The sequence below is a fragment of the Calliopsis andreniformis genome, unplaced genomic scaffold (assembly GCF_051401765.1).
Source record: "Calliopsis andreniformis isolate RMS-2024a unplaced genomic scaffold, iyCalAndr_principal scaffold0111, whole genome shotgun sequence".
In the NCBI taxonomy this organism is placed as follows: Eukaryota; Metazoa; Arthropoda; class Insecta; order Hymenoptera; family Andrenidae; genus Calliopsis; species Calliopsis andreniformis.
The window spans coordinates 377,941-450,029 of NW_027480520.1; positions in this window are offsets into that span (position 1 = coordinate 377,941).

The window sequence follows — 72,089 nt, forward strand, 5'->3', positions numbered from 1 at the left end:
ATTGAAGATTGAGCATTGGGGATTGTGGATTGAGGATTGAGGATTGAGGATTGAAGATTGAGGATTGGGAATTGAGGATTGACGATTGAGGAATGAGTATTGAGGATTGAGAATAGAGGATTGAGGATTGAAGATTGAGTATTGAGGATTGAAGGTTGAGGATTTAGGATTGAGGATTGAAGATTGAGGACTGAGTGTTGAGGGTTGAGTGATGAGAATTGATGTTTGTGGATTGAGATTTGAAGATTGATGAATGGGGATTGAATATTGAAAACTGTGAATTGAGGATATTCTATTGAGAATTGAGGATTGACAATTGATTGTTGAGGACTGAGGGCTTAAGATTGAGGATTCAGGATTGAGGATTCGGTATTGAGGTTTGAGGACTGAGGATTGATGGTTGAGAATTGAGGATTGAGTATTGAGTATTGAAGATTGAGGGTTGAGGATTGAGGATTCGGGATTGATGTTTCAGGACTGACGATTGAGGGTTGAGGGTTGAGGATTGAGGATTGAGTATTGAGGATTGAAGATTGAGGATTGTGTATTGAGGATTGAACATTCAGGATTGAGGATAGAGGATTGAGAATTGAGGATTGAGTAGTGAAGATTGAGTATTGAGGATCGAAGATTGAGGATTGAGGATTGAGGATTAAGGATTGACAATAGAGGATTGAGGATTGAGGATTGAAGATTGAGGATTGGGTATTGAGGAGTGACGAATTAGGATTGAGGATTGAGGATTGAGGATTGAGGATTGCAGATTGAGTATTGAGGATTGAAGATTGAGGATTGAGGATTGAGGATTGAGGATTGAGGACTGAGGATTGAGGATTGAGGATTGAAGATTGAGTATTGAGTATTGAAGATTGAGGATTGAGGATTGAGGATTGAGGATTGTGGATAGAGGATTGAAGATTGAGGATTGGGGATTGAGGATTGACGATTGAGGATTGAGTGTTGAGGATTGAGAATTGAGGATTGAGGATTGAAGATTGAGTATTGAGGATTCAAGATTGCGGATTGAGGATTGAGGATTGAAGATTGAGGACTGAGTGTTGAGGGTTGAGTGATGAGAATTAATGTTTGTGGATTGAGATTTGAAGATTGAAGAATGGGGATTGAGTATTGAAAACTGTGAATTGAGGATACTCTATTGAGTATTGAGAATTCACAATTGATTGTTGAGGACTGAGGACTGAAGTTTGCGGATTCAGGATTGAGGATTCGGGATTGAGGTTTCAGGACTGAGGATTGAGGGTTGTGGATTGAGGACTGAGGATTGAGGATTGAGGATTGAGGATTGAGGATTGAAGATTGAGTATTGAGGATTGAAAATTGAGGATTGATGATTGAGGATTGAGGATTGAGGATTGAGGATTGAAGATTGAGGATTGAGGATTGAAAATTGAGGATTGAGGATTGAGGATTGAGGATTGAGGATTGAAGATTGAGGGTTGGGGACGGAGTGTTGAGGGTTGAGTGATGAGAATTGATGCTTGTGGATAGAGATTTGAAAATTGCAGATTGAGTATTGTGTATTGAAAACTGTGAAATGGTGATGTTGTATTGAGGATTGAGGATTGACAACTGATTGTTGAAGACTGAGTGCTGAAGATTGAGGATTCAGGATTGAGGATTGAGGATTGAAGATTGAGGTTTGGGGACTGAGGATTGAAGATTGAGGATTGAGGATTGAGGATTGAGGATTGAGGAATTAGGATTGAAGATTCAGAATTGAGGATTGAAGATTGAGAATTGAGGATTGAAGACTGTACATTGATGACTGAGTGTTGAGGGTTGAGTGATTAGAATTGATGTTTGTGGATAGAGATTTGAAGAATGCAGATTGAGTATTGAGTATTGAAAGCTGTGAATTGAGGATTTTCTATTGAGGACTGAGGATTGGCAACTGATTGATGAGGACTGAGGGCTGAAGGTTGTGGATTCAGGCCTGAGTACTCACAATTGAGGTTTGAGGACTGAGGATTGAGGATTAAAGATTGAGTATTGAGGATTGAAGATTGAGGATTGACGATTGAGGATCGATGATTGAGGATTGAGGATGAGGGCTGAGGGCTGAGGATTGAGGTTTGTGGATTGAAGATTGAGGATTGAGGATTGAAGATTGAGTATTGAGGATTGAAGATTGAGGATTGGGGACTGAGGATTGAGGATTGAGGATTGAATATTGTGGATTGAGGATTGAAGATTGAGGATTGGGAATTGAAGATTGAGTATTGAGGATAGGAGATTGAGGATTGAGGACGAGGACAGAGGGTTGGGTATTGATGCTTGGGGTCTGAGGATTGAGGATTGAGGATTGCGAATTGAGGGTTGAAGTTTGAGTATTGAGGATTGAAGATTGAGGATTGAGGATTGAGGATTGAGGATTGAGGATTGAGAATTGAGGATTGAGGATTGAAGATTGAATATTGATAATTGAAGATTGAGGAGTGAGGATTGAGGGTTGTGGATTGCGGACGAGGACTGAGGGTTGAGTATTGATGTTTGAGGTCTAAGGATTGAGGATTGAAGAATGAGGATTGAGGATTGAGGATTGAAGATTGAGGGTTGAAGATTGAGTATTGAGGATTGAAGATTGAGGATTGAGGATTGAGGATTGAGGATTGAGGATTGAGGATTCGGGATTGAGGTTTCAGGACTGAGGATTGAGGGTTGAGGATTGAGGATTGTGGATTGAGGATTGAAGGTTGAATATTGATGATTGAAGATTGAGGATTGATGATTGAGGTTTGTGGATTGAGGACGAGGACTGAGGGTTGGGCATTGATGCTTGAGGTCTGAGGATTGAGGATTGCGGATTGCGAATTGAGGATTGAGGATTGTGGATTGAAGATTGAGGATTGAAGATTGAGGCTTGGGTATTGAGGATTGATGATTGAGGATTGAAGATTGAGGATTGAAGATTGAGGATTGGGGACGGAGTGTTGAGGGTTGAGTGATGAGAATTGATGTTTGTGGATAGAGATTTGAAGATTGCAGATTGAGTATTGAGTATTGAAAACTGTGAATTGATAATGTTGTATTGGAGATAGAGGATTGACAACTGATTGTTGAGGACTGAGGGCTGAAGATTGAGGATTCAGGATTGAGGATTGAGGATTGAAGATTGAGGATTGCGGACTGAGGATTGAAGATTGAGGATTGAGGATTGAGGATTGAGGATCGAGGATTGAGTATTGAGGATGAGGGTTGAGGGTTGAGGATTGCGGTTTGAGGACTGAGGACTTAGGATTGAGGATTGATGGTTGAGAATTGAGGATTGAGGACTGAGGATTGAGGATTGAGGATTGAGGATTGAGTATTGAGGATTGAAGATTGAGGATTGGGTATTGAGGATTGAACATTCAGGATTGAGGATTGAGGATAGAGGATTGAGGATTGAGGATTGAAGATTGAATATTGATGATTGAAGATTGAGGATTGGGGATTGAGAGTTGTGGATTGCGGACGAGGACTGAGGGTTGAGTATTGATGTTTGAGGTCTGACGATTGAGGATTGAGGATTGAGAATTGAGGATTGAGGATTGAGGATTGAAGATTGAGGATTGGGTGTTGAGGATTGAAGAATGAGGATAGAGGATTGAGGATTGAAGATTGAGGGTTGAAGATTGAGTATTGAGGATTGAAGATTGAGGATTGAGGATTGAGGATTGAGGATTAAGGATTGAGGATTGAGGATTGAAGATTGAGTATTGAGGATTGAAGATTGAGTATTGAGGATTGAGGATTGACGATTCAGGATTGAAGATTGAGGATTGAGGATTGAAGACTGAGGATTGGGAATTGAGGATTGACGATTGAGGATTGAGTATTGAGGATTGAGAATCGAGGATTCAGGATTGAGGACTGAGGATTGAGTATTGAGGATTGAAGATTGAGGATTGAGTATTGACGATTGAGGATTGAGGATTGAGGATTGACTATTGATTGTTGAGGACTGAGGACTGACTTTTGCGGATTCAGGATTGAGGATTCGGGATTGAGGTTTCAGGACTGAGGATTGAGGGTTGAGGATTGAGGATTGTGGATTGAGGATTGAAGGTTGAATATTGATGATTGAAGATTGAGGTTTGAGGATTGAGGGTTGTGGATTGAGGATTGAGGATTGAGTATTGAGGATTGAAGATTGAGGATTGGGTATTGAGGATTGAACATTCAGGATTGAGGATTGAGGATAGAAGATTGAGGATTGAGGATTGAAGATTGAATATTGATGATTGAAGATTGAGGATTGAGGATTGAGGGTTGTGGATTGCGGACGAGGACTGAGGGTTGAGTATCGATGTTTGAGGTCTGACGATTGAGGATTGAGGATTGAGGGTTGTGGATTGCGGACGAGGACTGAGGGTTGAGTATTGATGTTTGAGGTCTGACGATTGAGGATTGAGGATTGAGAATTGAGGATTGTGGATTGAGATTTGAAGATTGAAGAATGGGGATTGAGTATTGAAAACTGTTAATTGAAGATATTCTATTGAGGATTGAGGATTGACAATTGATTCTTGAGGACTGAGGGCTGAGGATTGAGGATTCAGGATTGAGGATTCGGTATTGAGGTATCAGGAATGAGGATTGTGGGTTGAGGATTGAGGATTGAGGATTAAGTATTTGGGATTGAGGATTGAGGATTGAGGATTGAGGATTGAGGATTGAGGATTGAGTATTGAAGATTGAGTATTGAGGATTGAATGTTGAGGATTCAGGATTGAGTATTGGCGATTGAGGATTGAGTATTGCGGATTGAGAATTGAGGATTGAGGATTGAGTATTGAAGATTGAGTATTGAGGATTGAATGTTGAGGATTCAGGATTGAGTATTGGCGATTGAGGATTGAGTATTGCGGATTGAGAATTGAGGATTGAGGATTGAGGATTGAAGATTGAATATTGATGATTGAGGATTGAGGATTGAGGATTGAGGATTGAGGATTGAGGATTGAGGATTGAGGATTGAAGATTGAGTATTGAGGATTGAAGATTGAGGATTGAGGATTGAGGATTGACGATTCAGGATTGAAGATTGAGGATTGAGGATTGAAGACTGAGGATTGGGAGTTGAGGATTGACGATTGAGGATTGAGTATTGAGGATTGAGGATTGAGGGTTGAGGATTGAAGGTTGAGTATTGAGGATTGAAGATTGCGGATTTAGGATTGACGATTGAAGATTGAGGACTGAGTGTTGAGGGTTGAGTGATGATAATTGATGTTTGTGGATTGAGATTTGAAGATTGAAGAATGGGGATTGAGTATTGAAAACTGTTAATTGAAGATATTCTATTGAGGATTGAGGATTGACAATTGATTCTTGAGGACTGAGGGCTGAGGGTTGAGGATTCAGGATTGAGGATTCGGTATTGAGGTATCAGGAATGAGGATTGTGGGTTGAGGATTGAGGATTGAGGATTAAGTATTTGGGATTGAGGATTGAGGATTGAGGATTGAGGATTGAGGATTGAGTATTGAAGATTGAGTATTGAGGATTGAATGTTGAGGATTCAGGATTGAGTATTGGCGATTGAGGATTGAGTATTGCGGATTGAGAATTGAGGATTGAGGATTGAGGATTGAAGATTGAATATTGATGATTGAAGATTGCGGATTGAGGATTGAGGGTTGTGGATTGCGGACGAGGACTGAGGGTTGAGTATTGATGCTTGAGGTCTGAGGATTTAGGACTGAGGATTGAGAATTGAGGATTGAGGACTGAGGATTGAAGATTGAGGATTGGGTGTTGAGGATTGAAGAATGTGGATTGAGGATTGGGGATTGAAGATTGAGTGTTGAAGATTGAGTATTGAGGATTGAAGATTGATGATTGAGGTTTGAGGATTGAGGATTGAGGATTGAGGGTTGAAGATTGAAGATTGAGTATTGAGGATTGAAGATTGAGGATTGGGGATGGAGGATAGAGGATTAAGGATTGAAGATTGAGGATTGAGGATTGAAGATTGACGATTGGGAATTGAGGATTGACGATTGAGGATTGAGTATTGAGGATTGAGAATTGAGGATTGAGGATTGAAGATTGAGTATTGAGGATTGAAGATTGAGGATTTAGGATTGGGGATTGAAGATTGAGGACTGAGTGTTGAGGGTTGAGTGATGAGAATTGATGTTTGTGGATTGAGATTTGATGATTGAAGAATGGGGATTGAGTATTGAAAGCTGTGAATTGAGGATATTCTATTGAGGATGAGGATTGACAACTGATTGTTGAGGACTGAGGGCTGAAGGTTGAGGATTCAAGATTGAGGATTTGGAATTGATGTTTCAGGACTGAGGATTGAGGGTTGAGGATTGAGGATTGGGGATTGAGGATTTGGGATTGAGGATTGAGTATTGAGGATTGAGGATTGAGGATTGAGGATTGAGGATTGAAGGTTGAGTATTGAGGATTGAAGGTTGAGGATTGAGGATTGAGTATTGAGGCTTGAGAATTGAGGGTTGAGGATTGAGGATTGAAGATTGAGGACTGGGCTTCAAGGAGTGACGAATTAGGATTGAGGATTGAGGATTGAGGATTGAGGATTGCGGATTGAGTATTGAGGATAGAAGATTGAGGATTGAGGATTGAGGATTGAGGACTGAGGGCTGAGGATTGAGTGTTGTGGATTGAAGATTGAGTATTGAGTACTGAAGATTGAGGATTGAGGATTGAGGATTGAGGATTGAGGATAGAGGATTGAAGATTGAGTGTTGGGATTGAGGATTGACGATTGAGGATTGAAGATTGAGCATTGAGGATTCAAGATTAAGGATTGAGGATTGAGGATTGAAGACCGTTGACTGAGTATTGAGGGTTGAGTGATGAGAATTGATGTTTGTGGATTGAGATTTGAAGATTGAAGAATGGGGATTGAGTATTCAAAACTGTGAATTGAGGATATTCTATTGAGGATTGAGGATTGACAATTGATTGTTGAGGTCTGAGGACTTAAGTTTGCGGATTCAGGATTGAAGATTCGGGATTGAGGTTTCAGGACTGAGGATTGAGGGTTGAGGATTGAGGATTGAGGATTGAGGATTGAGGATTGAGGATTGAGGATTGAGGATTGAGTATTGAGGATCGAAAATTGAGGATTGATTATTGAGGATTGAGGATTGAGTATTGAGGATGAGGGTTGAGGGTTGAGGATTGAGGTTTGAGGACTAAGGACTGAGGATTGAGGATAGAGAATTGAGGATTGAGGATTGCGGATTGAAGACTGAGGCTCCGGTATTGAGGTTTGAGGATTGAGGATTGAGGATTGAGGATTGAGGATTGAGGATTGAGGATTGAAGGTTGAATATTGATGATTGAAGATTGCGGATTTAGGATTAAGGGTTGTGGATTGAGGACGAGGACAGTGGGTTGGGTATTGATGCTTGAGGTCTGAGGATTGAGGATTGAGGATTGAGGATTTGGTATTGAGGATTGAAGAATGAGGATTGAGGATTCAGGATTGAGGATTGAGGATTGAGGACTGAGGTTTGAGGATTGAGGATTGAAGGTTGAATATTGATGATTGAAGATTGAGGATTGAGGATTGAGCGTTGTCGATTGCGGACGAGGACTGAGGGTTGAGTATTGATGTTTGAGGTCTGAGGATTGTGGATTGAGGATTGAGAATTGAGCGTTGAGGATTGAGGATTGAAGATTGAGGATTGGGTGTTGAGGATTGAATAATGAGAATTGAGGATTGAGGATTGAAGGTTGAGGGTTGAAGATTGAGTATTGAGGATTGAAGATTGAGGATTGAGGATTGAGGATTGAGGATTGAGGATTGAGGATTGGGGATTGAAGATTGAGTATTGAGGATTGAAGATTGAGGATTGGGGATTGAGGATTGAGGATTAAGGATTGAAGATTGAGGATTGAGGATTGAAGATTGAGGATTGGGAATTGAGGATTGACGATTGAGGAATGAGTATTGAGGATTGAGAATAGAGGATTGAGGATTGAAGATTGAGTGTTGAGGATTGAAGGTTGAGGATTTAGGATTGAGGATTGAAGATTGAGGACTGAGTGTTGAGGGTTGAGTGATGAGAATTGATGTTTGTGGATTGAGATTTGAAGATTGATGAATGGGGATTGAATATTGAAAACTGTGAATTGAGGATATTCTATTGAGAATTGAGGATTGACAATTGATTGTTGAGGACTGAGGGCTGAAGTTTGAGGATTCAGGATTGAGGATTCGGTATTGAGGTTTGAGGACTGAGGATTGATGGTTGAGAATTGAGGATTGAGTATTGAGTATTGAAGATTGAGGGTTGAGGATTGAGGATTCGGGATTGATGTTTCAGGACTGACGATTGAGGGTTGAGGGTTGAGGATTGAGGATTGAGTATTGAGGATTGAAGATTGAGGATTGTGTATTGAGGATTGAACATTCAGGATTGAGGATAGAGGATTGAGAATTGAGGATTGAGTAGTGAAGATTGAGTATTGAGGATCGAAGATTGAGGATTGAGGATTGAGGATTAAGGATTGACAATAGAGGATTGAGGATTGAGGATTGAAGATTGAGGATTGGGTATTGAGGAGTGACGAATTAGGATTGAGGATTGAGGATTGAGGATTGAGGATTGCAGATTGAGTATTGAGGATTGAAGATTGAGGATTGAGGATTGAGGATTGAGGATTGAGGACTGAGGATTGAGGATTGAGGATTGAAGATTGAGTATTGAGTATTGAAGATTGAGGATTGAGGATTGAGGATTGAGGATTGTGGATAGAGGATTGAAGATTGAGGATTGGGGATTGAGGATTGACGATTGAGGATTGAGTGTTGAGGATTGAGAATTGAGGATTGAGGATTGAAGATTGAGTATTGAGGATTCAAGATTGCGGATTGAGGATTGAGGATTGAAGATTGAGGACTGAGTGTTGAGGGTTGAGTGATGAGAATTAATGTTTGTGGATTGAGATTTGAAGATTGAAGAATGGGGATTGAGTATTGAAAACTGTGAATTGAGGATACTCTATTGAGTATTGAGAATTCACAATTGATTGTTGAGGACTGAGGACTGAAGTTTGCGGATTCAGGATTGAGGATTCGGGATTGAGGTTTCAGGACTGAGGATTGAGGGTTGTGGATTGAGGACTGAGGATTGAGGATTGAGGATTGAGGATTGAGGATTGAAGATTGAGTATTGAGGATTGAAAATTGAGGATTGATGATTGAGGATTGAGGATTGAAGATTGAGGATTGAGGATTGAAAATTGAGGATTGAGGATTGAGGATTGAGGATTGAGGATTGAAGATTGAGGGTTGGGGACGGAGTGTTGAGGGTTGAGTGATGAGAATTGATGCTTGTGGGTAGAGATTTGAAAATTGCAGATTGAGTATTGTGTATTGAAAACTGTGAAATGGTGATGTTGTATTGAGGATTGAGGATTGACAACTGATTGTTGAAGACTGAGTGCTGAAGATTGAGGATTCAGGATTGAGGATTGAGGATTGAAGATTGAGGTTTGGGGACTGAGGATTGAAGATTGAGGATTGAGGATTGAGGATTGAGGATTGAGGAATTAGGATTGAAGATTCAGAATTGAGGATTGAAGATTGAGAATTGAGGATTGAAGACTGTACATTGATGACTGAGTGTTGAGGGTTGAGTGATTAGAATTGATGTTTGTGGATAGAGATTTGAAGAATGCAGATTGAGTATTGAGTATTGAAAGCTGTGAATTGAGGATTTTCTATTGAGGACTGAGGATTGGCAACTGATTGATGAGGACTGAGGGCTGAAGGTTGTGGATTCAGGCCTGAGTACTCACAATTGAGGTTTGAGGCCTGAGGATTGAGGATTAAAGATTGAGTATTGAGGATTGAAGATTGAGGATTGACGATTGAGGATCGATGATTGAGGATTGAGGATGAGGGCTGAGGGCTGAGGATTGAGGTTTGTGGATTGAAGATTGAGGATTGAGGATTGAAGATTGAGTATTGAGGATTGAAGATTGAGGATTGGGGACTGAGGATTGAGGATTGAGGATTGAATATTGTGGATTGAGGATTGAAGATTGAGGATTGGGAATTGAAGATTGAGTATTGAGGATAGGAGATTGAGGATTGAGGACGAGGACAGAGGGTTGGGTATTGATGCTTGGGGTCTGAGGATTGAGGATTGAGGATTGCGAATTGAGGGTTGAAGTTTGAGTATTGAGGATTGAAGATTGAGGATTGAGGATTGAGGATTGAGGATTGAGGATTGAGAATTGAGGATTGAGGATTGAAGATTGAATATTGATAATTGAAGATTGAGGAGTGAGGATTGAGGGTTGTGGATTGCGGACGAGGACTGAGGGTTGAGTATTGATGTTTGAGGTCTAAGGATTGAGGATTGAAGAATGAGGATTGAGGATTGAGGATTGAAGATTGAGGGTTGAAGATTGAGTATTGAGGATTGAAGATTGAGGATTGAGGATTGAGGATTGAGGATTGAGGATTGAGGATTCGGGATTGAGGTTTCAGGACTGAGGATTGAGGGTTGAGGATTGAGGATTGTGGATTGAGGATTGAAGGTTGAATATTGATGATTGAAGATTGAGGATTGATGATTGAGGTTTGTGGATTGAGGACGAGGACTGAGGGTTGGGCATTGATGCTTGAGGTCTGAGGATTGAGGATTGCGGATTGCGAATTGAGGATTGAGGATTGTGGATTGAAGATTGAGGATTGAAGATTGAGGCTTGGGTATTGAGGATTGATGATTGAGGATTGAAGATTGAGGATTGAAGATTGAGGATTGGGGACGGAGTGTTGAGGGTTGAGTGATGAGAATTGATGTTTGTGGATAGAGATTTGAAGATTGCAGATTGAGTATTGAGTATTGAAAACTGTGAATTGATAATGTTGTATTGGAGATAGAGGATTGACAACTGATTGTTGAGGACTGAGGGCTGAAGATTGAGGATTCAGGATTGAGGATTGAGGATTGAAGATTGAGGATTGCGGACTGAGGATTGAAGATTGAGGATTGAGGATTGAGGATTGAGGATCGAGGATTGAGTATTGAGGATGAGGGTTGAGGGTTGAGGATTGCGGTTTTAGGACTGAGGACTTAGGATTGAGGATTGATGGTTGAGAATTGAGGATTGAGGACTGAGGATTGAGGATTGAGGATTGAGGATTGAGTATTGAGGATTGAAGATTGAGGATTGGGTATTGAGGATTGAACATTCAGGATTGAGGATTGAGGATAGAGGATTGAGGATTGAGGATTGAAGATTGAATATTGATGATTGAAGATTGAGGATTGGGGATTGAGAGTTGTGGATTGCGGACGAGGACTGAGGGTTGAGTATTGATGTTTGAGGTCTGACGATTGAGGATTGAGGATTGAGAATTGAGGATTGAGGATTGAGGATTGAAGATTGAGGATTGGGTGTTGAGGATTGACGAATGAGTATAGAGGATTGAGGATTGAAGATTGAGGGTTGAAGATTGAGTATTGAGGATTGAAGATTGAGGATTGAGGATTGAGGATTGAGGATTAAGGATTGAGGATTGAGGATTGAAGATTGAGTATTGAGGATTGAAGATTGAGTATTGAGGATTGAGGATTGACGATTCAGGATTGAAGATTGAGGATTGAGGATTGAAGACTGAGGATTGGGAATTGAGGATTGACGATTGAGGATTGAGTATTGAGGATTGAGAATCGAGGATTCAGGATTGAGGACTGAGGATTGAGTATTGAGGATTGAAGATTGAGGATTGAGTATTGACGATTGAGGATTGAGGATTGAGGATTGACTATTGATTGTTGAGGACTGAGGACTGACTTTTGCGGATTCAGGATTGAGGATTCGGGATTGAGGTTTCAGGACTGAGGATTGAGGGTTGAGGATTGAGGATTGTGGATTGAGGATTGAAGGTTGAATATTGATGATTGAAGATTGAGGTTTGAGGATTGAGGGTTGTGGATTGAGGATTGAGGATTGAGTATTGAGGATTGAAGATTGAGGATTGGGTATTGAGGATTGAACATTCAGGATTGAGGATTGAGGATAGAAGATTGAGGATTGAGGATTGAAGATTGAATATTGATGATTGAAGATTGAGGATTGAGGATTGAGGGTTGTGGATTGCGGACGAGGACTGAGGGTTGAGTATTGATGTTTGAGGTCTGACGATTGAGGATTGAGGATTGAGGGTTGTGGATTGCGGACGAGGACTGAGGGTTGAGTATTGATGTTTGAGGTCTGACGATTGAGGATTGAGGATTGAGAATTGAGGATTGTGGATTGAGATTTGAAGATTGAAGAATGGGGATTGAGTATTGAAAACTGTTAATTGAAGATATTCTATTGAGGATTGAGGATTGACAATTGATTCTTGAGGACTGAGGGCTGAGGATTGAGGATTCAGGATTGAGGATTCGGTATTGAGGTATCAGGAATGAGGATTGTGGGTTGAGGATTGAGGATTGAGGATTAAGTATTTGGGATTGAGGATTGAGGATTGAGGATTGAGGATTGAGGATTGAGGATTGAGTATTGAAGATTGAGTATTGAGGATTGAATGTTGAGGATTCAGGATTGAGTATTGGCGATTGAGGATTGAGTATTGCGGATTGAGAATTGAGGATTGAGGATTGAGTATTGAAGATTGAGTATTGAGGATTGAATGTTGAGGATTCAGGATTGAGTATTGGCGATTGAGGATTGAGTATTGCGGATTGAGAATTGAGGATTGAGGATTGAGGATTGAAGATTGAATATTGATGATTGAGGATTGAGGATTGAGGATTGAGGATTGAGGATTGAGGATTGAGGATTGAGGATTGAAGATTGAGTATTGAGGATTGAAGATTGAGGATTGAGGATTGAGGATTGACGATTCAGGATTGAAGATTGAGGATTGAGGATTGAAGACTGAGGATTGGGAGTTGAGGATTGACGATTGAGGATTGAGTATTGAGGATTGAGGATTGAGGGTTGAGGATTGAAGGTTGAGTATTGAGGATTGAAGATTGCGGATTTAGGATTGACGATTGAAGATTGAGGACTGAGTGTTGAGGGTTGAGTGATGATAATTGATGTTTGTGGATTGAGATTTGAAGATTGAAGAATGGGGATTGAGTATTGAAAACTGTTAATTGAAGATATTCTATTGAGGATTGAGGATTGACAATTGATTCTTGAGGACTGAGGGCTGAGGGTTGAGGATTCAGGATTGAGGATTCGGTATTGAGGTATCAGGAATGAGGATTGTGGGTTGAGGATTGAGGATTGAGGATTAAGTATTTGGGATTGAGGATTGAGGATTGAGGATTGAGGATTGAGGATTGAGTATTGAAGATTGAGTATTGAGGATTGAATGTTGAGGATTCAGGATTGAGTATTGGCGATTGAGGATTGAGTATTGCGGATTGAGAATTGAGGATTGAGGATTGAGGATTGAAGATTGAATATTGATGATTGAAGATTGCGGATTGAGGATTGAGGGTTGTGGATTGCGGACGAGGACTGAGGGTTGAGTATTGATGCTTGAGGTCTGAGGATTTAGGACTGAGGATTGAGAATTGAGGATTGAGGACTGAGGATTGAAGATTGAGGATTGGGTGTTGAGGATTGAAGAATGTGGATTGAGGATTGGGGATTGAAGATTGAGTGTTGAAGATTGAGTATTGAGGATTGAAGATTGATGATTGAGGTTTGAGGATTGAGGATTGAGGATTGAGGGTTGAAGATTGAAGATTGAGTATTGAGGATTGAAGATTGAGGATTGGGGATGGAGGATAGAGGATTAAGGATTGAAGATTGAGGATTGAGGATTGAAGATTGACGATTGGGAATTGAGGATTGACGATTGAGGATTGAGTATTGAGGATTGAGAATTGAGGATTGAGGATTGAAGATTGAGTATTGAGGATTGAAGATTGAGGATTTAGGATTGGGGATTGAAGATTGAGGACTGAGTGTTGAGGGTTGAGTGATGAGAATTGATGTTTGTGGATTGAGATTTGATGATTGAAGAATGGGGATTGAGTATTGAAAGCTGTGAATTGAGGATATTCTATTGAGGATGAGGATTGACAACTGATTGTTGAGGACTGAGGGCTGAAGGTTGAGGATTCAAGATTGAGGATTTGGAATTGATGTTTCAGGACTGAGGATTGAGGGTTGAGGATTGAGGATTGGGGATTGAGGATTTGGGATTGAGGATTGAGTATTGAGGATTGAGGATTGAGGATTGAGGATTGAGGATTGAAGGTTGAGTATTGAGGATTGAAGGTTGAGGATTGAGGATTGAGTATTGAGGCTTGAGAATTGAGGATTGAGGATTGAGGATTGAAGATTGAGGACTGGGCTTCAAGGAGTGACGAATTAGGATTGAGGATTGAGGATTGAGGATTGAGGATTGCGGATTGAGTATTGAGGATAGAAGATTGAGGATTGAGGATTGAGGATTGAGGACTGAGGGCTGAGGATTGAGTGTTGTGGATTGAAGATTGAGTATTGAGTACTGAAGATTGAGGATTGAGGATTGAGGATTGAGGATTGAGGATAGAGGATTGAAGATTGAGTGTTGGGATTGAGGATTGACGATTGAGGATTGAAGATTGAGCATTGAGGATTCAAGATTAAGGATTGAGGATTGAGGATTGAAGACCGTTGACTGAGTATTGAGGGTTGAGTGATGAGAATTGATGTTTGTGGATTGAGATTTGAAGATTGAAGAATGGGGATTGAGTATTCAAAACTGTGAATTGAGGATATTCTATTGAGGATTGAGGATTGACAATTGATTGTTGAGGTCTGAGGACTTAAGTTTGCGGATTCAGGATTGAAGATTCGGGATTGAGGTTTCAGGACTGAGGATTGAGGGTTGAGGATTGAGGATTGAGGATTGAGGATTGAGGATTGAGGATTGAGGATTGAGGATTGAGTATTGAGGATCGAAAATTGAGGATTGATTATTGAGGATTGAGGATTGAGTATTGAGGATGAGGGTTGAGGGTTGAGGATTGAGGTTTGAGGACTAAGGACTGAGGATTGAGGATAGAGAATTGAGGATTGAGGATTGCGGATTGAAGACTGAGGCTCCGGTATTGAGGTTTGAGGATTGAGGATTGAGGATTGAGGATTGAGGATTGAGGATTGAGGATTGAAGGTTGAATATTGATGATTGAAGATTGCGGATTTAGGATTAAGGGTTGTGGATTGAGGACGAGGACAGAGGGTTGGGTATTGATGCTTGAGGTCTGAGGATTGAGGATTGAGGATTGCGAATTGAGGATTGAGGATTGAGGATTGAGGATTGAGGATTTGGTATTGAGGATTGAAGAATGAGGATTGAGGATTCAGGATTGAGGATTGAGGATTGAGGACTGAGGTTTGAGGATTGAGGATTGAAGGTTGAATATTGATGATTGAAGATTGAGGATTGAGGATTGAGCGTTGTCGATTGCGGACGAGGACTGAGGGTTGAGTATTGATGTTTGAGGTCTGAGGATTGTGGATTGAGGATTGAGAATTGAGCGTTGAGGATTGAGGATTGAAGATTGAGGATTGGGTGTTGAGGATTGAATAATGAGAATTGAGGATTGAGGATTGAAGGTTGAGGGTTGAAGATTGAGTATTGAGGATTGAAGATTGAGGATTGAGGATTGAGGATTGAGGATTGAGGATTGAGGATTGGGGATTGAAGATTGAGTATTGAGGATTGAAGATTGAGGATTGGGGATTGAGGATTGAGGATTAAGGATTGAAGATTGAGGATTGAGGATTGAAGATTGAGGATTGGGAATTGAGGATTGACGATTGAGGAGTGAGTATTGAGGATTGAGAATTGAGGATTGAGGATTGAAGATTGAGTATTGAGGATTGAGGATTGAGGATTTAGGATTGAGGATTGAAGATTGAGGACTGAGTGTTGAGGGTTGAGTGAAGAGAATTGATGTTTGTGGATTGAGATTTGGTGTTTGAAGAATGGGTTTTGAGTATTGAAAACTGTGAATTGAGGATATTCTATTGAGGATTGAGGATTGACAATTGATTGTTGAGGACTGAGGGCTGAAGATTGAGGATTCAGTATTGAAGATTCGGTATTGATGTTTCAGGACTGAGGAATGAGCGTTGAGGGTTGAGGATTGAGGATTGAGGATTTGGGATTGAGGATTGAGGATTGAGGATTGAGGATTGAGGGTTCAGGATTGAGGATTGAGGATTGAAGACTGAGTATTGAGGATTGAAGATTGAGGATTGGGGACTGAGTGTCGAGCGTTGAGTGATGAGAATTGATGTTTGTGGATTGAGATTTGAAGATTGAAGATTGGGGAGTGAGTATTGAAAACTGTGAATTGGGTATATTCTATTGAGGATTGAGGACTGACAATTGATTGTTGAGGTCTGAGGGCTGAAGATTGAGGATTCAGGATTGAGGATTCAGGATTGAGGTTTGAGGACTGAGGATTGAGGATTGAGGATTGAGGATTGAGCATTGAGGATTGAAGATTGAGGATTGCGTATTGAGGATTGAACACTCAGGATTGAGGATTTAGGATTGAGGATTGAAGATTGAGGACTGAGTGTTGAGGGTCGAGTGAAGAGAATTGGTGCTTGTGGATTGAGATTTGAAGATTGAAGAATGGGGATTGAGAATTGAAAACTGTGAATTGAGGATATTCTATTGAGGATTGAGGATTGACAATTGGTTGTTGAGGACTGAGGGCTGAAGATTGAGGATTCAGTATTGAGGATTCGGTATTGATGTTTCAGGACTGAGGATTGAGGGTTGAGGATTGAGGATTGAGGATTGAGGATTTGGGATTCAGGATTGAGGATTCAGGATTGAGGTTTGAGGACTGAGGGTTGAGTGTTGAGGATTGAGGATTGAGTATTGAGGATTGAAGATTGAGGATTGTGTATTGAGGATTGAACATTCAGGATTGAGGATTGAGGATAGAGGATTGAGGATTGAGGATTGAAGATTGAATATTGATGATTGAAGATTGAGGATTGAGGATTGAGGGTTGTGGATTACGGACGAGGACTGAGGGTTGAGTATTGATGTTTGAGGTCTGAGGATTGAGGATTGAGGATTGAGAATTGAGGATTGAGGGTTGAGGATTGAGGATTGAGGATTGAGGATTGAGGATTGAGGATTGAGGATTGAGGATTGAGTATTGAGGATCGAAAATTGAGGATTGATTATTGAGGACTGAGGATTGAGTATTGAGGATGAGGGTTGAGGGTTGAGGATTGAGGTTTGAGGACTAAGGACTGAGGATTGAGGATAGAGAATTGAGGATTGAGGATTGCGGATTGAAGACTGAGGCTCCGGTATTGAGGTTTGAGGATTGCGGATTGAGGATTGAGGATTGAAGGTTGAGGATTGGGTGTTGAGGATTGAACATTCAGGATTGAGGATTGAGGATAGAGTATTGAGGATTGAGGATTGAAGATTGAGGACTGGGTTTCGAGGAGTGACGAATTAGGATTGAGGATTGAGGATCGAGGATTGAGGATTGCAGATTGAATATTGAGGATAGAAGATTGAGGATTGAGGATTGAGGATTGAGGATTGAGGACTGAGGATTGAGGATTGAGGATTGAAGATTGAGGATTGGGAATTGAGGATTGACGATTGAGGATTGAGTATTGAGGATTGAGAATTGAGGATTGGGGACGGAGTGTTGAGGGTTGAGTGATGAGAATTGATGTTTGTGTATTGAGATTTGAAGATTGAAGAATGGGGATTGAGTATTGAAAACTGTGAATTGATAATGTTGTATTGAAGATTGAGGATTGACAACTGATTGTTGAGGATTGAGGATTGAGGATTGAGGATTGAGGATTGAGGATTGAGGATTGAGGATTGAGTATTGAGGATCGAAAATTGAGGATTGATTATTGAGGACTGAGGATTGAGTATTGAGGATGAGGGTTGAGGGTTGAGGATTGAGGTTTGAGGACTAAGGACTGAGGATTGAGGATAGAGAATTGAGGATTGAGGATTGCGGATTGAAGACTGAGGCTCCGGTATTGAGGTTTGAGGATTGAGGATTGAGGATTGAGGATTGAAGGTTGAATATGGACGATTGAAGATTGCGGATTTAGGATTAAGGGTTGTGGATTGAGGACGAGGACAGAGGGTTGGGTATTGATGCTTGAGGTCTGAGGATTGAGGATTGAGGTTTGCGAATTGAGGATTGAGGATTGAGGAATGAGGATTGAGGATTTGGTATTGAGGATTGAAGAATGAGGATTGAGGATTGAGGATTGAGGATTGAGGATTGAGGACTGAGGTTTGAGGATTGAGGATTGAACATTGAGGATTGGGTATTGTGGATTGAACATTCAGGATTGAGGATTGAGTATAGAGGATTGATGATTGAGGATTGAAGATTGAATATTGATGATTGAAGGTTGAGGATTGAGGATTGAGGGTTGTGGATTGCGGACGACTCCTGAGGGTTGAGTATTGATGCTTGAGGTCTGACGATTGAGGATTGAGTGTTGAGAATTGAGGATTGAGGATTGATGATTGAGGATTGAAGATTGAGGATTGGGGACTGAGTGTTGAGCGTTGAGTGATGAGAATTGATGTTTGTGGATTGAGATTTGAAGATTGAAGATTGGGGATTGAGTATTGAAAACTGCGAATTGGGTATATTCTATTGAGGATTGAGGACTGACAATTGGTCGTTGAGGACTGAGTGCTGAAGATTGAGGATTCAGTATTGAGGATTCGGTATTGATGTTTCAGGACTGAGGATTGAGGGTTGAGGATTGAGGATTGAGGATTGAGGATTTGGGATTCAGGATTGAGGATTCAGGATTAAGGTTTGAGGACTGAGGGTTGAGGGTTGAGGATTGAGGATTGAGTATTGAGGATTGAAGATTGAGGATTGTGTATTGAGGATTGAACATTCAGGATTGAGGATTGAGGATAGAGGATTGAGGATTGAGGATTGAAGATTGAATATTGATGATTGAAGATTGAGGATTGAGGATTGAGTGTTGTGGATTACGGACGAGGACTGAGGGTTGAGTATTGATGTTTGAGGTCTGAGGATTGAGGATTGAGGATTGAGAATTGAGGATTGAGGATTGAGGATTGAAGTTTGAGGATTGGGTGTTGAGGATTGAAGAATGAGGATTGAGGATTGAGGATTGAAGATTGAGGGTTGAAGATTGAGTATTGAGGATTGAAGATTGAGGATTGAGGATTGAGGATTGAGGATTGAGGATTGAGGATTGAGGATTGTGGATTGAAGATTGAGCATTGAGGATTGAAGATTGAGCATTGGGGATTGTGGATTGAGGATTGAGGATTGAGGATTGAAGATTGAGGATTGGGAATTGAGGATTGACGATTGAGGAATGAGTATTGAGGATTGAGAATAGAGGATTGAGGATTGAAGATTGAGTATTGAGGATTGAAGGTTGAGGATTGAGGATTGAGGATTGAGGATTGAGAATTGATGATTGAGGATTGAGGATTGAAGATTGAGGATTAAGGATTGAAGATTGAGGATCGAGGATTGAAGATTGTGGATTGGGAATTGAGGAGTGACGATTGAGGATTGAGTATTGAGGATTGAGAATTGAGGATTGAGGATTGAAGATTGAATATTGATGATTGAAGATTGAGGACAGAGGATTGAGGGTTGTGGATTGCGGACGAGGACTGAGGGTTGAGTATTGATGTTTGAGGTCTAAGGATTGAGGATTGAAGAATGAGGATTGAAGATTGAGGATTGAAGATTGAGGGTTGAAGATTGAGTATTGAGGATTGAAGATTGAGGACTGAGTGTTTAGGATTGAAGATTGAGGATTGAGGATTGAGGATTGAGGATTGTGGATTGAATATTGAGTATTGAGGATTGAATGTTGAGGATTGGGGATTAAGGATTGAGGATTAAGGATTGAAGATTGAGGATTGAGGATTGAAGATTGAGGATTGATGCTTGAGGTCTGACGATTGAGGATTGAGTGTTGAGAATTGAGGATTGACGATTGATGGTTGAGGATTGAAGATTGAGGATTGGGGACTGAGTGTTGAGCGTTGAGTGATGAGAATTGATGTTTGTGGATTGAGATTTGAAGATTGAAGATTGGGGATTGAGTATTGAAAACTGCGAATTGGGTATATTCTATTGAGGATTGAGGACTGTCAATTGGTTGTTGAGGACTGAGGGCTGAGGATTGAGGTTTGAGGACTGAGGATTGAGGATTGAGGATTGAGGATTGAGTATTGAGGATTGAAGATTGAGGATTGGGTATTGAGGATTGAACACTCAGGATTGAGGATTGAGGATAGAGGATTGAGGATTGAGGATCGAATATTGAATATTGACGATTGAAGATTGAGGATTGAGGATTGAGGGTTGTGGATTGCGGACGAGGACTGAGGGTTGAGTATTGATGTTTGAGGTCTGAGGATTGAGGATTGAGGATTGAGAATTGAGGATTGAGGATTGAGGATTGAAGATTGAGGATTGGGTGTTTAGGATTGAAGGATGAGGATAGAGGATTTAGGATTGAAGATTGAGGGTTGAAGATTGAGTATTGTGGATTGAAGGTTGAGGATTGAGGATTCAGGATTGAGGATTGAGGATTGAAGATTGAGGATTGGGAATTGAGGGTTGACGGTTGAGGATTGAGGATTAATTATTGAGGATTGGGTATTGAGTATTGAACATTCAGGATTGAGGATTGAGGATAGAGGATTGAGGATTGAGGATTGAGGATTGAAGATTGAGGACTGGGTTTCGAGGAGTGACGAATTAGGATTGAGGATTGAGGATTGAGAGTTGAGGATTGCAGATTGAATATTGAGGATAGAAGATTGAGGATTAAGGATTGAGGATTGAGGATTGATGACTGAGGATTGAGGATTGAGGATTGAAGATTGAGTATTGAGGATTGAAGATTGAGGATTTAGGATTGAGGATTGAAGATTGAGGACTGAGTGTTGAGGGTTGAGAGAAGAGAATTGATGTTTGTGGATTGAGATTTGAAGTTTGAAGAATGGGGATTGAGTATTGAAAACTGTGAATTGAGGATATTCTATTGAGGATTGAGGATTGACAATTGATTGTTGAGGACTGAGGGCTGAAGATTGAGGATTCAGTATTGAAGATTCGGTATTGATGTTTCAGGACTGAGGAATGAGGGTTGAGTCTTGAGGATTGCGGATTGAGGATTTGGGATTGAGGATTGAGGATTGAGGATTGAGGATTGGGGATTGAGGATTGAGTGTTGAGGATTGAGAATTGAGGATTGAGGATTGAAGATTGAGTATTGAGGATTCAAGATTGAGGATTGAGGATTGAGGATTGAAGATTGTGGACTGAGTGTTGAGGGTTGAGTGATGAGAATTGATGTTTGTGGATTGAGATTTGAAGATTGAAGAATGGGGATTGAGTATTGAAAACTGTGAATTGAGGATATTCTATTGAGGATTGAGGATTGACTATTGATTGTTGAGGACTGAGGACTGAATTTTGCGGATTCAGGATTGAGGATTCGGGATTGAGGTTTCAGGACTGAGGATTGATGGTTGAGGATTGAGGATTGTGGATTGAGGATTGAAGGTTGAATATTGATGATTGAAGATTGAGGATTGAGGATTGAGGGTTGTGGATTGAGGACGAGGACTGAGGGTTGGGTATTGATGCTTGAGGTCTGAGGATTGAGGATTGCGGATTTCGAATTGAGGATTGAGGATTGTGGATTGAAGATTGAGGATTGAAGATTGAGTCTCGGGTATTGAGGATTGAAGATTGAGGATTGGGGACGGAGTGTTGAGGGTTGAGTGATGAGCATTGATGTTTGTGGATAGAGATTTGAAGATTGCAGATTGGGTATTGAGTATTGAAAACTGTGAATTGATGATGTTGTATTGAGGATTGAGGATTGACAACAGATTGTTGAGGACTGAGGGCTGAAGATTGAGGATTCAGGATTGAGGATTGAGGATTGAAGATTGAGGATTGCGGACTGAGGATTGAAGATTGAGGATTGAGGATTGAGGATCGAGGATTGAGGATTGAGGATTGAGGATGAGGGTTGAGGGTTGAGGATTGAGGTTTGAGGACTGAGGACTGAGGATTGAGGATTGAGGATTGAGGATTGAGGATTGCGTATTGAGGATTGAGTGTTGAGGATTGAAGATTGAGGATTTGGTATTGAGGATTGAAGAATGAGGTTTGGGGATTGAGGATTGAGGATTGAGGATTGAGGATTGAGGATTGAGGATTGAAGATTGAAGATTGAGGATTGGGTATTGAGGATTGAACATTCAGGATTGAGGATTGAGGATAGAGGATTGAGGATTGAGGATTGAAGATTGAATATTGATGATTGAAGATTGAGGATTGAGGATTGAGGGTTGTGGATTGCGGACGAGGACTGTGGGTTGAGTATTGATGCTTGAGGTCTGAGGATTGAGGATTGAGTGTTGAGAATTGAGGATTGAGGATTCAGGATTGAGGATTGAGGATTGAAGATTGAGGATTGCGGACTGAGGATTGAAGATTGAGGATTGAGGATTGAGGATCGAGGATTGAGGACTGAGTTTTGAGGGTTGAGTGAAGAGAATTGATGTTTGTGGATTGAGATTTGAAGATTGAAGATTGGGGATTGAGTATTGAAAACTGTGAATTGGGTATATTCTATTGAGGATTGAGGACTGACAATTGATTGTTGAGGACTGAGGGCTGAAGATTGAGGATTCAGGATTGAGGATTCAGGATTGAGGTTTGAGGACTGAGGATTGAGGATTGAGGATTGAGGATTGAGTATTGAGGATTGAAGATTGAGGATTGGGTATTGAGGATTGAACACTCAGGATTGAGGATTGAGGATAGAGGATTGAGGATTGAGGATCGAATATTGAATATTGACGATTGAAGATTGAGGATTGAGGATTGAGGGTTGTGGATTGCGGACGAGGACTGAGGGTTGAGTATTGATGTTTGAGGTCTGAGGATTGAGGATTGAGGATTGAGAATTGAGGATTGAGGATTGAGGATTGAAGATTGAGGATTGGGTGTTGAGGATTGAAGAATGAGGATAGAGGATTTAGGATTGAAGATTGAGGGTTGAAGATTGAGTATTGTGGATTGAAGGTTGAGGATTGAGGATTCAGGATTGAGGATTGAGGATTGAAGATTGAGGATTGGGAATTGAGGGTTGACGGTTGAGGATTGAGGATTAAATATTGAGGATTGGGTATTGAGTATTGAACATTCAGGATTGAGGATTGAGGATAGAGGATTGAGGATTGAGGATTGAGGATTGAAGATTGAGGACTGGGTTTCGATGAGTGACGAATTAGGATTGAGGATTGAGGATTGAGAGTTGAGGATTGCAGATTGAATATTGAGGATAGAAGATTGAGGATTAAGGATTGAGGATTGAGGATTGAGGACTGAGGATTGAGGATTGAGGATTGAAGATTGAGTATTGAGGATTGAAGATTGAGGATTTAGGATTGAGGATTGAAGATTGAGGACTGAGTGTTGAGGGTTGAGTGAAGAGGATTGATGTTTGTGGATTGAGATTTGAAGTTTGAAGAATGGGGATTGAGTATTGGAAACTGTGAATTGAGGATATTCTATTGAGGATTGAGGATTGACAATTGATTGTTGAGGACTGAGGGCTGAAGATTGAGGATTCAGTATTGAAGATTCGGTATTGATGTTTCAGGACTGAGGAATGAGGGTTGAGGGTTGAGGATTGCGGATTGAGGATTTGGGATTGAGGATTGAGGATTGAGGATTGAGGATTGAGGATTGAGGATTGAGTGTTGAGGATTGAGAATTGAGGATTGAGGATTGAAGATTGAGTATTGAGGATTCAAGATTGAGGATTGAGGATTGAGGATTGAAGATTGTGGACTGAGTGTTGAGGATTGAGTGATGAGAATTGATGTTTGTGGATTGAGATTTGAAGATTGAAGAATGGGGATTGAGTATTGAAAACTGTGAATTGAGGATATTCTATTGAGGATTGAGGATTGACTATTGATTGTTGAGGACTGAGGACTGAATTTTGCGGATTCAGGATTGAGGATTCGGGATTGAGGTTTCAGGACTGAGGATTGATGGTTGAGGATTGAGGATTGTGGATTGAGGATTGAAGGTTGAATATTGATGATTGAAGATTGAGGATTGAGGATTGAGGGTTGTGGATTGAGGACGAGGACTGAGGGTTGGGTATTGATGCTTGAGGTCTGAGGATTGAGGATTGCGGATTTCGAATTGAGGATTGAGGATTGTGGATTGAAGATTGAGGATTGAAGATTGAGTCTCGGGTATTGAGGATTGAAGATTGAGGATTGGGGACGGAGTGTTGAGGGTTGAGTGATGAGCATTGATGTTTGTGGATAGAGATTTGAAGATTGCAGATTGGGTATTGAGTATTGAAAACTGTGAATTGATGATGTTGTATTGAGGATTGAGGATTGACAACAGATTGTTGAGGACTGAGGGCTGAAGATTGAGGATTCAGGATTGAGGATTGAGGATTGAAGATTGAGGATTGCGGACTGAGGATTGAAGATTGAGGATTGAGGATTGACGATCGAGGATTGAGGATTGAGGATTGAGGATGAGGGTTGAGGGTTGAGGATTGAGGTTTGAGGACTGAGGACTGAGGATTGAGGATTGAGGATTGAGGATTGAGGATTGCGTATTGAGGATTGAGTGTTGAGGATTGAAGATTGAGGATTTGGTATTGAGGATTGAAGAATGAGGTTTGGGGATTGAGGATTGAGGATTGAGGATTGAGGATTGAGGATTGAGGATTGAAGATTGAAGATTGAGGATTGGGTATTGAGGATTGAACATTCAGGATTGAGGATTGAGGATAGAGGATTGAGGATTGAGGATTGAAGATTGAATATTGATGATTGAAGATTGAGGATTGAGGATTGAGGGTTGTGGATTGCGGACGAGGACTGTGGGTTGAGTATTGATGCTTGAGGTCTGAGGATTGAGGATTGAGTGTTGAGAATTGAGGATTGAGGATTCAGGATTGAGGATTGAGGATTGAAGATTGAGGATTGCGGACTGAGGATTGAAGATTGAGGATTGAGGATTGAGGATCGAGGATTGAGGACTGAGTTTTGAGGGTTGAGTGAAGAGAATTGATGTTTGTGGATTGAGATTTGAAGATTGAAGATTGGGGATTGAGTATTGAAAACTGTGAATTGGGTATATTCTATTGAGGATTGAGGACTGACAATTGATTGTTGAGGACTGAGGGCTGAAGATTGAGGATTCAGGATTGAGGATTCAGGATTGAGGTTTGAGGACTGAGGATTGAGGATTGAGGATTGAGGATTGAGTATTGAGGATTGAAGATTGAGGATTGGGTATTGAGGATTGAACACTCAGGATTGAGGATTGAGGATAGAGGATTGAGGATTGAGGATCGAATATTGAATATTGACGATTGAAGATTGAGGATTGAGGATTGAGGGTTGTGGATTGCGGACGAGGACTGAGGGTTGAGTATTGATGTTTGAGGTCTGAGGATTGAGGATTGAGGATTGAGAATTGAGGATTGAGGATTGAGGATTGAAGATTGAGGATTGGGTGTTGAGGATTGAAGAATGAGGATAGAGGATTTAGGATTGAAAATTGAGGGTTGAAGATTGAGTATTGTGGATTGAAGGTTGAGGATTGAGGATTCAGGATTGAGGATTGAGGATTGAAGATTGAGGATTGGGAATTGAGGGTTGACGGTTGAGGATTGAGGATTAAATATTGAGGATTGGGTATTGAGTATTGAACATTCAGGATTGAGGATTGAGGATAGAGGATTGAGGATTGAGGATTGAGGATTGAAGATTGAGGACTGGGTTTCGATGAGTGACGAATTAGGATTGTGGATTGAGGATTGAGAGTTGAGGATTGCAGATTGAATATTGAGGATAGAAGATTGAGGATTAAGGATTGAGGATTGAGGATTGAGGACTGAGGATTGAGGATTGAGGATTGAAGATTGAGTATTGAGGATTGAAGATTGAGGATTTAGGATTGAGGATTGAAGATTGAGGACTGAGTGTTGAGGGTTGAGTGAAGAGGATTGATGTTTGTGGATTGAGATTTGAAGTTTGAAGAATGGGGATTGAGTATTGGAAACTGTGAATTGAGGATATTCTATTGAGGATTGAGGATTGACAATTGATTGTTGAGGACTGAGGGCTGAAGATTGAGGATTCAGTATTGAAGATTCGGTATTGATGTTTCAGGACTGAGGAATGAGGGTTGAGGGTTGAGGATTGCGGATTGAGGATTTGGGATTGAGGATTGAGGATTGAGGATTGAGGATTGAGGATTGAGGATTGAGTGTTGAGGATTGAGAATTGAGGATTGAGGATTGAAGATTGAGTATTGAGGATTCAAGATTGAGGATTGAGGATTGAGGATTGAAGATTGTGGACTGAGTGTTGAGGGTTGAGTGAAGAGAATTGATGTTTGTGGATTGAGATTTGAAGATTGAAGAATGGGGATTGAGTATTGAAAACTGTGAATTGAGGATATTCTATTGAGGATTGAGGATTGACTATTGATTGTTGAGGACTGAGGACTGAATTTTGCGGATTCAGGATTGAGGATTCGGGATTGAGGTTTCAGGACTGAGGATTGATGGTTGAGGATTGAGGATTGTGGATTGAGGATTGAAGGTTGAATATTGATGATTGAAGATTGAGGATAGAGGATTGAGGGTTGTGGATTGCGGACGAGGACTGAGGGTTGAGTATTGATGCTTGAGGTCTGAGGATTGAGGACTGAGGATTGAGAATTAAGGATTGAGGACTGAGGATTGAAGATTGAGGATTGGGTGTTGAGGATTGAAGAATGAGGATTGAGTATTGGGGATTGAAGATTGAGTGTTGAAGATTGAGTATTGAGGATTGAAGATTGATGATTGAGGTTTGAGGATTGAGGATTGAGGATTGAGGATTGAGGATTGAAGATTGAAGATTGAGTATTGAGGATTGAAGATTGAGGATTGGGGATGGAGGACTGAGGATTAAGGATTCAAGATTGAGGATTGAGGATTGAAGATTGACGATTGGGAATTGAGGATTGACGATTGAGGATTGAGTATTGAGGATTGGGAATTGAGGATTGAGGATTGAAGATTGAGTATTGAGGATTGAAGATTGAGGATTTAGGAATGGGGATTGAGGATTGAGGACTGAGTGTTGAGGGTTGAGTGATGAGAATTGATGTTTGTGGATTGAGATTTGATGATTGAAGAATGGGGATTGAGTATTGAAAGCTGTGAATTGAGGATATTCTATTGAGGATTGAGGATTGACGACTGATTGTTGAGGACTGAGGGATCAAGGTTGAGGGTTCAAGATTGAGGATTTGGAATTGATGTTTCAGGACTGAGGATTGAGGGTTGAGGATTGAGGATTGAGGATTGAGGATTTGGGATTGAGGATTGAGAATTGAGGATTGAGGATTGAGGATTGAGGATGAGGGTTGAGAGTTGAGGATTGAGGTTTGAGGACTAAGGACTGAAGATTGAGGATAGAGAATTGAGGATTGAGAATTGAGGATTGAGGATTGAGGATTGAAGATTGAGGATTGGGTGTTGAGGATTGAAGAATGAGGATAGAGGATTGAGGATTGAAGGTTGAGGGTTGAAGATTGAGGGTTGAAGATTGAGTATTGTGGATTGAAGGTTGAGGATTGAGGATTCAGGATTGAGTATTGAGGATTGAAGGTTGAGGATTGGGAATTGAGTGTTGACGGTTGAGGATTGAGGATTAAATATTGAGGATTGGGTATTCAGTATTGAACATTCAGGATTGAGGATTGAGGATAGAGGATTGAGGATTGAGGATTGAAGATTGAATATTGATGATTGAAGATTGAGGATTGAGGATTGAGTGTTGTGGATTGCGGACGAGGACTGAGGGTTGAGTATTGATGTTTGAGGTCTGAGGATTGAGGATTGAGGATTGAGAACTGAGGATTGAGGATTGAGGATTGAAGATTGAGGATTGGGTGTTGAGGATTGAAGAATGAGGATAGAGGATTGAGAATTGAAGATTGAGAGTTGAAGATTGAGGATTGAGGATTGTAGATTGAGGATTGAGGATTGAGGATTGAGGATTGAGGATTGAGTGTTGAGGATTGAGAATTGAGGATTGAGGATTGAAGATTGAGTATTGAGGATTCAAGATTGAGGATTGAGGATTGAGGATTGAAGATTGTGGACTGAGTGTTGAGGATTGAGTGATGAGAATTGATGTTTGTGTATTGAGATTTGAAGATTGAAGAATGGGGATTGAGTATTGAAAACTGTGAATTGAGGATATTCTATTGAGGATTGAGGATTGACTATTGATTGTTGAGGACTGAGGACTGAATTTTGCGGATTCAGGATTGAGGATTCGGGATTGAGGTTTCAGGACTGAGGATTGATGGTTGAGGATTGAGGATTGTGGATTGAGGATTGAAGGTTGAATATTGATGATTGAAGATTGAGGATAGAGGATTGAGGGTTGTGGATTGCGGACGAGGACTGAGGGTTGAGTATTGATGCTTGAGGTCTGAGGATTGAGGACTGAGGATTGAGAATTAAGGATTGAGGACTGAGGATTGAAGATTGAGGATTGGGTGTTGAGGATTGAAGAATGAGGATTGAGTATTGGGGATTGAAGATTGAGTGTTGAAGATTGAGTATTGAGGATTGAAGATTGATGATTGAGGTTTGAGGATTGAGGATTGAGGATTGAGGATTGAGGATTGAAGATTGAAGATTGAGTATTGAGGATTGAAGATTGAGGATTGGGGATGGAGGACTGAGGATTAAGGATTCAAGATTGAGGATTGAGGATTGAAGATTGACGATTGGGAATTGAGGATTGACGATTGAGGATTGAGTATTGAGGATTGGGAATTGAGGATTGAGGATTGAAGATTGAGTATTGAGGATTGAAGATTGAGGATTTAGGAATGGGGATTGAGGATTGAGGACTGAGTGTTGAGGGTTGAGTGATGAGAATTGATGTTTGTGGATTGAGATTTGATGATTGAAGAATGGGGATTGAGTATTGAAAGCTGTGAATTGAGGATATTCTATTGAGGATTGAGGATTGACGACTGATTGTTGAGGACTGAGGGATCAAGGTTGAGGGTTCAAGATTGAGGATTTGGAATTGATGTTTCAGGACTGAGGATTGAGGGTTGAGGATTGAGGATTGAGGATTGAGGATTTGGGATTGAGGATTGAGAATTGAGGATTGAGGATTGAGGATTGAGGATGAGGGTTGAGAGTTGAGGATTGAGGTTTGAGGACTAAGGACTGAAGATTGAGGATAGAGAATTGAGGATTGAGAATTGAGGATTGAGGATTGAGGATTGAAGATTGAGGATTGGGTGTTGAGGATTGAAGAATGAGGATAGAGGATTGAGGATTGAAGGTTGAGGGTTGAAGATTGAGGGTTGAAGATTGAGTATTGTGGATTGAAGGTTGAGGATTGAGGATTCAGGATTGAGTATTGAGGATTGAAGGTTGAGGATTGGGAATTGAGTGTTGACGGTTGAGGATTGAGGATTAAATATTGAGGATTGGGTATTCAGTATTGAACATTCAGGATTGAGGATTGAGGATAGAGGATTGAGGATTGAGGATTGAAGATTGAATATTGATGATTGAAGATTGAGGATTGAGGATTGAGTGTTGTGGATTGCGGACGAGGACTGAGGGTTGAGTATTGATGTTTGAGGTCTGAGGATTGAGGATTGAGGATTGAGAACTGAGGATTGAGGATTGAGGATTGAAGATTGAGGATTGGGTGTTGAGGATTGAAGAATGAGGATAGAGGATTGAGAATTGAAGATTGAGAGTTGAAGATTGAGGATTGAGGATTGTAGATTGAGGATTGAGGATTGAGGATTGAGGATTGAGGATAGAGAATTGAGGATTGAGGATTGAAGATTGAGTATTGAGGATTGAAAATTGAGGATTTATGATTGAGGATTGAAGATTGAGGACTGAGTGTTGAGGGTTGAGTGATGAGAATTGATGTTTGTGGACTGAGATTTGAAGATTGAAGAATGGGGATTGAGTATTGAAAACTGTGAATTGAGGATATTCTATTGAGGATTGAGGATTGACAATTGATTGTTGAGGACTGAGGGCTGAATATTGAGGATTCAGGATTGAGGATTCGGTATTGAGGTTTCAGGACTGAGGATTGAGGTTTGAGGATTGAGGATTGAGGATTGAGGAATGAAGGTTGAGGATAGGGTATTGAGGATTGAAGATTCAGGATTGAGGACTGGGGACAGAGGATTGAGGATTGAGGATTGAAGGTTGAGTATTGAGTATTGAAGATTGAGGATTCAGGATTGAGGATTGAGGATTGAGGATAGAGGATTGAAGATTGAGGATTGGGATTGAGGATTGACGATTGAGGATTGAAGATTGAGCATTGGGGATTCAAGATTGAGGATTGAGGATTGAGGATTGAGGACTGAGGGCTGAGGATTGAGGGTTGAGGATTGAAGATTGAGTATTGAGTATTGAAGATTGAGGATTGAGGATTGAGGATTGAGGATTGAGGATAGAGGATTGAAGATTGAGGATTGGGATTGAGGATTGACGATTGAGGATTGAAGATTGAGCATTGGGGATTCAAGATTGAGGATTGAGGATTGAGGATTGAAGACCGTTGACTGAGTATTGAGGGTTGAGTGATGAGAATTGATGTTTGTGGATTGAGATTTGAAGATTGAAGAATGGGGATTGAGTATTGAAAACTGTGAATTGAGGATATTCTATTGAGGATTGAGGATTGACAATTGATTGTTGAGGTCTGAGGACTTAAGTTTGCGGATTCAGGATTGAGGATTCGGGATTGAGGTTTCAGGACTGAGGATTGAGGGTTGAGGATTGAGGATTGAGGATTGAGGATTGAGGATTGAGGATTGAGGATTGAGGATTGAGTATTGAGGATCGAAAATTGAGGATTGATTATTGAGGATTGAGGATTGAGTATTGAGGATTAGGGTTGAGGGTTGAGGATTGAGGTTTGAGGACTAAGGACTGAGGATTGAGGATAGAGAATTGAGGATTGAGGATTGCGGATTGAAGACTGAGGCTCCGGTATTGAGGTTTGAGGATTGAGGATTGAGGATTGAGGATTGAGGATTGAGGATTGAGGATTGAAGGTTGAATATTGATGATTGAAGATTGCGGATTTAGGATTAAGGGTTGTGGATTGAGGACGAGGACAGAGGGTTGGGTATTGATGCTTGAGGTCTGAGGATTGAGGATTGAGGATTGCGAATTGAGGATTGAGGATTGAGGATTGAGGATTGAGGATTTGGTATTGAGGATTGAAGAATGAGGATTGAGGATTGAGGATTGAGGATTGAGGATTGAGGACTGAGGTTTGAGGATTGAGGATTGAACATTGAGGATTGGGTATTGTGGATTGAACATTCAGGATTGAGGATTGAGTATAGAGGATTGATGATTGAGGAATGAAGATTGAATATTGATGATTGAAGGTTGAGGATTGAGGATTGAGTGTTGTGGATTGCGGACGACTCCTGAGGGTTGAGTATTGATGCTTGAGGTCTGACGATTGAGGATTGAGTGTTGAGAATTGAGGATTGACGATTGATGGTTGAGGATTGAAGATTGAGGATTGGGGACTGAGTGTTGAGCGTTGAGTGATGAGAATTGATGTTTGTGGATTGAGATTTGAAGATTGAAGATTGGGGATTGAGTATTGAAAACTGCGAATTGGGTATATTCTATTGAGGATTGAGGACTGTCATTTGGTTGTTGAGGACTGAGGGCTGAGGATTGAGGATTCAGGATCGAGGATTCAGGATTGAGGTTTGAGGACTGAGGATTGAGGATTGAGGATTGAGGATTGAGTATTGAGGATTGAAGATTGAGGATTGAACATTCAGGATTGAGGATTGAGGATAGAGGATTGAGTATTGAGGATTGAAGGTTGAATATTGATGATTGAAGATTGAAGATTGAGGATTCAGCGTTGTCGATTGCGGACGAGGACTGAGGGTTGAGTATTGATGTTTGAGGTCTGAGGATTGTGGATTGAGGATTGAGAACTGAGGATTGAGGATTGAGGATTGAAGATTGAGGATTGGGTGTTGAGGATTGAAGAATGAGGATAGAGGATTGAGAATTGAAGATTGAGAGTTGAAGATTGAGTATTGAGGATTGAAGATTGAGGATTGAGGATTGAGGATTGAGGATTGAGGATTGAGGATAGAGGATTGAAGATTGAGGATTGATGATTGAGTATTGAGGATTCAAGGTTGAGGATTGAGGATTGAGGATTGAAGATTGAGGACTGAGTGTTGAGGGCTGAGTGATGAGTATTGATGTTTGTGGATTGAGATTTGAAGATTGAAGAATGGGGATTGAGTATTGAAAAATGTGAATTGAGGATATTCTATTGAGGATTGAGGATTGACTATTGATTGTTGAGGACTGAGGACTGACTTTTGCGGATTCAGGATTGAGGATTCGGGATTGAGGTTTCAGGACTGAGGAATGAGGGTTGAGGATTGAGGATTGTGGATTGAGGATTGAAGGTTGAATATTGATGATTGAAGATTGAGGATTGATGATTGAGGGTTGTGGATTGAGGACGAGGACTGAGGGTTGGGTATTGATGCTTGAGGTCTGAGGATTGAGGATTGCGGATTGCGAATTGAGGATTGAGGATTGTGGATTGAAGATTGAGGATTGAAGATTGAGGCTTGGGTATTGAGGATTGATAATTGAGGGTTGAAGATTGAGGATTGAAGATTGACGATTGGGGACGGAATGTTGAGGGATGAGTGATGAGCATTGATGTTTGTGGATAGAGATTTGAAGATTGCAGATTGAGTATTGAGTATTGAAAACTGTGAATTGATAATGTTGTATTGAAGATTGAGGATTGACAACTGATTCTTGAGGACTGAGGGCTGAAGATTGAGGATTCAGGATTGAGGATTGAGGATTGAAGATTGAGGATTGCGGACTGAGGATTGAAGATTGAGGATTGAGGATTGAGGATCGAGGATTGAGGATTGAGGATGAGGGTTGAGGGTTGAGGATTGTGGTTTGAGGACTGAGGACTTAGGATTGAGGATTGAGGATTGATAATTGAGGATTGAGGACTGAGGATTGATGATTGAGGATTGAGGATTGAGTATTGAGGATTGAAGATTGAGGATTGGGTATTGAGGATTGAACATTCAGGATTGAGGATTGAGGATAGAGGATTGAGGATTGAGGATTGAAGATTGAATATTGATGATTGAAGATTGAGGATTGAGGATTGAGGGTTGTGGATTGCGGACGAGGACTGAGGGTTGAGTATTGATGTTTGAGGTCTGACGATTGAGGATTGAAGATTGAGGACTGGGTTTCGAGGAGTGATGAATTAGGATTGAGGATTGAGGATCGAGGATTGAGGATTGCAGATTGAATATTGAGGATAGAAGATTGAGGATTGAGGATTGAGGATTGAGGATTGAGGACTGAGGATTGAGGATTGAGGATAGAAGATTGAGGATTGAGTATTGACGATTGAGGATTGAGGATTGAGGATTGAGGATTGAGGATAGAGGATTGAAGATTGAGGATTGAAGACTGAGTATTGAGGATTCAAGGTTGAGGATTGAGGATTGAGGATTGAAGATTGAGGACTGAGTGTTGAGGGCTGAGTGATGAGTATTGATGTTTGTGGATTGAGATTTGAAGATTGAAGAATGGGGATTTAGTATTGAAAACTGTGAATTGAGGATATTCAATTGAGGATTGAGGATTGACTATTGATTGTTGAGGACTGAGGACTGAATTTTGCGGATTCAGGATTGAGGATTCGGGATTGAGGTTTCAGGACTGACGATTGAGGGTTGAGGATTGAGGATTGAGGATTGAGGATTGAGGATTGAGGATTGAGGATTGAGTATTGAGGATCGAAAATTGAGGATTGATGATTGAGGATTGAGGATTGAGGATTGAGGATGAGGGTTGAGGGTTGAGGATTGAGGTTTGAGGACTAAGGACTGAGGATTGAGGATAGAGAATTGAGGATTGAGGATTGAGGATTGAGGATTGAAGACCGAGGCTCCGGTATTGAGGTTTGAGGATTGAGGATTGAGGATTGAGGATTGAGGATTGAGGATTGAGGATTGAAGGTTGAATATTGATGATTGAATATTGCGGATATAGGATTAAGGGTTGTGGATTGAGGACGAGGACAGAGGGTTGGGTATTGATGCTTGAGGTCTGAGGATAGAGGATTGAGGATTGCGAATTGAGGATTGAGGATTGAGGATTGAGGATTGAGGATTTGGTATTGAGGATTGAAGAATGAGGATTGAGGATTGAGGATTGAGGATTGAGGATTGAGGACTGAGGATTGAGGATTGAGGATTGAACATTGAGGATTGGGTATTGTGGATTGAACATTCAGGATTGAGGATTGACTATAGAGGATTGATGATTGAGGATTGAAGATTGAATATTGATGATTGAAGGTTGAGGATTGAGGATTGAGGGTTGTGGATTGCGGACGACTCCTGAGGGTTGAGTATTGATGTTTGAGGTCTGACGATTGAGGATTGAGGATTGAGAATTGAGGATTGAGGATTGAGGATTGAGGATTGAAGATTGAGGATTGGGTATTGAGGATTGAACATTCAGGATTGAGGATTGAGGATAGAGGATTGAGGATTGAGGATTGAAGATTGAATATTGATGATTGAAGATTGAGGATTGAGGATTGAGGGTTGTGGATTGCGGACGAGGACTGAGGGTTGAGTATTGATGCTTGAGGTCTGAGGATTGAGGATTGAGTGTTGAGAATTGAGGATTGAGGATTGAGGATTGAAGATTGAGGATTGGGTATTGGGGATTGAAGAATGAGGATTGAGGATTGAAGATTGAGGATTGAGGATTGAAGATTCACAATTCAGGATTGGAGATTGACGATTGAGGATTGAGGATTGAGGATTGAGGGTTCAGGATTGAGGATTGAGGATTGAAGACTGAGTATTGAGGATTGAAGATTGAGTATTGAGGATTGAGGATTGAGGATTGAGGATTGAGGATTTGGGATTGAGGATTGAGGATTGAGGATTGAGGATTGAGGATTGAGGATTGAGGATTTGGGATTGAGGATTGAGGATTGAGGATTGAAGATTGAGGATTGGGGACTGAGTGTCGAGCGTTGAGTGATGAGAATTGATGCTTGTGGATTGAGATTTGAAGATTGAAGATTGGGGATTGAGTATTGAAAACTGTGAATTGGGTATATTCTATTGAGGATTGAGGACTGACAATTGATTGTTGAGGACTGAGGGCTGAAGATTGAGGATTCAGGATTGAGGATTCAGGATTGAGGTTTGAGGACTGAGGATTGAGGATTGAGGATTGAGGATTGAGTATTGAGGATTGAAGATTGAGGATTGGGTATTGAGGATTGAACACTCAGGATTGAGGATTGAGGATAGAGGATTGAGGATTGAAGATTGAGGATTGGGAATTGAGGGTTGACGGTTGAGGATTGAGGATTAATTATTGAGGATTGGGTATTGAGTATTGAACATTCAGGATTGAGGATTGAGGATAGAGGATTGAGGATTGAGGATTGAGGATTGAAGATTGAGGACTGGGTTTCGAGGAGTGACGAATTAGGATTGAGGATTGAGGATTGAGAGCTGAGGATTGCAGATTGAATATTGAGGATAGAAGATTGAGGATTAAGGATTGAGGATTGAGGATTGATGACTGAGGATTGAGGATTGAGGATTGAAGATTGAGTATTGAGGATTGAAGATTGAGGATTTAGGATTGAGGATTGAAGATTGAGGACTGAGTGTTGAGGGTTGAGAGAAGAGAATTGATGTTTGTGGATTGAGATTTGAAGTTTGAAGAATGGGGATTGAGTATTGAAAACTGTGAATTGAGGATATTCTATTGAGGATTGAGGATTGACTATTGATTGTTGAGGACTGAGGACTGAATTTTGCGGATTCAGGATTGAGGATTCGGGATTGAGGTTTCAGGACTGAGGATTGATGGTTGAGGATTGAGGATTGTGGATTGAGGATTGAAGGTTGAATATTGATGATTGAAGATTGAGGATTGAGGATTGAGGGTTGTGGATTGAGGACGAGGACTGAGGGTTGGGTATTGATGCTTGAGGTCTGAGGATTGAGGATTGCGGATTTCGAATTGAGGATTGAGGATTGTGGATTGAAGATTGAGGATTGAAGATTGAGTCTCGGGTATTGAGGATTGAAGATTGAGGATTGGGGACGGAGTGTTGAGGGTTGAGTGATGAGCATTGATATTTGTGGATAGAGATTTGAAGATTGCAGATTGGGTATTGAGTATTGAAAACTGTGAATTGATGATGTTGTATTGAGGATTGAGGATTGACAACAGATTGTTGAGGACTGAGGGCTGAAGATTGAGGATTCAGGATTGAGGATTGAGGATTGAAGATTGAGGATTGCGGACTGAGGATTGAAGATTGAGGATTGAGGATTGAGGATCGAGGATTGAGGATTGAGGATTGAGGATGAGGGTTGAGGGTTGAGGATTGAGGTTTGAGGACTGAGGACTGAGGATTGAGGATTGAGGATTGAGGATTGAGGATTGCGTATTGAGGATTGAGTGTTGAGGATTGAAGATTGAGGATTTGGTATTGAGGATTGAAGAATGAGGTTTGGGGATTGAGGATTGAGGATTGAGGATTGAGGATTGAGGATTGAGGATTGAAGATTGAAGATTGAGGATTGGGTATTGAGGATTGAACATTCAGGATTGAGGATTGAGGATAGAGGATTGAGGATTGAGGATTGAAGATTGAATATTGATGATTGAAGATTGAGGATTGAGGATTGAGGGTTGTGGATTGCGGACGAGGACTGTGGGTTGAGTATTGATGCTTGAGGTCTGAGGATTGAGGATTGAGTGTTGAGAATTGAGGATTGAGGATTCAGGATTGAGGATTGAGGATTGAAGATTGAGGATTGCGGACTGAGGATTGAAGATTGAGGATTGAGGATTGAGGATCGAGGATTGAGGACTGAGTTTTGAGGGTTGAGTGAAGAGAATTGATGTTTGTGGATTGAGATTTGAAGATTGAAGATTGGGGATTGAGTATTGAAAACTGTGAATTGGGTATATTCTATTGAGGATTGAGGACTGACAATTGATTGTTGAGGACTGAGGGCTGAAGATTGAGGATTCAGGATTGAGGATTCAGGATTGAGGTTTGAGGACTGAGGATTGAGGATTGAGGATTGAGGATTGAGTATTGAGGATTGAAGATTGAGGATTGGGTATTGAGGATTGAACACTCAGGATTGAGGATTGAGGATAGAGGATTGAGGATTGAGGATCGAATATTGAATATTGACGATTGAAGATTGAGGATTGAGGATTGAGGGTTGTGGATTGCGGACGAGGACTGAGGGTTGAGTATTGATGTTTGAGGTCTGAGGATTGAGGATTGAGGATTGAGAATTGAGGATTGAGGATTGAGGATTGAAGATTGAGGATTGGGTGTTGAGGATTGAAGAATGAGGATAGAGGATTTAGGATTGAAGATTGAGGGTTGAAGATTGAGTATTGTGGATTGAAGGTTGAGGATTGAGGATTCAGGATTGAGGATTGAGGATTGAAGATTGAGGATTGGGAATTGAGGGTTGACGGTTGAGGATTGAGGACTAAATATTGAGGATTGGGTATTGAGTATTGAACATTCAGGATTGAGGATTGAGGATAGAGGATTGAGGATTGAGGATTGAGGATTGAAGATTGAGGACTGGGTTTCGATGAGTGACGAATTAGGATTGAGGATTGAGGATTGAGAGTTGAGGATTACAGATTGAATATTGAGGATAGAAGATTGAGGATTAAGGATTGAGGATTGAGGATTGAGGACTGAGGATTGAGGATTGAGGATTGAAGATTGAGTATTGAGGATTGAAGATTGAGGATTTAGGATTGAGGATTGAAGATTGAGGACTGAGTGTTGAGGGTTGAGTGAAGAGGATTGATGTTTGTGGATTGAGATTTGAAGTTTGAAGAATGGGGATTGAGTATTGGAAACTGTGAATTGAGGATATTCTATTGAGGATTGAGGATTGACAATTGATTGTTGAGGACTGAGGGCTGAAGATTGAGGATTCAGTATTGAAGATTCGGTATTGATGTTTCAGGACTGAGGAATGAGGGTTGAGGGTTGAGGATTGCGGATTGAGGATTTGGGATTGAGGATTGAGGATTGAGGATTGAGGATTGAGGATTGAGGATTGAGTGTTGAGGATTGAGAATTGAGGATTGAGGATTGAAGATTGAGTATTGAGGATTCAAGATTGAGGATTGAGGATTGAGGATTGAAGATTGTGGACTGAGTGTTGAGGATTGAGTGATGAGAATTGATGTTTGTGGATTGAGATTTGAAGATTGAAGAATGGGGATTGAGTATTGAAAACTGTGAATTGAGGATATTCTATTGAGGATTGAGGATTGACTATTGATTGTTGAGGACTGAGGACTGAATTTTGCGGATTCAGGATTGAGGATTCGGGATTGAGGTTTCAGGACTGAGGATTGATGGTTGAGGATTGAGGATTGTGGATTGAGGATTGAAGGTTGAATATTGATGATTGAAGATTGAGGATAGAGGATTGAGGGTTGTGGATTGCGGACGAGGACTGAGGGTTGAGTATTGATGCTTGAGGTCTGAGGATTGAGGACTGAGGATTGAGAATTAAGGATTGAGGACTGAGGATTGAAGATTGAGGATTGGGTGTTGAGGATTGAAGAATGAGGATAGAGTATTGGGGATTGAAGATTGAGTGTTGAAGATTGAGTATTGAGGATTGAAGATTGATGATTGAGGTTTGAGGATTGAGGATTGAGGATTGAGGATTGAGGATTGAAGATTGAAGATTGAGTATTGAGGATTGAAGATTGAGGATTGGGGATGGAGGACTGAGGATTAAGGATTCAAGATTGAGGATTGAGGATTGAAGATTGACGATTGGGAATTGAGGATTGACGATTGAGGATTGAGTATTGAGGATTGAGAATTGAGGATTGAGGATTGAAGATTGAGTATTGAGGATTGAAGATTGAGGATTTAGGAATGGGGATTGAGGATTGAGGACTGAGTGTTGAGGGTTGAGTGATGAGAATTGATGTTTGTGGATTGAGATTTGATGATTGAAGAATGGGGATTGTGTATTGAAAGCTGTGAATTGAGGATATTCTATTGAGGATTGAGGATTGACGACTGATTGTTGAGGACTGAGGGATCAAGGTTGAGGGTTCAAGATTGAGGATTTGGAATTGATGTTTCAGGACTGAGGATTGAGGGTTGAGGATTGAGGATTGAGGATTGAGGATTTGGGATTGAGGATTGAGAATTGAGGATTGAGGATTGAGGATTGAGGATGAGGGTTGAGAGTTGAGGATTGAGGTTTGAGGACTAAGGACTGAAGATTGAGGATAGAGAATTGAGGATTGAGAATTGAGGATTGAGGATTGAGGATTGAAGATTGAGGATTGGGTGTTGAGGATTGAAGAATGAGGATAGAGGATTGAGGATTGAAGGTTGAGGGTTGAAGATTGAGGGTTGAAGATTGAGTATTGTGGATTGAAGGTTGAGGATTGAGGATTCAGGATTGAGGATTGAGGATTGAAGGTTGAGGATTGGGAATTGAGTGTTGACGGTTGAGGATTGAGGATTAAATATTGAGGATTGGGTATTCAGTATTGAACATTCAGGATTGAGGATTGAGGATAGAGGATTGAGGATTGAGGATTGAAGATTGAATATTGATGATTGAAGATTGAGGATTGAGGATTGAGTGTTGTGGATTGCGGACGAGGACTGAGGGTTGAGTATTGATGTTTGAGGTCTGAGGATTGAGGATTGAGGATTGAGAACTGAGGATTGAGGATTGAGGATTGAAGATTGAGGATTGGGTGTTGAGGATTGAAGAATGAGGATAGAGGATTGAGAATTGAAGATTGAGAGTTGAAGATTGAGGATTGACGATTGAGGATTGAAGATTGAGCATTGGGGATTCAAGATTGAGGATTGAGGATTGAGGATTGAGGACTGAGGGCTGAGGATTGAGGGTTGAGGATTGAAGATTGAGTATTGAGTATTGAAGATTGAGGATTGAGGATTGAGGATTGAGGATTGAGGATAGAGGATTGAAGATTGAGGATTGGGATTGAGGATTGACGATTGAGGATTGAAGATTGAGCATTGGGGATTCAAGATTGAGGATTGAGGATTGAGGATTGAAGACCGTTGACTGAGTATTGAGGGTTGAGTGATGAGAATTGATGTTTGTGGATTGAGATTTGAAGATTGAAGAATGGGGATTGAGTATTGAAAACTGTGAATTGAGGATATTCTATTGAGGATTGAGGATTGACAATTGATTGTTGAGGTCTGAGGACTTAAGTTTGCGGATTCAGGATTGAGGATTCGGGATTGAGGTTTCAGGACTGAGGATTGAGGGTTGAGGATTGAGGATTGAGGATTGAGGATTGAGGATTGAGGATTGAGGATTGAGGATTGAGTATTGAGGATCGAAAATTGAGGATTGATTATTGAGGATTGAGGATTGAGTATTGAGGATTAGGGTTGAGGGTTGAGGATTGAGGTTTGAGGACTAAGGACTGAGGATTGAGGATAGAGAATTGAGGATTGAGGATTGCGGATTGAAGACTGAGGCTCCGGTATTGAGGTTTGAGGATTGAGGATTGAGGATTGAGGATTGAGGATTGAGGATTGAGGATTGAAGGTTGAATATTGATGATTGAAGATTGCGGATTTAGGATTAAGGGTTGTGGATTGAGGACGAGGACAGAGGGTTGGGTATTGATGCTTGAGGTCTGAGGATTGAGGATTGAGGATTGCGAATTGAGGATTGAGGATTGAGGATTGAGGATTGAGGATTTGGTATTGAGGATTGAAGAATGAGGATTGAGGATTGAGGATTGAGGATTGAGGATTGAGGACTGAGGTTTGAGGATTGAGGATTGAACATTGAGGATTGGGTATTGTGGATTGAACATTCAGGATTGAGGATTGAGTATAGAGGATTGATGATTGAGGAATGAAGATTGAATATTGATGATTGAAGGTTGAGGATTGAGGATTGAGTGTTGTGGATTGCGGACGACTCCTGAGGGTTGAGTATTGATGCTTGAGGTCTGACGATTGAGGATTGAGTGTTGAGAATTGAGGATTGACGATTGATGGTTGAGGATTGAAGATTGAGGATTGGGGACTGAGTGTTGAGCGTTGAGTGATGAGAATTGATGTTTGTGGATTGAGATTTGAAGATTGAAGATTGGGGATTGAGTATTGATAACTGCGAATTGGGTATATTCTATTGAGGATTGAGGACTGTCAATTGGTTGTTGAGGACTGAGGGCTGAGGATTGAGGATTCAGGATCGAGGATTCAGGATTGAGGTTTGAGGACTGAGGATTGAGGATTGAGGATTGAGGATTGAGTATTGAGGATTGAAGATTGAGGATTGAACATTCAGGATTGAGGATTGAGGATAGAGGATTGAGTATTGAGGATTGAAGGTTGAATATTGATGATTGAAGATTGAGGATTGAGGATTCAGCGTTGTCGATTGCGGACGAGGACTGAGGGTTGAGTATTGATGTTTGAGGTCTGAGGATTGTGGATTGAGGATTGAGAATTGAGGGTTGAGGATTGAGGATTGAAGATTGAGGATTGGGTGTTGAGGATTGAATAATGAGAATTGAGGATTGAGGATTGAAGGTTGAGGGTTGAAGATTGAGTATTGAGGATTGAAGATTGAGGATTGAGGATTGAGGATTGAGGATTGAGGATTGAGGATTGGGGATTGAAGATTGAGTATTGAGGATTGAAGATTGAGGATTGGGGATTGAGGATTGAGGATTAAGGATTGAAGATTGAGGATTGAGGATTGAAGATTGAGGATTGGGAATTGAGGATTGACGATTGAGGAGTGAGTATTGAGGATTGAGAATTGAGGATTGAGGATTGAAGATTGAGTATTGAGGATTGAGGATTGAGGATTTAGGATTGAGGATTGAAGATTGAGGACTGGATGTTGAGGGTTGAGTGAAGAGAATTGATGCTTGTGGATTGAGATTTGATGTTTGAAGAATGGGTTTTGAGTATTGAAAACTGTGAATTGAGGATATTCTTTTGAGGATTGAGGATTGACAATTGATTGTTGAGGACTGAGGGCTGAAGATTGAGGATTCAGTATTGAAGATTCGGTATTGATGTTTCAGGACTGAGGAATGAGCGTTGAGGGTTGAGGATTGAGGATTGAGGATTTGGGTTTGAGGATTGAGGATTGAGGATTGAGGATTGAGGATTCAGGATTGTGGATTGAACACTCAGGATTGAGGATTGAGGATAGAGGATTGAGGATTGAGGATCGAATATTGAATATTGATGATTGAAGATTGAGGATTGAGGATTGAGGGTTGTGGATTGCGGACGAGGACTGAGGGTTGAGTATTGATGTTTGAGGTCTGAGGATTGAGGATTGAGGATTGAGAATTGAGGATTGAGGATTGAGGATTGAAGATTGAGGATTGGGTGTTGAGGATTGAAGAATGAGGATAGAGGGTTGAGGACTGAAGATTGAGGGTTGAAGATTGAGTATTGTGGATTGAAGGTTGAGGATTGAGGATTCAGGATTGAGGATTGAGGATTGAAGATTCAGGATTGGGAATTGAGGGTTGACGGTTGAGGATTGAGGATTAAATATTGAGGATTGGGTATTGAGTATTGAACATTCAGGATTGAGGATTGAGGATAGAGGATTGAGGATTGAGGATTGAAGATTGAATATTGATGATTGAAGATTGAGGATTGAAGATTGAGTATTGAGGATTGAAGATTGAGGATTGAGGATTGAGGATTGAGGATAGAAGATTGAGGATTAAGGATTGAGGATTGAGGATTGATGACTGAGGATTGAGGATTGAGGATTGAAGATTGAGGATTGGGAATTGAGGATTGACGATTGAGGATTGAGTATTGAGGATTGAGGATTGAGGGTTGAGGATTGAAGGTTGAGTATTGAGGATTGAAGATTGCGGATTTAGGATTGACGATTGAAGATTGAGGACTGAGTGTTGAGGGTTGAGTGATGATAATTGATGTTTGTGTATTGAGATTTGAAGATTGAAGAATGGGGATTGAGTATTGAAAACTGTTAATTGAAGATATTCTATTGAGGATTGAGGATTGACAATTGATTCTTGAGGACTGAGGGCTGAGGATTGAGGATTCAGTATTGAGGATTCGGTATTGAGGTTTCAGGACTGAGGATTGTGGGTTGAGGATTGAGGATTGAGGATTAAGCATTTGGGATTGAGGATTGAGGATTGAGGATTGAGGATTGAGGATTGAGGATTGAGTATTGAAGATTGAGTATTGAGGATTGAATGTTGAGGATTCAGGATTGAGGATTGACGATTGAGGATTGAGTATTGCGGATTGGAATTGAGGATTGAGGATTGAGGATTGAAGATTGAATATTGATGATTGAAGATTGAGGATAGAGGATTGAGGGTTGTGGATTGCGGACGAGGACTGAGGGTTGAGTATTGATGCTTGAGGTCTGAGGATTGAGGACTGAGGATTGAGAATTGAGGATTGAGGACTGAGGATTGAAGATTGAGGATTGGGTGTTGAGGATTGAAGAATGAGGATTGAGGATTGGGGATTGAAGATTGAGTGTTGAAGATTGAGTATTGTGGATTGAAGGTTGAGGATTGAGGATTCAGCATTGAGGATTGAGGATTGAAGATTGAGGATTGGGAATTGAGGGTTGACGGTTGAGGATTGAGGATTAATTATTGAGGATTGGGTATTGAGTATTGAACATTCAGGATTGAGGATTGAGGATAGAGGATTGAGGATTGAGGATTGAGGATTGAAGATTGAGGACTGGGTTTCGAGGACTGACGAATTAGGATTGAGGATTGAGGATTGAGAGTTGAGGATTGCAGATTGAATATTGAGGATAGAAGATTGAGGATTAAGGATTGAGGATTGAGGATTGATGACTGAGGATTGAGGATTGAGGATTGAAGATTGAGTATTGAGGATTGAAGATTGAGGATTTAGGATTGAGGATTGAAGATTGAGGACTGAGTGTTGAGGGTTGAGAGAAGAGAATTGATGTTTGTGGATTGAGATTTGAAGTTTGAAGAATGGGGATTGAGTATTGAAAACTGTGAATTGAGGATATTCTATTGAGGATTGAGGATTGACAATTGATTGTTGAGGACTGAGGGCTGAAGATTGAGGATTCAGTATTGAAGATTCGGTATTGATGTTTCAGGACTGAGGAATGAGGGTTGAGTGTTGAGGATTGCGGATTGAGGATTTGGGATTGAGGATTGAGGATTGAGGATTGAGGATTGAGGATTGAGGATTGAGTGTTGAGGATTGAGAATTGAGGATTGAGGATTGAAGATTGAGTATTGAGGATTCAAGATTGAGGATTGAGGATTGAGGATTGAAGATTGTGGACTGAGTGTTGAGGGTTGAGTGATGAGAATTGATGTTTGTGGATTGAGATTTGAAGATTGAAGAATGGGGATTGAGTATTGAAAACTGTGAATTGAGGATATTCTATTGAGGATTGAGGATTGACAATTGATTGTTGAGGACTGAGGGCTGAAGATTGAGGATTCAGTATTGAAGATTCGGTATTGATGTTTCAGGACTGAGGATTGATGGTTGAGGATTGAGGATTGTGGATTGAGGATTGAAGGTTGAATATTGATGATTGAAGATTGAGGATTGAGGATTGAGGGTTGTGGATTGAGGACGAGGACTGAGAGTTGGGTATTGATGCTTGAGGTCTGAGGATTGAGGATTGCGGATTTCGAATTGAGGATTGAGGATTGTGGATTGAAGATTGAGGATTGAAGATTGAGTCTCGGGTATTGAGGATTGAAGATTGAGGATTGCGGACGGAGTGTTGAGGGTTGAGTGATGAGCATTGATGTTTGTGGATAGAGATTTGAAGATTGCAGATTGGGTATTGAGTATTGAAAACTGTGAATTGATGATGTTGTATTGAGGATTGAGGATTGACAACAGATTGTTGAGGACTGAGGGCTGAAGATTGAGGATTCAGGATTGAGGATTGAGGATTGAAGATTGAGGATTGCGGACTGAGGATTGAAGATTGAGGATTGAGGATTGAGGATCGAGGATTGAGGATTGAGGATTGAGGATGAGGGTTGAGGGTTGAGGATTGAGGTTTGAGGACTGAGGACTGAGGATTGAGGATTGAGGATTGAGGATTGAGGATTGCGTATTGAGGATTGAGTTTTGAGGATTGAAGATTGAGGATTTGGTATTGAGGATTGAAGAATGAGGTTTGGGGATTGAGGATTGAGGATTGAGGATTGAGGATTGAGGATTGAGGATTGAAGATTGAAGATTGAGGATTGGGTATTGAGGATTGAACATTCAGGATTGAGGATTGAGGATAGAGGATTGAGGATTTAGGATTGAAGATTGAATATTGATGATTGAAGATTGAGGATTGAGGATTGAGGGTTGTGGATTGCGGACGAGGACTGTGGGTTGAGTATTGATGCTTGAGGTCTGAGGATTGAGGATTGAGTGTTGAGAATTGAGGATTGAGGATTCAGGATTGAGGATTGAGGATTGAAGATTGAGGATTGCGGACTGAGGATTGAAGATTGAGGATTGAGGATTGAGGATCGAGGATTGAGGACTGAGTTTTGAGGGTTGAGTGAAGAGAATTGATGTTTGTGGATTGAGATTTGAAGATTGAAGATTGGGGATTGAGTATTGAAAACTGTGAATTGGGTATATTCTATTGAGGATTGAGGACTGACAATTGATTGTTGAGGACTGAGGGCTGAAGATTGAGGATTCAGGATTGAGGATTCAGGATTGAGGTTTGAGGACTGAGGATTGAGGATTGAGGATTGAGGATTGAGTATTGAGGATTGAAGATTGAGGATTGGGTATTGATGATTGAACACTCAGGATTGAGGATTGAGGATAGAGGATTGAGGATTGAGGATCGAATATTGAATATTGATGATTGAAGATTGAGGATTGAGGATTGAGGGTTGTGGATTGCGGACGAGGACTGAGGGTTGAGTATTGATGTTTGAGGTCTGAGGATTGAGGATTGAGGATTGAGAATTGAGGATTGAGGATTGAGGATTGAAGATTGAGGATTGGGTGTTGAGGATTGAAGAATGAGGATAGAGGATTTAGGATTGAAGATTGAGGGTTGAAGATTGAGTATTGTGGATTGAAGGTTGAGGATTGAGGATTCAGGATTGAGGATTGAGGATTGAAGATTGAGGATTGGGAATTGAGGGTTGACGGTTGAGGATTGAGGATTAAATATTGAGGATTGGGTATTGAGTATTGAACATTCAGGATTGAGGATTGAGGATAGAGGATTGAGGATTGAGGATTGAGGATTGAAGATTGAGGACTGGGTTTCGATGAGTGACGAATTAGGATTGAGGATTGAGGATTGAGAGTTGAGGATTGCAGATTGAATATTGAGGATAGAAGATTGAGGATTAAGGATTGAGGATTGAGGATTGAGGACTGAGGATTGAGGATTGAGGATTGAAGATTGAGTATTGAGGATTGAAGATTGAGGATTTAGGATTGAGGATTGAAGATTGAGGATTTAGGAATGGGGATTGAGGATTGAGGACTGAGTGTTGAGGGTTGAGTGATGAGAATTGATGTTTGTGGATTGAGATTTGATGATTGAAGAATGGGGATTGAGTATTGAAAGCTGTGAATTGAGGATATTCTATTGAGGATTGAGGATTGACGACTGATTGTTGAGGACTGAGGGATCAAGGTTGAGGGTTCAAGATTGAGGATTTGGAATTGATGTTTCAGGACTGAGGATTGAGGGTTGAGGATTGAGGATTGAGGATTGAGGATTTGGGATTGAGGATTGAGAATTGAGGATTGAGGATTGAGGATTGAGGATGAGGGTTGAGAGTTGAGGATTGAGGTTTGAGGACTAAGGACTGAAGATTGAGGATAGAGAATTGAGGATTGAGAATTGAGGATTGAGGATTGAGGATTGAAGATTGAGGATTGGGTGTTGAGGATTGAAGAATGAGGATAGAGGATTGAGGATTGAAGGTTGAGGGTTGAAGATTGAGGGTTGAAGATTGAGTATTGTGGATTGAAGGTTGAGGATTGAGGGTTCAGGATTGAGGATTGAGGATTGAAGGTTGGGGATTGGGAATTGAGTGTTGACGGTTGAGGATTGAGGATTAAATATTGAGGATTGGGTATTCAGTATTGAACATTCGGGATTGAGGATTGAGGATAGAGGATTGAGGTTTGAGGATTGAAGATTGAATATTGATGATTGAAGATTGAGGATTGAGGATTGAGTGTTGTGGATTGCGGACGAGGACTGAGGGTTGAGTATTGATGTTTGAGGTCTGAGGATTGAGGATTGAGGATTGAGAACTGAGGATTGAGGATTGAGGATTGAAGATTGAGGATTGGGTGTTGAGGATTGAAGAATGAGGATAGAGGATTGAGAATTGAAGATTGAGAGTTGAAGATTGAGGATTGAGGATTGTAGATTGAGGATTGAGGATTGAGGATTCAGGATTGAGGATAGAGAATTGAGGATTGAGGATTGAAGATTGAGTATTGAGGATTGAAAATTGAGGATTTAGGATTGAGGATTGAAGATTGAGGACTGAGTGTTGAGGGTTGAGTGATGAGAATTGATGTTTGTGGACTGAGATTTGAAGATTGAAGAATGGGGATTGAGTATTGAAAACTGTGAATTGAGGATATTCTATTGAGGACTGAGGATTGACAATTGATTGTTGAGGACTGAGGGCTGAATATTGAGGATTCAGGATTGAGGATTCGGTATTGAGGTTTCAGGACTGAGGATTGAGGTTTGAGGATTGAGGATTGAGGATTGAGGAATGAAGGTTGAGGATAGGGTATTGAGGATTGAAGATTCAGGATTGAGGACTGGGGACAGAGGAGTGAGGATTGAGGATTGAAGGTTGAATATTGATGATTGAAGATTGAGGATTGAGGATTGAGGGTTGTGGATTGCGGACGAGGTCTGAGGGTTGAGTATTGATGTTTGAGGTCTTTAGGATTGAGGACTGAGGATTGAGAATTGAGGATTGAGGACTGAGGATTGAGGATTGAGGATTGAGGATTGAGTATTGAGGATTGAAGATTGAGAATTGGGTATTGAGGATTGAACATTCAGGATTGAGGATTGAGGATAGAAGATTGAGGATTGAGGATTGAAGATTGAATATTGATGATTGAAGATTGTGTATTGAGGATTGAGGGCTGTGGATTGCGGACGAGGACTGAGGGTTGAGTACTGATGCTTGAGGTCTGACGATTGAGGATTGAGGGTTGAGAATTGAGGATTGAGGATTGAGGATTGAAGATTGAGGATTGGGTGTTGAGGATTGAAGAATGAGGATAGAGGATTGAGGATTTAAGGTTGAGGGTTGAAGATTGAGTATTGAGGATTGAAGGTTGAGGATTGAGGATTGAGGATTGAGGATTGAGGATTGAGGATTGAGGATTGAAGATTGAGTATTGAGGATTGAAGATTGAGGATTGAGGATTGAGGATTGACGATTCAGGATTGAAGATTGAGGATTGAGGATTGAAGATTGAGGATTGGGAATTGAGGATTGACGATTGAGGATTGAGTATTGAGGATTGAGGATTGAGGGTTGAGGATTGAAGGTTGAGTATTGAGGATTGAAGATTGCGGATTTAGGATTGACGATTGAAGATTGAGGACTGAGTGTTGAGGGTTGAGTGATGATAATTGATGTTTGTGTATTGAGATTTGAAGATTGAAGAATGGGGATTGAGTATTGAAAACTGTTAATTGAAGATATTCTATTGAGGATTGAGGATTGACCATTGATTCTTGAGGACTGAGGGCTGAGGATTGAGGATTCAGGATTGAGGATTCGGTATTGAGGTTTCAGGACTGAGGATTGTGGGTTGAGGATTGAGGATTGAGGATTAAGGATTTGGGATTGAGGATTGAGGATTGAGGATTGAGGATTGAGGATTGAGGATTGAGTATTGAAGATTGAGTATTGAGGATTGAATGTTGAGGATTCAGGATTGAGGATTGACGATTGAGGATTGAGTATTGCGGATTGAGAATTGAGGATTGAGGATTGAGGATTGAAGATTGAGGACTGAGAATTGAGGATTGAGGATTGAAGATTGAGTATTGAGGATTGAAGATTGAGGATTCAGGACTGGGCTTCAAGGAGTGACGAATTAGGATTGAGGATTGACGATTGAGGATTGAGGATTGCGGATTGATTATTGAGGATAGAAGATTGAGGATTGAGGATTGAGGATTGAGGACTGAGGGCTGAGGATTGAGGGTTGAGGATTGAAGATTGAGTATTGAGTATTGAAGATTGAGGATTGAGGATTGAGGATTGAGGATTGAGGATAGAGGATTGAAGATTGAGGATTGGGATTGAGGATTGACGATTGAGGATTGAAGATTGAGCATTGGGGATTCAAGATTGAGGATTGAGGATTGAGGATTGAAGACCGTTGACTGAGTATTGAGGGTTGAGTGATGAGAATTGATGTTTGTGGATTGAGATTTGAAGATTGAAGAATGGGGATTGAGTATTGAAAACTGTGAATTGAGGATATTCTATTGAGGATTGAGGATTGACAATTGATTGTTGAGGTCTGAGGACTTAAGTTTGCGGATTCAGGATTGAGGATTCGGGATTGAGGTTTCAGGACTGAGGATTGAGGGTTGAGGATTGAGGATTGAGGATTGAGGATTGAGGATTGAGGATTGAGGATTGAGGATTGAGGATTGAGGATTGAAGGTTGAATATTGATGATTGAAGATTGCGGATTTAGGATTAAGGGTTGTGGATTGAGGACGAGGACAGAGGGTTGGGTATTGATGCTTGAGGTCTGAGGATTGAGGATTGAGGATTGCGAATTGAGGATTGCGAATTGAGGATTGAGGATTGAGGATTGAGGATTGAGGATTTGGTATTGAGGATTGAAGAATGAGGATTGAGGATTGAGGATTGAGGATTGAGGATTGAGGACTGAGGTTTGAGGATTGAGGATTGAACATTGAGGATTGGGTATTGTGGATTGAAAATTCAGGATTGAGGATTGAGTATAGAGGATTGATGATTGAGGAATGAAGATTGAATATTGATGATTGAAGGTTGAGGATTGAGGATTGAGTGTTGTGGATTGCGGACGACTCCTGAGGGTTGAGTATTGATGCTTGAGGTCTGACGATTGAGGATTGAGTGTTGAGAATTGAGGATTGACGATTGATGATTGAGGATTGAAGATTGAGGATTGGGGACTGAGTGTTGAGCGTTGAGTGATGAGAATTGATGTTTGTGGATTGAGATTTGAAGATTGAAGATTGGGGATTGAGTATTGAAAACTGCGAATTGGGTATATTCTATTGAGGATTGAGGACTGTCAATTGGTTGTTGAGGACTGAGGGCTGAAGATTGAGGATTCAGGATCGAGGATTCAGGATTGAGGTTTGAGGACTGAGGATTGAGGATTGAGGATTGAGGATTGAGTATTGAGGATTGAAGATTGAGGATTGAACATTCAGGATTGAGGATTGAGGATAGAGGATTGAGTATTGAGGATTGAAGGTTGAATATTGATGATTGAAGATTGAGGATTGAGGATTCAGCGTTGTCGATTGCGGACGAGGACTGAGGGTTGAGTATTGATGTTTGAGGTCTGAGGATTGTGGATTGAGGATTGAGAATTGAGGGTTGAGGATTGAGGATTGAAGATTGAGGATTGGGTGTTGAGGATTGAATAATGAGAATTGAGGATTGAGGATTGAAGGTTGAGGGTTGAAGATTGAGTATTGAGGATTGAAGATTGAGGATTGAGGATTGAGGATTGAGGATTGAGGATTGAGGATTGGGGATTGAAGATTGAGTATTGAGGATTGAAGATTGAGGATTGGGGATTGAGGATTGAGGATTAAGGATTGAAGATTGAGGATTGAGGATTGAAGATTGAGGATTGGGAATTGAGGATTGACGATTGAGGAGTGAGTATTGAGGATTGAGAATTGAGGATTGAGGATTGAAGATTGAGTATTGAGGATTGAGGATTGAGGATTTAGGATTGAGGATTGAAGATTGAGGACTGGATGTTGAGGGTTGAGTGAAGAGAATTGATACTTGTGGATTGAGATTTGATGTTTGAAGAATGGGTTTTGAGTATTGAAAACTGTGAATTGAGGATATTCTTTTGAGGATTGAGGATTGACAATTGATTGTTGAGGACTGAGGGCTGAAGATTGAGGATTCAGTATTGAAGATTCGGTATTGATGTTTCAGGACTGAGGAATGAGCGTTGAGGGTTGAGGATTGAGGATTGAGGATTTGGGTTTGAGGATTGAGGATTGAGGATTGAGGATTGAGGATTCAGGATTGAGGATTGAGGATTGAAGACTGAGTATTGAGGATTGAAGATTGAGGATTGGGGACTGAGTGTCGAGCGTTGAGTGATGAGAATTGATGTTTGTGGATTGAGATTTGAAGATTGAAGATTGGGGATTGAGTATTGAAAACTGTGAATTGGATATATTCTATTGAGGATTGAGGACTGACAATTGATTGTTGAGGTCTGAGGGCTGAAGATTGAGGATTCAGGATTGAGGATTCAGGATTGAGGTTTGAGGACTGAGGATTGAGGATTGAGGATTGAGGATTGAGCATTGAGGATTGAAGATTGAGGATTGCGTATTGAGGATTGAACACTCAGGATTGAGGATTGAGGATAGAGGATTGAGGATTGAGGATCCAATATTGAATATTGATGATTGAAGATTGAGGATTGAGGATTGAGGGTTGTGGATTGCGGACGAGGACTGAGGGTTGAGTATTGATGTTTGAGGTCTGAGGATTGAGGATTGAGGATTGAGAATTGAGGATTGAGGATTGAGGATTGAAGATTGAGGATTGGGTGTTGAGGATTGAAGAATGAGGATAGAGGGTTGAGGACTGAAGATTGAGGGTTGAAGATTGAGTATTGTGGATTGAAGGTTGAGGATTGAGGATTCAGGATTGAGGATTGAGGATTGAAGATTGAGGATTGGGAATTGAGGGTTGACGGTTGAGGATTGAGGATTAAATATTGAGGATTGGGTATTGAGTATTGAACATTCAGGATTGAGGATTGAGGATAGAGGATTGAGGATTGAGGATTGAAGATTGAATATTGATGATTGAAGATTGAGGATTGAGGATTGAGTGTTGTGGATTGCGGACGAGGACTGAGGGTTGAGTATTGATGCTTGAGGTCTGAGGATTGAGGATTGAGGATTGAGAATTGAGGATTGAGGATTGAGGATTGAAGATTGAGGATTGGGTGTTGAGGATTGAAGAATGAGGATAGAGGATTCAGGATTGAAGATTGAGGATTGAGGATTGAAGATTGAGGATTGGGAATTGAGGATTGACGATTGAGGATTGAGTATTGAGGATTGAGGATTGAGGGTTGAGGATTGAAGGTTGAGTATTGAGGATTGAAGATTGCGGATTTAGGATTGACGATTGAAGATTGAGGACTGAGTGTTGAGGGTTGAGTGATGATAATTGATGTTTGTGTATTGAGATTTGAAGATTGAAGAATGGGGATTGAGTATTGAAAACTGTTAATTGAAGATATTCTATTGAGGATTGAGGATTGACCATTGATTCTTGAGGACTGAGGGCTGAGGATTGAGGATTCAGGATTGAGGATTCGGTATTGAGGTTTCAGGACTGAGGATTGTGGGTTGAGGATTGAGGATTGAGGATTAAGGATTTGGGATTGAGGATTGAGGATTGAGGATTGAGGATTGAGGATTGAGGATTGAGTATTGAAGATTGAGTATTGAGGATTGAATGTTGAGGATTCAGGATTGAGGATTGACGATTGAGGATTGAGTATTGCGGATTGAGAATTGAGGATTGAGGATTGAGGATTGAAGATTGAGGACTGAGAATTGAGGATTGAGGATTGAAGATTGAGTATTGAGGATTGAAGATTGAGGATTCAGGACTGGGCTTCAAGGAGTGACGAATTAGGATTGAGGATTGACGATTGAGGATTGAGGATTGCGGATTGATTATTGAGGATAGAAGATTGAGGATTGAGGACTGAGGATTGAGGACTGAGGGCTGAGGATTGAGGGTTGAGGATTGAAGATTGAGTATTGAGTATTGAAGATTGAGGATTGAGGATTGAGGATTGAGGATTGAGGATAGAGGATTGAAGATTGAGGATTGGGATTGAGGATTGACGATTGAGGATTGAAGATTGAGCATTGGGGATTCAAGATTGAGGATTGAGGATTGAGGATTGAAGACCGTTGACTGAGTATTGAGGGTTGAGTGATGAGAATTGATGTTTGTGGATTGAGATTTGAAGATTGAAGAATGGGGATTGAGTATTGAAAACTGTGAATTGAGGATATTCTATTGAGGATTGAGGATTGACAATTGATTGTTGAGGTCTGAGGACTTAAGTTTGCGGATTCAGGATTGAGGATTCGGGATTGAGGTTTCAGGACTGAGGATTGAGGGTTGAGGATTGAGGATTGAGGATTGAGGATTGAGGATTGAGGATTGAGGATTGAGGATTGAGGATTGAGGATTGAAGGTTGAATATTGATGATTGAAGATTGCGGATTTAGGATTAAGGGTTGTGGATTGAGGACGAGGACAGAGGGTTGGGTATTGATGCTTGAGGTCTGAGGATTGAGGATTGAGGATTGCGAATTGAGGATTGAGGATTGAGGATTGAGGATTGAGGATTTGGTATTGAGGATTGAAGAATGAGGATTGAGGATTGAGGATTGAGGATTGAGGATTGAGGACTGAGGTTTGAGGATTGAGGATTGAACATTGAGGATTGGGTATTGTGGATTGAAAATTCAGGATTGAGGATTGAGTATAGAGGATTGATGATTGAGGAATGAAGATTGAATATTGATGATTGAAGGTTGAGGATTGAGGATTGAGTGTTGTGGATTGCGGACGACTCCTGAGGGTTGAGTATTGATGCTTGAGGTCTGACGATTGAGGATTGAGTGTTGAGAATTGAGGATTGACGATTGATGATTGAGGATTGAAGATTGAGGATTGGGGACTGAGTGTTGAGCGTTGAGTGATGAGAATTGATGTTTGTGGATTGAGATTTGAAGATTGAAGATTGGGGATTGAGTATTGAAAACTGCGAATTGGGTATATTCTATTGAGGATTGAGGACTGTCAATTGGTTGTTGAGGACTGAGGGCTGAAGATTGAGGATTCAGGATCGAGGATTCAGGATTGAGGTTTGAGGACTGAGGATTGAGGATTGAGGATTGAGGATTGAGTATTGAGGATTGAAGATTGAGGATTGAACATTCAGGATTGAGGATTGAGGATAGAGGATTGAGTATTGAGGATTGAAGGTTGAATATTGATGATTGAAGATTGAGGATTGAGGATTCAGCGTTGTCGATTGCGGACGAGGACTGAGGGTTGAGTATTGATGTTTGAGGTCTGAGGATTGTGGATTGAGGATTGAGAATTGAGGGTTGAGGATTGAGGATTGAAGATTGAGGATTGGGTGTTGAGGATTGAATAATGAGAATTGAGGATTGAGGATTGAAGGTTGAGGGTTGAAGATTGAGTATTGAGGATTGAAGATTGAGGATTGAGGATTGAGGATTGAGGATTGAGGATTGAGGATTGGGGATTGAAGATTGAGTATTGAGGATTGAAGATTGAGGATTGGGGATTGAGGATTGAGGATTAAGGATTGAAGATTGAGGATTGAGGATTGAAGATTGAGGATTGGGAATTGAGGATTGACGATTGAGGAGTGAGTATTGAGGATTGAGAATTGAGGATTGAGGATTGAAGATTGAGTATTGAGGATTGAGGATTGAGGATTTAGGATTGAGGATTGAAGATTGAGGACTGGATGTTGAGGGTTGAGTGAAGAGAATTGATACTTGTGGATTGAGATTTGATGTTTGAAGAATGGGTTTTGAGTATTGAAAACTGTGAATTGAGGATATTCTTTTGAGGATTGAGGATTGACAATTGATTGTTGAGGACTGAGGGCTGAAGATTGAGGATTCAGTATTGAAGATTCGGAATTGATGTTTCAGGACTGAGGAATGAGCGTTGAGGGTTGAGGATTGAGGATTGAGGATTTGGGTTTGAGGATTGAGGATTGAGGATTGAGGATTGAGGATTCAGGATTGAGGATTGAGGATTGAAGACTGAGTATTGAGGATTGAAGATTGAGGATTGGGGACTGAGTGTCGAGCGTTGAGTGATGAGAATTGATGTTTGTGGATTGAGATTTGAAGATTGAAGATTGGGGATTGAGTATTGAAAACTGTGAATTGGATATATTCTATTGAGGATTGAGGACTGACAATTGATTGTTGAGGTCTGAGGGCTGAAGATTGAGGATTCAGGATTGAGGATTCAGGATTGAGGTTTGAGGACTGAGGATTGAGGATTGAGGATTGAGGATTGAGCATTGAGGATTGAAGATTGAGGATTGCGTATTGAGGATTGAACACTCAGGATTGAGGATTGAGGATAGAGGATTGAGGATTGAGGATCCAATATTGAATATTGATGATTGAAGATTGAGGATTGAGGATTGAGGGTTGTGGATTGCGGACGAGGACTGAGGGTTGAGTATTGATGTTTGAGGTCTGAGGATTGAGGATTGAGGATTGAGAATTGAGGATTGAGGATTGAGGATTGAAGATTGAGGATTGGGTGTTGAGGATTGAAGAATGAGGATAGAGGGTTGAGGACTGAAGATTGAGGGTTGAAGATTGAGTATTGTGGATTGAAGGTTGAGGATTGAGGATTCAGGATTGAGGATTGAGGATTGAAGATTGAGGATTGGGAATTGAGGGTTGACGGTTGAGGATTGAGGATTAAATATTGAGGATTGGGTATTGAGTATTGAACATTCAGGATTGAGGATTGAGGATAGAGGATTGAGGATTGAGGATTGAAGATTGAATATTGATGATTGAAGATTGAGGATTGAGGATTGAGTGTTGTGGATTGCGGACGAGGACTGAGGGTTGAGTATTGATGCTTGAGGTCTGAGGATTGAGGATTGAGGATTGAGAATTGAGGATTGAGGATTGAGGATTGAAGATTGAGGATTGGGTGTTGAGGATTGAAGAATGAGGATAGAGGATTGAGAATTGAAGACTGAGAGTTGAAGATTGAGTATTGAGGATTGTAGATTGAGGATTGAGGATTGAGGATTGAGGATTGAGGATAGAGAATTGAGGATTGAGGATTCAAGATTGAGTATTGAGGATTGAAAATTGAGGATTTAGGATTGAGGATTGAAGATTGAAGACTGAGTGTTGAGGGTTCAGTGATGAGAATTGATGTTTGTGGATTGAGATTTGAAGATTGAAGAATGGGGATTGAGTATTGAAAACTGTGAGTTGAGGATATTCTATTGAGGATTGAGGGTTGACAATTGATTGTTGAGGACTGAGGGCTGAAGATTGAGGATTCAGGATTGAGGATTCGGTATTGAGGTTTCAGGACTGAGGATTGAGGTTTGAGGATTGAGGATTGAGGATTGAGGATTGAAGGTTGAGGATAGGGTATTGAGGATTGAACATTCAGGATTGAGGACTGAGGATAGAGGATTGAGGATTGAGGATTGAATATTGAATACTGATGATTGAAGATTGAGGATTGAGGATTGAGGGTTGTGGATTGCGGACGAGGTCTGAGGGTTGAGTATTGATGTTTGAGGTCTGAGGATTGAGGATTGAGTATTGAGGATTGAGGATTGCGTATTGAGGATTGAGGATAGAGGATTGAAGATTGAGGATTGAGGATTGAGGATTGAGGATTGCGTATTGAGGATTGAGTGTTGAGGATTGAAGGTTGAGGATTTGGTATTGAGGATTGAAGAATGAGGTTTGGGGATTGAGGATTGGGGATTGAAGTTTGAGTGTTGAGGATTGAGTATTGAGGATTGAAGATTGATGATTGAGGTTTGAGGATTGAGGATTGAGGATTGAGGATTGAGGATTGAAGATTGAAGATTGAGTATTGGGGATTGAAGATTGAGGATTGGGGATGTAGGATTGAGGATTAAGGATTGAAGATTGACGATTGGGGATTGAGGATTGAGGATTGAGTGTTGAGAATTGAGGATTGAGGATTGAGGATTGAAGATTGAGGATTGGGTGTTGAGGATTGAAGAATGAGAATAGAGGATTGAGGATTGAAGATTGAGGGTTGAAGATTGAGTATTGTGGATTGAAGGTTGAGGATTGAGGATTCAGGATTGAGGATTGAGGATTGAAGATTGAGGATTGGGAATTGAGGGTTGACGGTTGAGGATTGAGGATTAAATATTGAGGATTGGGTATGCAGTATTGAACATTCAGGATTGAGGATTGAGGATAGAGGATTGAGGATTGAGGATTGAAGATTGAATATTGATGATTGAAGATTGAGGATTGAGGATTGAGTGTTGTGGATTGCGGACGAGGACTGAGGGTTGAGTATTGATGTTTGAGGTCTTTAGGATTGAGAACTGAGGATTGAGAATTGAGGATTGAGGACTGAGGATTGAGGATTGAGGATTGAGGATTGAGTATTGAGGATTGAAGATTGAGAATTGGGTATTGAGGATTGAACATTCAGGATTGAGGATTGAGGATAGAAGATTGAGGATTGAGGATTGAAGATTGAATATTGATGATTGAAGATTGAGTATTGAGGATTGAGGGTTGTGGATTGCGGACGAGGACTGAGGATTGAGTACTGATGCTTGAGGTCTGACGATTGAGGATTGAGGATTGAGAATTGAGGATTGAGGATTGAGGATTGAAGATTGAGGATTGGGTGTTGAGGATTGAAGAATGAGGATAGAGGATTGAGGATTGAAGATTGAGGGTTGAAGATTGAGTATTGAGGATTGAAGATTGAGGATTGAGGATTGAGGATTGAGGATTGAGGATTGAGGATTGAGGATTGAAGATTGAGTATTGAGGATTGAAGATTGAGGATTGAGGATTGAGGATTGACGATTCAGGATTGAAGATTGAGGATTGAGGATTGAAGATTGAGGATTGGGAATTGAGGATTGACGATTGAGGATTGAGTATTGAGGATTGAGGATTGAGGGTTGAGGATTGAAGGTTGAGTATTGAGGATTGAAGATTGCGGATTTAGGATTGACGATTGAAGATTGAGGACTGAGTGTTGAGGGTTGAGTGATGATAATTGATGTTTGTGTATTGAGATTTGAAGATTGAAGAATGGGGATTGAGTATTGAAAACTGTTAATTGAAGATATTCTATTGAGGATTGAGGATTGACAATTGATTCTTGAGGACTGAGGGCTGAGGATTGAGGATTCAGTATTGAGGATTCGGTATTGAGGTTTCAGGACTGAGGATTGTGGGTTGAGGATTGAGGATTGAGGATTAAGCATTTGGGATTGAGGATTGAGGATTGAGGATTGAGGATTGAGGATTGAGGATTGAGTATTGAAGATTGAGTATTGAGGATTGAATGTTGAGGATTCAGGATTGAGGATTGACGATTGAGGATTGAGTATTGCGGATTGAGAATTGAGGATTGAGGATTGAGGATTGAAGATTGAATATTGATGATTGAAGATTGAGGATAGAGGATTGAGGGTTGTGGATTGCGGACGAGGACTGAGGGTTGAGTATTGATGCTTGAGGTCTGAGGATTGAGGACTGAGGATTGAGAATTGAGGATTGAGGACTGAGGATTGAAGATTGAGGATTGGGTGTTGAGGATTGAAGAATGAGGATTGAGGATTGGGGATTGAAGATTGAGTGTTGAAGATTGAGTATTGAGGATTGAAGATTGATGATTGAGGTTTGAGGATTGAGGATTGAGGATTGGGGATTGAAGATTGAAGATTGAGTATTGAGGATTGAAGATTGAGGATTGGGGATGGAGGACTGAGGATTAAGGATTGAAGATTGAGGATTGAGGATTGAAGATTGACGATTGGGAATTGAGGATTGACGATTGAGGATTGAGTATTGAGGATTGAGAATTGAGGATTGAGGATTGAAGAGTGAGTATTGAGGATTGAAGATTGAGGATTTAGGAATAGGGATTGATGTTTGAGGACTGAGTGTTGAGGGTTGAGTGATGAGAATTGATGTTTGTGGATTGAGATTTGATGATTGAAGAATGGGGATTGAGTATTGAAAGCTGTGAATTGAGGATATTCTATTGAGGATTGAGGATTGACAACTGATTGTTGAGGACTGAGGGCTCAAGGTTGAGGGGTCAAGATTGAGGATTTGGAATTGATGTTTCAGGACTGAGGATTGAGGGTTGAGGATTGAGGATTGAGGATTGAGGATTTGGGATTGAGGATTGAGGATTGAGGATTGAGGATTGAGGATTGAGGATGAGGGTTGAGAGTTGAGGATTGAGGTTTGAGGTCTAAGGACTGAAGATTGAGGATAGAGAATTGAGGATTGAGAATTGAGGATTGAGGATTGAGGATTGAAGATTGAGGATTGGGTGTTGAGGATTGAAGAATGAGGATAGAGGATTGAGGATTGAAGATTGAGGGTTGAAGATTGAGTATTGTGGATTGAAGGTTGAGGATTGAGGATTCAGGATTGAGGATTGAGGATTGAAGATTGAGGATTGGGGATTGAGTGTTGACGGTTGAGGATTGAGGATTAAATATTGAGGATTGGGTATTCAGTATTGAACATTCAGGATTGAGGATTGAGGATAGAGGATTGAGGATTGAGGATTGAAGATTGAATATTGATGATTGAAGATTGAGGATTGAGGATTGCGGATTGAGTATTGAGGATAGAAGATTGAGGATTGAGGATTGAGGATTGAGGACTGAGGACTGAGGATTGAGGATTGAGGATTGACGATTGAGTATTGAGTATTGAAGATTGAGGATTGAGGATTGAGGATTGAGAATTGAGGATTGAGGATTGAGGATTGAAGATTGTGGACTGAGTGTTGAGGGTTGAGTGATGAGAATTGATGTTGGTGAATTGAGATTTGAAGATTGCAGAATGAGGATTGAGGATTGAGGACTGAGGATTGAGGATTGAGGATTGAAGATTGAGTATTGAAGATTGAGGATTGGGGATTGAGGATTGAGGATCAAGGATTGAAGATTGAGGATTGAGGATTGAAGATTGAGGATTGGGAATTGAGAATTGACGATTGAGGATTGAGGATTGAGGATTAAGGATTGAGGATTGAGGATTGAAGATTGAGGATTGAGGATTGAGTTTTCAGGATTGAGAATTGAGGAGTGAGGATTGAGGATTGATGATTGAAGAGTGAGGATTGAGGATTGAGGGTTGTGGGTTGCGGACGAGGGCTGAGGGTGGAGTATTGATGTTTGAGGTCTGAGGATTGAGGATTGAGGATTGAGAATTGAGGATTGAGGACTGAGGATTGAGGATTGAGGATTGAGGATTGAGGATTGAGGATTGAGTATTGAAGATTGAGTATTGAGGATTGAAGGTTGAGGATTCAGGATTGAGGATTGACGATTGAGGATTGAGTATTGCGGATTGAGAATTGAGGATTGAGGATTGAGGATTGAAGATTGAATATTGATGATTGAAGATTGAGGATTGAGGATTGAGTGTTGTGGATTGCGGACGAGGACTGAGGGTTGAGTATTGATGCTTGAGGTCTGAGGATTGAGGACTGAGAATTGAGAATTGAGGATTGAGGATTGAGGATTGAAGATTGAGGATTGGGTGTTGAGGATTGAAGAATGAGGATTGAGGATTGAGGACTGAGGATTGAGGATTGAGGATTGAAGGTTGAGTATTGAAGATTGAGGATTGGGGATTGAGGATTGAGGATCAAGGATTGAAGATTGAGGATTGAGGATTGAAGATTGAGGATTGGGAATTGAGGATTGACGATTGAGGATTGAGGATTCAGGATTGAGGATTGAGGATTGAGGATTGAAGATTGAGGATTGAGGATTGAGGATTGAGGATTGAGAATTGAGGATTGAGTATTGAGGATTGATGATTGAAGATTGAGGATTGAGGATTGAGGGTTGTGGATTGCGGACGAGGGCTCAGGGTTGAGTATTGACGTTTGAGGTCTGAGGATTGAGGATTGAGGATTGAGGATTGAGAATTGAGGATTGAGGACTGAGGATTGAGGATTGAGGATTTCAGATTGAGTATTGAGGATTGAAGATTGAGGATTGGTTATTGAGGATTGAACATTCAGGATTGACGATTGAGGATAGAGGATTGAGGATTGAGGATTGAAAATTGAATATTGATGATTGAAGATTGAGGATTGAGGATTGAGGTTTGTGGATTGCGGACGAGGACTGAGGGTTGAGTATTGATGTTTGGGGTCTGAGGATTGAGGATTGAGGATTGAGAACTGAGGATTGAGGATTGAGGATTGAAGATTGAGGATTGGGTGTTGAGGATTGAAGAATGAGGATAGAGGATTGAGGATTGAAGATTGAGGGTTGAAGATTGAGTATTGAGGATTCAAGATTGAGGATTGAGGTTTGAGGATTGAAGACTGAGGACTGAGTGTTGAGGGTTGAGTGATGATAATTGATGTTTGTGGATTGAGATTTGAAGATTGAAGAATGGGGATTGAGTATTGAAAACTGTGAATTGAAGATATTCTATTGAGGATTGAGGATTGACAATTGATTGTTGAGGACTGAGGGCTGAGGATTGAGGATTCAGGATTGAGGATTCGGTATTGAGGTATCAGGACTGAGGATTGTGGGTTGAGGATTGAGGATTGAGGATTAAGGGTTTGGGATTGAGAATTGAGGATTGAGGATTGAGGATTGAGGATTGAGGATTGAGTATTGAAGATTGAGTATTGAGGATTGAAGGTTGAGGATTGAGGATAGAGGATTGAGGATTGAGGATTGAAAATTGAATATTGATGATTGAAGATTGAGGATTGAGGATTGAGGTTTGTGGATTGCGGACGAGGACTGAGGGTTGAGTATTGATGTTTGAGGTCTGAGGATTGAGGATTGAGGGTTGAGAATTGAGGATTGAGGATTGAGGATTGAAGATTGAGGATTGGGTGTTGAGGATTGAAGAATGAGGATAGAGGATTGAGGATTGAAGATTGAGGGTTGAAGGTTGAGTATTGAGGATTGAAGATTGAGGATTGAGGATTGAGGATTGAGGATTGAAGATTGGGGATTGAGGATTGGGAATTGAGGATTGACGATTGAGGATTGAGCATTGAGGATTGAGGATTGAGGGTTGAGGATTGAATGTTGAGTATTGAGGATTGAAAATTGCGGATTTAGGATTGACGATTGAAGATTGAGGACTGAGTGTTGAGGGTTGAGTGATGATAATTGATGTTTGTGGATTGAGTTTTGAAGATTGAAGAATGGGGATTGTGTATTGAAAACTGTGAATTGAAGATATTCTATTGAAGATTGAGGATTGACAATTGATTGTTGAGGACTGAGGGCTGAGGCTTGAGGATTCGGAATTGAGGTATCAGGACTGAGGATTGTGGGTTGAGGATTGAGGATTGAGGATTAAGGATTTGGGATTGAGGATTGAGGATTGAGGATTGAGGATTGAGGATTGAGGATTGAGTATTGAAGATTGAGTATTGAGGATTGAAGGTTGAGGATTCAGGATTGAGGATTGACGATTGAGGATTGAGTATTGCGGATTGAGAATTGAGGATTGAGGATTGAGGATTGAAGATTGAATATTGATGATTGAAGATTGAGGATTGAGGATTGAGTGTTGTGGATTGCGGACGAGGACTGAGGGTTGAGTATTGATGCTTGAGGTCTGAGGATTGAGGACTGAGGATTGAGAATTGAGGATTGAGGATTGAGGATTGAAGATAGAGGATTGGGTGTTGAGGATTGAAGAATGATGATTGAGGATTGAGGATTGAGGATTGATGATTGAAGATTGAGGATTGAGTATTGAGGGTTGTGAATTGCGGACGACGGCTGAGGGTTGAGTATTGAGGATTGAGAATTGAGGATTGAGGACCGAGGATGGAGGATTGAGGATTGAGGATTGAGTATTGAGGATTGAAGGTTGAGGATTGGGTATTGAGGATTGAACATTCAGGATTGAGGATTGAGGATAGAGGATTGAGGATTGAGGATTGAAAATTGAATATTGATGATTGAAGATTGAGGATTGAGGATTGAGGTTTGTGGATTGCGGACGAGGACTGAGGGTTGAGTATTGATGTTTGAGGTCTGAGGATTGAGGATTGAGGGTTGAGAATTGAGGATTGAGGATTGAGGATTGAAGATTGAGGATTGGGTGTTGAGGATTGAAGAATGAGGATAGAGGATTGAGGATTGAAGATTGAGGGTTGAAGGTTGAGTATTGAGGATTGAAGATTGAGGATTGAGGATTGAGGATTGAGGATTGAAGATTGGGGATTGAGGATTGAGGATTGAAGATTGAGTATTGAGGATTGAAGATTGAGGATTGAGGATTGAGGATTGACGATTCAGGATTGAATATTGAGGATTGAGGATTGAAGATTGAGGATTGGGAATTGAGGATTGACGATTGAGGATTGAGCATTGAGGATTGAGGATTGAGGGTTGAGGATTGAATGTTGAGTATTGAGGATTGAAGATTGCGGATTTAGGATTGACGATTGAAGATTGAGGACTGAGTGTTGAGGGTTGAGTGATGATAATTGATGTTTGTGGATTGAGTTTTGAAGATTGAAGAATGGGGATTGAGTATTGAAAACTGTGAATTGAAGATATTCTATTGAAGATTGAGGATTGACAATTGATTGTTGAGGACTGAGGGCTGAGGCTTGAGGATTCAGGATTGAGGATTCGGAATTGAGGTATCAGGACTGAGGATTGTGGGTTGAGGATTGAGGATTGAGGATTAAGGATTTGGGATTGAGGATTGAGGATTGAAGATTGAGGATTGAGGATTGAGGATTGAGTATTGAAGATTGAGTATTGAGGATTGAAGGTTGAGGATTCAGGATTGAGGATTGACGATTGAGGATTGAGTATTGCGGATAGAGCATTGAGGATTGAGGATTGAGGATTGAAGATTGAATATTAATGATTGAAGATTGAGGATTGAGGGTTGAGGGTTGTGGATTGCGGACGAGGACTGAGTGTTGAGTATTGATGCTTGAGGTCTGAGGATTGAGGACTGAGGATTGAGAATTGAGGATTGAGGATTGAGGATTGAAGATTGGGGATTGGGTGTTGAGGATTGAAGAATGAGGATTGAGGATTGAGGACTGAGGATTGAGAATTGAGGATTGAGGATTGAAGATTGAGTGTTGAGGATTCAAGATTGAGGATTGAGGATTGAGGATTGAAGATTGTGGACTGAGTGTTGAGGGTTGAGTGATGAGAATTGATGTTGGTGAATTGAGATTTGAAGATTGAAGAATGAGGATTGAGGATTGAGGACTGAGTATTGAGGATTGAGGATTGAAGATTGAGTATTGAAGATTGAGGATTGGGGATTGAGGATTGAGGATCAAGGATTGAAGATTGAGGATTGAGGATTCAAGATTGAGGATTGGGAATTGAGGATTGACGATTGAGGATTGAGGATTGAGGATTGAGGATTGAGGATTGAGGATTGAAGATTGCGGATCGAGGATTGAGGATTGAGGATTGAGAATTGAGGATTGAGGATTGAGGATTGATGATTGAAGATTGAGGATTGAGGATTGAGGGTTGTGGATTGCGGACGAGGGCTGAGGGTGGAGTATTGATGTTTGAGGTCTGAGGATTGAGGATTGAGGATTGAGAAGTGAGGATTGAGGACTGAGGATTGAGGATTGAGGATTGAGGATTGAGGATTGAGGATTGAGGATTGAGGATTGAGTATTGAAGATTGAGTATTGAGGATTGAAGGTTGAGGATTCAGGATTGAGGATTGAGGATTGAGGATTGAGTATTGCGGATTGAGAATTGAGGATTGAGGATTGAGGATTGAAGATTGAATATTGATGATTGAAGATTGAGGATTGAGGATTGAGGGTTGTGGATTGCGGACGAGGACTGAGGGTTGAGTATTGATGCTTGAGGTCTGAGGATTGAGGACTGAGGATTGAGAATTGAGGATTGAGGATTGAGGATTGAAGATTGAGGATTGGGTGTTGAGGATTCAAGAATGCGGATTGAGGATTGAGGACTGAGGATTGAGGATTGAGGATTGAAGATTGAGTATTGAAGATTGAGGATTGGGGATTGAGGATTGAGGATCAAGGATTGAAGATTGAGGATTGAGGATTGAAGATTGAGGATTGGGAATTGAGGATTGACGATTGAGGATTGAGGATTGAGGATTGAGGATTGAGGATTGAGGATTGAAGATTGAGGATTGAGGATTGAGGATTGAGGATTGAGAATTGAGGATTGAGGATTGAGTATTGAGGATTGAAGACTGAGGATTGGTTATTGAGGATTGAACACTCAGGATTGAGGATTGAGGATAGAGGATTGAGGATTGAGGATTGAAAATTGAATATTGATGATTGAAGATTGAGGATTGAGGATTGAGGTTTGTGGATTGCGGACGAGGACTGAGGGTTGAGTATTGATGTTTGGGGTCTGAGGATTGAGAATTGAGGATTGAGAATTGAGGATTGAGGATTGAGGATTGAAGATTGAGGATTGGGTGTTGAGGATTGAAGAATGAGGATAGAGGATTGAGGATTGAAGATCGAGTGTTGAAGATTGAGTATTGAGGATTCAAGATTGAGGATTGAGGTTTGAGGATTGAAGATTGAGGACTGAGTGTTGAGGGTTGAGTGATGATAATTGATGTTTGTGGATTGAGATTTGAAGATTGAAGAATGGGGATTGAGTATTGAAAACTGTGAATTGAAGATATTCTATTGAGGATTGAGGATTGACAATTGATTGTTGAGGACTGAGGGCTGAGGATTGAGGATTCAGGATTGAGGATTCGGTATTGAGGTATCAGGACTGAGGATTGTGGGTTGAGGATTGAGGATTGAGGATTAAGGATTTGGGATTGAGAATTGAGGATTGAGGATTGAGGATTGAGGATTGAGGATTGAGGATTGAGTATTGAAGATTGAGTATTGAGGATTGAAGGTTGAGGATTCAGGATTGAGGATTGACGATTGAGGATTGAGTATTGCGGATTGAGAATTGAGGATTGAGGATTGAGGATTGAAGATTGAATATTGATGATTGAATATTGAGGATTGAGGATTGAGGGTTGTGGATTGCGGACGAGGGCTGAGGGTTGAATATTGATGCTTGAGGTCTGAGGATTGAGGACTGAGGATTGAGAATTGAGGATTGAGGATTGAGGATTGAAGATTGAGGATTGGGTGTTGAGGATTGAAGAATGAGGATTGAGGATTGAGGACTGAGGATTGGGATTGAGGATTGAATATTGAGTATTGAAGATTGAGGATTGGGGATTGAGGATTGAGGATCAAGGATTGAAGATTGAGGATTGAGGATTGAAGATTGAGGATTGGGAATTGTGGACTGACGATTGAGGATTGAGGATTGAGGATTGAGGATTGAGGATTGAGGATTGGGTATTGAGGATTGAACATTCAGGATTGAGGTTTGAGAATTGAGGATTGAGGATTGAGGATTGATGATTGAAGATTGAGGATTGAAGATTGAGGGTTGTGGATTGCGGACGAGGGCTGAGGGTTGAGTATTGGTGTTTGAGGTCTGAGGATTGAGGATTGAGGATTGAAGATTGAGGATTGGGAATTGAGGACTGACGATTGAGGATTGAGGATTGAGGATTGAGGATTGAGGATTGAGGATTGAAGATTGAGGATTGAGGATTGAGGATTCAGGACTGAGGATTGAGGATTGAAGATTGAGTATTGAGGATTGAAGATTGAGGATTGAGGATTGAGGATTGAGGATTGACGATTCAGGATTGAATATTGAGGATTGAGGATTGAAGATTGAGGATTGGGAATTGAGGATTGACGATTGAGGATTGATCATTGAGGATTGAGGATTGAGGGTTGAGGATTGAATGTTGAGTATTGAGGATTGAAGATTGCGGATTTAGGATTGACGATTGAAGATTGAGGACTGAGTGTTGAGGGTTGAGTGATGATAATTGATGTTTGTGTATTGAGATTTGAAGATTGAAGAATGGGGATTGAGTATTGAAAACTGTGAATTGAAGATATTCTATTGAGGATTGAGGATTGACAATTGATTGTTGAGGACTGAGGGCTGAGGATTGAGGATTCAGGATTGAGGATTCGGTATTGAGGTATCAGGACTGAGGATTGTGGGTTGAGGATTGAGGATTGAGGATTAAGGATTTGGGATTGAGGATTGAGGATTGAGGATTGAGGATTGAGGATTGAGTATTGAAGATTGAGTATTGAGGATTGAAGGTTGAGGATTCAGGATTGAGGATTGACGATTGAGGATTGAGTATTGCGGATTGAGAATTGAGGATTGAGGATTGAGGATTGAAGATTGAATATTGATGATTGAAGAATGAGGATTGAGGATTGAGGGTTGTGGATTGCGGACGAGGACTGAGGGATGAGTATTGATGCTTGAGGTCTGAGTATTAAGGACTGAGGATTGAGAATTGAGGATTGAGGATTGAGGATTGAAGATTGAGGATTGGGTGTTGAGGATTGAAGAATGAGGTTTGAGGATTGAGGATTGAGGATTGAGTATTGAAGGTTGAGTATTGAGGATTGAAGGTTGAGGATTGAGGATTGAGTATTGACGATTGAGAATTGAGGATTGAGGATTGAGGATTGAAGATTGAGGACTGGGCTTCAAGGAGTGACGAATTAGGATTGAGGATTGAGGATTGAGGATAGAGGATTGCGGATTGAGTATTGAGGATAGAAGATTGAGGATTGAGGATTGAGGATTGAGGACTGAGGACTGAGGATTGAGGATTGAGGATTGACGATTGAGTATTGAGTATTGAAGATTGAGGATTGAGGATTGAGGATTGAGGATTGAGGATGGAGGATAGAAGATTGAGGATAGGGGATTGAGGATTGACGATTGAGGGTTGAGTGTTGAGGATTGAGAGTTGAGGATTCAGGATTGAAGATTGAGTATTGAGGATTCAAGCTTGAGGATTGAGGATTGAGGATTGAAGACCGTGGACTGAGTGTTGAGGGTTGAGTGATGAGAATTGATGTTTGTGGATTGAGATTTGAAGATTGAAGAATGGGGATTGAGTATTGAAAACTGTGAATTGAGGATATTCTATTGAGAATTGAGGATTGACAATTGATTGTTGAGATCTGAGGTCTGAAGTTTGCGGATTCAGGATTGAGGATTCGGGATTGAGGTTTCAGGACTGAGGATTGAGGGTTGAGGATTGAGGATTGAGGATTGAGGATTGAGTATTGAGGATTGAGGATTGAGGATTGAGTATTGAGGATTGAAAATTGAGGATTGATGATTGAGGATTGAGGATTGAGGATTGAGGATGAGGGTTGAGGGTTGAGGATTGAGGTTTGAGGACTAAGGACTGAAGATTGAGGATAGAGAATTGAGGATTGAGGGTTGAGGATTGAAGATTGAGGCTCCGGTATTGAGGTTTGAGATTTGAGGATTGAGGATTGAGGATTGAGGATTGAGGATTGAGGATTGAAGGTTGAATATTGATGATTGAAGATTGCGGATTTAGGATTAAGGGTTGTGGATTGAGGACGAGGTCAGAGGGTTGGGTATTGATGCTTGAGGTCTGAGGATTGAGGACTGAGGATTGGGGATTGAGGATTGAGGATTAAGGATTGAAGATTGAGGATTGAGGATTGAAGATTGAGGATTGGGAATTGAGGATTGACGATTGAGGATTGAGTATTGAGGATTGAGGATTGAGGGTTGAGGATTGAAGGTTGAGTATTGAGGATTAAAGATTGCGGACTTAGGATTGACGATTGAAGATTGAGGACTGAGTGTTGACGGTTGAGTGATGATAATTGATGTTTGTGGATTGAGATTTGAAGTTTGAAGAATGGGGATTGAGTATTGAAAACTGTTAATTGAAGATATTCTATTGAGGATAGAGGATTGACAATTGATTCTTGAGGATTGAGGGCTGAGGATTGAGGATTCAGGATTGAGGATTCGGTATTGAGGTATCAGGACTGAGGATTGTGGGTTGAGGATTGAGGATTGAGGATTAAGGATTTGGAATTGAGGGTTGAGGATTGAGGATTGAGGATTGAGGATTGAGGATTGAGGATTGAGTATTGAAGATTGAGTATTGAGGATTGAATGTTGAGGATTCAGGATTGAGGATTGACGATTGAGGATTGAGTATTGAGGATTGAGGATTGAGGATTGAGGATTGAAGATTGAGGATTGGGTGTTGAGGATTGAAGAATGAGCATAGAGGATTGAGGATTGAAGATTGAGGGTTCAAGATTGAGTATTGAGGATTGAAGATTGAGGATTGAGGATTTAGGATTGAGGATTGAGGATTCAGGACTGAGGATTGAGGAGTGAAGATTGAGTATTGAGGATTAAGGATTTGGGATTGAGGATTGAGGATTGAGGATTGAGGATTGAGGATTGAGGATTGAGTATTGAAGATTGAGTATTGGGGATTGAAGGTTGAGTATTCAGGATTGAGGATTGGCGATTGAGGATTGAGTATTGCGGATTGAGAATTGAGGATTGAGGATTGAGGATTGAAGATTGAATATTGATGATTGAAGATTGAGGATTGAGGATTGAGGTTTGTGGAATGCGGACGAGGACTGAGGGTTGAGTATTGATGCTTGAGGTCTGAGGATTGAGGACTGAGGATTGAGAATTGAGGATTGAGGATTGAGGATTGAAGATTGAGGATTGGGTGTTGAGGATTGAAGAATGAGGATTGAGGATTGTGGACTGAGGATAGAGGTTTGAGGATTGAAGATTGAGCATTGAGGATTGAAGGTTGAGGATTGAGGATTGAGGATTAAGGATTGAGGATTGAGGATAGAGTATTGAAGATTGAGGATTGGGGATTGAGGATTGACGATTGAGGATTGAGTGTTGAGGATTGAGAATTGAGGATTGAGGATTGAAGATTGAGTATTGAGGATTCAAGATTGCGGATTGAGGATTGAGGATTGAAGATTGAGGACTGAGTGTTGTGGGTTGAGTGATTAGAATTGATGTTTGTGGATTGAGACTTGAAGATTGAAGAATGGGGATTGAGTATTGAAAACTGTGAATTGAGGATATTCTATTGAGGTTTGAGGATTGACAATTGATTGTTGAGGACTGAGGACTGAAGTTTGCGGATTCAGGATTGAGGATTCGGGATTGAGGTTTCAGGACTGAGGATTGAGGGTTGAGGATTGAGGATTGAGGATTGAGGATTGAGGATTGAGGATTGAGGATTGAGGATTGAGGATTGAGGATTGAGGATTGAAGACTGAGTATTGAGGATTGAAACTTGAGGATTGATGATTGAGGATTGAAGATTGAGGGTTGAGGATTGAAGATTGAGGATTGGGAATTGAGGATTGACGATTGAGGATTGAGGATAGAGGATTGAGGATTGAGGATTGAGGATTGAGTATTGAAGATTGAGTATTGAGGATTGAAGATTGAGGATTGAGGATTGAGGATTAAGGATTGAGAATTGAGGATCGAGGATTGAGGATTGAAGATTGAGGATTGGGTATTGAGCATTGACGAATTAGGATTGAGGATTGAGGATTGAGGATTGAGGATTGCAGATTGAGTATTGAGGATTGAAGATTGAGGATTTAGGATTGAGGATTGAAGATAGAGGACTGAGTGTTGAGGGTTGAGTGATGAGAATTGATCTTTGTGGATTTAGATTTGAAGATTGAAGAATGGGGATTGAGTATTGAAAACTGTGAATTGAGGATATTCTATTGAGGATTGAGGATTGACAATTGATTGTTGAGGACTAAGGGCTGAAAATTGAGGATTCAGGATTGAGGATTCGGTATTGATGTTTCTGGACTGAGGATTGAGGGTTGAGAATTGAGGATTGAGGATTGAGGATTGAGGATTGAGAATTGAGGATTGAGGATTGAGGATTGAAGATTGAGGATTGAGGATTGAGGATTGAGGATTGAGGATTGAGGATTGAGGATTGAGGATTGCAGATTGAGGATTGGGTATTGAGGAGTGACGAATTAGGATTGATGATTGAGGATTGAGGATTGCAGATTGAGTATTGAGGATTGAAGATTGAGGATTGAGGATTGAGGATTGAGGATTGAGGACTGAGGATTGAGGATTGAGGATTGAAGATTGAGTATTGAGTATTGAAGATTGAGGATTGAGGATTGAGGATTGAGGATTGAGGATTGTGGATAGAGGATTGAAGATTGAGGATTGGGGATTGAGAATTGACGATTGAGGATTGAGTGTTGAGGATTGAGAATTGAGGATTGAGGATTGAAGATTGAGTATTGAGGATTCAAGATTGCGGATTGAGGATTGAGGATTGAAGATTGAGGACTGAGTGTTGAGGGTTGAGTGATGAGAATTGATGTTTGTGGATTGAGATTTGAAGATTGGAGAATGGGGATTGAGTATTGAAAACTGTGAATTGAAGATATTCTATTGAGGATTGAGGATTGACAATTGATTGTTGAGGACTGAGGGCTGAAGATTGAGGATTCAGGATTGAGGACTCGGTATTGAGGTTTCAGGACTGAGGATTGAGGTTTGAGGATTGAGGATTGAGGATTGAGGATTGAGTATTGAGTATTGAGGATTGAAGATTGAGGATTGGGTATTGAGGATTGAACATTCAGGATTGAGGATTGAGGATAGAGGATTGAGGATTGAGGATTGAAGACTGAATATTGATGATTGAAGATTGAGGATTGAGGATTGAGGGTTGTGGATTGCGGACGAGGGCTGAGTGTTGAGTATTGATGTTTGA